The sequence below is a fragment of the Cibotium barometz genome, chromosome 22 (genome assembly GCF_041138505.1).
Source record: "Cibotium barometz isolate CiBa-2024 chromosome 22, ASM4113850v1, whole genome shotgun sequence".
Lineage (NCBI taxonomy): Eukaryota > Viridiplantae > Streptophyta > Polypodiopsida > Cyatheales > Cibotiaceae > Cibotium > Cibotium barometz.
Genome location: NC_141067.1, coordinates 41350642 through 41422730, shown reverse-complemented (window position 1 = coordinate 41422730; position 72089 = coordinate 41350642).

Sequence of the window (72089 nt, the reverse complement as noted above, 5' to 3'; positions counted from 1 at the left end):
GTTTCTGGGAGCATCTGATTGGTCACTTGAAACCTCAGGGAGAGGAGACGCCACCCTTGCAGCCGTTGGAAGCCCTGAATATTGAAAAGGTAGATACCCCACCAAGCAAAGCCCCCATTTATGATTAAGCCATCCCAATGATCCAGGTCAAGCTGGCCGGAGTGGATATAGCAAAAGTTCTATTGGATCACAATTTTTAGGAGTCAATATCCTATCAGATGCAACATGGCGGATGGGAGCCTACGTCATTCGTTTGTCAAAATGGCGAATCAGTAACAGCGATGAGTGCAGCCACTCGGATTGATCCAGGAGCTCACACTAGAGGTATCCAGATACAATTTCCAGATAGCAGTCGTGGTGCTCTGGATGGAAGATATCAAAGACACTTATCCAATGTTGCTCGATAGACCCTAGCTCTGCCAAGCATGGATCAAGCAAAATTGGGATGCGGATATGATTACTATCGACATGGAAAGAAGAAAATAAAGATCTTTGTTGCCAACACACGGAAGCTAGAGAAACCAGCCCGACCACAAATAGTCGAATGAGTCAACATGTTGGAAGGGCTAGACCTCGATGAGGAGGAGGAGTATTTGTAGTAGAATGCTAATTTGATCAGCCTATTTGATGTTGAGGTACTTTGGATAGTGGACATGTAGTATTGACCAAGAAGTCGGCACAAGGATAAGGTTCCCAACAAGGATCAGTCCGCTCCATGGACAGAAGAACATAGTTCAGAGAAAACAGAAGATCTTTATGAGGCTTTGGCTGAGGAAGGCACTACTCCGAGCCTATAGCAACTCATCGCAGCAAAAAAAGCTTTTGACAAAGATCTTAGGCACTCCAGGAGGGTCAAAGAGGATGAATTGATGAAAATGAACCTCAAGACTGATAATGACCCCAAGATGGTTTGGGTCAATGCCAAGCTGGAAACTGAGTTGTGTGAAGAAGTCTGTGTGTTGCACACTTCTTTCAAATATGTCTTTACTTGGAGAGCTACACTGAGATGAAGGGGATTGATCCCAGCTTCTACCAAAACTTGATCAATCTAAAAGAAGATGGCATCCCTATCCGGCAACAAAGATACCGGGTGAACTCAAATTATGCCAAAAGGGTGAAGGAAGAAATAGATAAGCTATTACAAGTTGTGTAAGATTCCTCCCCAGCCTCTCAAGATATCCAACATCTTCCTCTGTAATCAATCCCCTCTTCAGAAATATAAAAGATCTTATTTCTAACTGTTTTAACCTAGAGAGAGAAAATATTCTAGAAAGAGAATATTCAGATTTTGAATATTTTTAGATAGAAAAATATCTCATCTTATTAAAATGAATTCCCTTGAAATAGAAATTCAAAAAGAACTTTCCAATGTGCAATTGGAATTAATTAGAAATGGGTATAAAGGACCTTAGCCTAAGGGTCTAGATTTTTAAAAAATTTTGGATTATGGTCCAATTAAGGTTCCTATGGGCCAATAAGATCAATCCATGTGTGGGGAGAAGATAAATCCAATTTTGTAAAAGAAGATACCCAAAAATGAGTAAATGCTCACATAAGATGAAGAGTTGACTATGTACAAGGATGTAAGGAAGGGGAGTCCCTTCAATGCTCACATAAGATGAAGAGTTGACTATGTACAAGGTTTATTAGTAAGAAACTATGAGTAATATCAAAAATATGAGATATTTTGGGTATAATGATTCCATTTTGACACATATGTAAGGAAGGGGAGGCCCTTCAATGAGGCGCCTACTTCACATGCTTGATTGAGTTTTAAATCTTCAAAAATTGAGATATTTCATCTCTCCTCTCTCCTAATTCAAGTCTAGTTCCAAAAAGTTAGCTTAACTGACCTAAAAATGGTCAAAAATTGACCAAACTGATTTGGAAAATTCTAGAATTAGTTTGTTTGGTTAGGAGCTCAATTTTTTCCTATAACTAGAAGCCTCCCCCTTTGTTGAAAAACAATAGTGTTTTATGCACTGTTACTCTACTCCACCCAAGCCAAGAACTATGAATTTAGTAATAATTCACTAGTTTTTGACATTTTCCTCTTCCAAAGATTGGTTGGCCACTCTTGTTCAAACAAGAGTTGAACCCTCAAACCATCAAGCCAAAGGAAAGCTTTCAAAGTCATTAGTAAGTTGGTGATTCTTCTTTTCACTTACTTTATGGTTTTTATGGCTTTAAATGGTTTTTATGCTTTATGTCTTCTCTAAAAATGTTATACCTCATTACAAAAAGGCAATTCCCTCTCTTTCCTAACAAAACCAACCATTCTCTATTCTAGGTGCATGCTTAATTGATTAATGTCAAGTTTTTATAATGTTTGTTTCAATTAAGTGGAGAAATGTTTACTTTAGGATAATTTCAATACTTTTGGTGCACTTTTAATTAGTTTTAAAGACTTAGAAATTTGAAAAATGGTCAGCCATTCAAAGGAGGTTATGGCAAAATTTTTAGAAATTAGTGAAATAGAATTCATCTTTTATTATTCTAAAAGAGTAATCCTTATGGTTTCTATATTCTAAAGTATCATTTTCATGCATAGGGGTATGCATAAAAGATGATTATTTTATTATAAAAGTGTTACTTTTATCACATTTGAAATTCATGCATAGGGGTATGCATAAAAGATGATTATTTTATTATAAAAGTGTTACTTTTATCATATTTGAAATTCATGCATAGAGGTATGCATAAAGATGATTATTTTATTATAAAAGTGTTACTTTTATCATATTTGAAATTCATGCATAGGGGTATGCATAAAAGATGATTATTTTATTATAAAAGTGTTACTTTTATCATATTTGAAATTCATGCATAGAGGTATGCATAAAGATGATTATTTTATTGTAAAAGTGTTACTTTAATTATATTTAAAATTCATGCATAGGGGTATGCATAAAAGATGATTATTTTATTATAAAAGTGTTACTTTTATCATATTTAAAATTCATGCATAGAGGTATGCATAAAGATGATTATTTTATTGTAAAAGTGTTACTTTTATCATATTTGAAATTCATGCATAGGGGTATGCATAAAAGATTATTATTTTATTATAAAAGTGTTACTTTTATTTTATTTAAAATTCATGCATAGAGGTATGCATAAAGTTGATTATTTTATTGTAAAAGTGTTACTTTTATCATATTTGAAATTCATGCATAGGGGTATGCATAAAAGATGATTATTTTATTATAAAAGTGTTACTTTTATCATATTTGAAATTCATGCATAGGGGTATGCATAAAAGATGATTATTTTATTATAAAAGTGTTACTTTTATCAAAATTGAATTTCATGCATAGAGATATGCATTAAAAAAATTATTTTATTGTAAAAATGTTCTTTAAAAAAATGATTATTTTATTGTAAAGGTGTTACTTTTATCATAATTGAATTTCATGTATAGAGGTATGCATAAAAAAATGATTATTTTATTGTAAAAATGTTCTTTAAAAAATGATTATTTTATTGTAAAAGTGTTACTTTTATCATATTGAATTTCATACATAGAGGTATGCAAAAAAAAAAGATTATTTTATTCTAAATATGTTACTAAAAAAATGATTATTTTATTGTAAAAGTGTTACTTTTATTACATTTGAATTTCATGCATAGAGGTATGCATAAAGATGATTATTTTATTGTAAAAGTGTTACTTTTATCATAATTGAAATTCATGCATAGAGGTTTGCATAAAGATGATTATTTTATTGTAAAAGTGTTGCTTTTATCATATTTGAAATTCATGCATATAGGGGTATGCATAAAAGATAATTATTTTATTATAAAAGTGTTACTTTTATCATATTTGAAATTCATGCATAGGGGTATGCATAAAAGATGATTATTTTATTATAAAAGTGTTACTTTTATCATATTTGAATTTCATGCATAGAGGTATGCATAAAAGATGATTATTTTATTGTAAAAATATTACTTTTATCATATTTGGATTTCATGCATAGAGGTACGCATAAAAGATAGTTTTATATTAAAAGTGTGATTTTCATCCTAAATGGATTTTATGCATATATTAGATGCATAAGAGAAATTCTTTTATTCTAAAAGTGTAATTCCTACTAAATTGAATTTATGCATAGGAAGATGCATAAAAGATTGATTCAAAAGTGTCATTCTCATTTAAAATGAATTTATGCATAGGAAGATGCATAAAAGATTGATTTTTATTTCGAAAGTGTTATTCTCTTTAAAATGAAATTTATGCATAAATAGATGCGTAAAGAAATCTTATATCAAATATAAGAATTCTCTTGTATTCTATAAATAGATATTGAGATGTGATAAGATGTGATAAGATGCATATGGGAAGTGATAGGATGTGATAAGAGGTGTATGAGATGTGATAAGATGCGTATGGGAAGTGATAGGATGTGATAAGAGGTGTATGAGATGTGATAAGATGCGTATGGGAAGTGATAGGATGTGATAAGAGGTGTATGAGATGTGATTAAATGAGATAAGATGCATATGGGAAGTGACAGGATGTGATAAGAGGTGTATGAGATGTGATAGGATGTGATAAGATGTGTATGAGATGTGATAAGATATGATAAGAGGTGTATGAGATGTGATAGGATGTGCTAAGGAGAGTTAGGATGTGATAAGATGTGTACGGGATGAAGTAAAGAGTGTATCTGATGGGATAAGATGTATATGGGTTGTAATAGGGCGAGAATGGATGTGATGTGGATGTATGAATGTAGATATGGATGTGAATGTGAATGTGGATGTGTATGTATGGATGTATAGATGTGGATGTGAATGTAGATACGGATGTGGATGTATGTATGTATGTGGATGTGGATGTATGAATGAGGATGGAAAATGGATGTATGCAGGTAGATGTGGATGTATGGATGTGAATGTGAATGTGGATGTGGATGTGGATGTATGGATGTAGATACGGATGTGGATGTATGTATGTGAATGTGGATGTATGAATGAGGATGTGAAAATGGATGTATGCATGTAGATGTGGATGTATGGATGTAAATGTGGATGTGGATGTGGATGTATGGATGTGGAGATGGATGTGTATGTATGAATGCGGATATGGGATTGGATGTATGATGTGGATGTACGAACATGGATATGTATGTAGAATAATGAATGTGAATGTGTATGTGAAATAATATGTCGTCGATATGAGTAAATGGATGAGAATGAGAGTACATATTGAATGGAATGTGGAATAAATAATGTGGACTGAGGAGGGATAATGTGGAAAGACGAGAGTTTGATATAGAAACTGTATTTTGTGACTGTTTGTAAATGATTGTTTTATGTCAAGAATGCTAAGGAAGCATTTTGACCGTCTTATGGATTAAAGTCATGGAGACCTAACTGATAAAGTTGCAACGGCTGACGGAGAGTCAATGGAGGACGTCTCGCATAGCAAGGTCGACCGAGGTCTTGACCAGCCTTGGTTCGATTTAAATGGTGAGCTTCCGGTACGGTGGATGAGGGACCAAGGAAGCGGCCTATGAGTGAAGCGCTAGGTCACCTGCGAAGGATCCTAGAGGGTGCTGACCATACGGTGCTCGGGCTCTGGGTCGCCGAAGATACCCACACGTGCATCGTGGAAGATATTGGAACAAGGAGTAAGAGTTGTTTACTGAAACCGGGCATGGATCTGGTTGATTGACCTTGCCGGTCCTCAACGGAGGAGTCCATGGCTCTCTTATATGGATCTCTTGATTGATCTTGCTGATCTTCAACAAGGATTCCATCTTGATTTTTATATGTGAGAATATTGTCGGGTATTATGAGCTAGGAACTATTGAAAAGGCCCCTAAGTGAACAGGTGGTGAGCGTTCTGGTTGCCAATGATGCCATAAGTACACCGATGAATGAATGATTAAAAATATGGATTCAACCAGAGATTTTGAGGATAGTGATCAATGAAATAATGGTTTCATTAAAGGATTGTTTAAAGTTAGCTAATGCTGAGAAAAAGGCAATTTCATATTGGGTGCGTAAGTGGTGTGACTAGTTTTAAGTTTGCATGAATTTCCGGCTAGGGGGCCTGGCAACTCTTTTCCCTGGTACTCGGGACAAAACCTAACCAAATTCCAAATTGGATCCCATCACTCAGTGGTTGGGAGGTTGGCTAACCCATGGGACTGGATTGGACTGATGGATCCGTAAAACGAGACTCAATTTCTATTATTACGATAGATAAAGTAAATCTCGGATAGTAATTGTTCTATGGATAGGAATCAACGGCTGTGCCGATGGGGAAAAAAGCATTGATCCCAATGATCCAAGTGCAAGTTTCTTTTTTGATCTGACCGAGTATCTTTATAGGTGCACTCGAATCAGCTTGATCAGTAATAGTCTTGACTACGTTAGAGTAAAGAGTTATCCTGGTGGGATCGCCCGTTCTTTCCGGGTAAAGGGAGTTTTTCCGGGTTCGGTTTTGGAAAAACCGACGGATTAGTCTCTTGTTCGGATATCCATAGGCGAGGTCCCGAGTGTGGGACCCTGTTTCGTACAAGACATGCTACTTTCATTGCTAGCACCTGAATCCGTTGCGTGGTGGGTACAGGGATCTCACAAGTTGGATGCATATATCCGATCGATCAAGCAACATGGTTGTCCCCAATCGTAATAGCACTGCTCAAGAAAAACCAAAAGTTTAGGGTCTGAATAGATTACCGGAAATTGAATGCACCAACCATCTCAGATCCTTTTCCTTTGCCGTTCATAGATTCCATGCTTGATGCTATAGCCGACCATGAGATGTATTCATTCCTAGATGGGTTTGGTGGATGTATTCAAGTGGAAGATCGGGAGAAAATAGCATTCATCACAGAATGGGGAGATTTTGCATCAAATGTCATGACTTTTGGCCTCAAGAATGCTCCCGCTACATTTCAACACATGGTCTAAGAAAATTTTGTTGATTTCGTGACCACCTTTATGAGAGTATTCATTGATGAATTCAGTGTTTTTGGAAAAACATCTCAAAATTTGATGCATCTACAACTATGCTTGGCCAAATGCAGACTCTCCAGATTAAGCAGCCTGAATCCAGCCAAATGTGCCTTCGCTATCCAAAGTGAAATGCCACTACGCCACATCATTTCTAAGGAACGAATAGCAATCCACTCGGCCAAGGTCAAGGTGATCCGGAAGAGCCCCAACTCCAACAAATGAGAAAGAGCTCGAAACCTACCCTTTTATGTCTTTGTGGATGCCTTTGATGTCGCCAATTGGCAGTGCACTAATGCAAGAGGCCGAGAAGAAATGGTTTCGGCCTATATACTATGCGAGTTGAAGGCTCTCTAATGCTAAGCGCAACTACTCAACCACACATAGAGAAGTCCTTTGCATGATCTACTCAGTAACCAAGTTTTGGCACTACCTATTGGGTAATAAATTTACCTTTCATGTGGATCACTTTTCCCTATTGTATTTGGTAGATAAGCAGAGTCTAGCAGGAAAGCTAGCCAGATGGATACTAATAACCCAAGAATTTGAGTTCACAATAGTGCAAACCCCAAGTGCCAATCATTCAAATGTAGATTATTTATCCTCCCGGCTTGGGGAAGCCCCAACCTGAGTAGTAAATGACCTATCCGATGCTAAGCTATTCACAACTGACACAATCATCCCCATCCCCCCAGAAATGCTAACATTTGTTGTCATAGGTTTGATGGAGGATAATCTTTATAGAGATGAGAAGAAGCATATTGCAATCCGCACAGCTGGCACTTCCAAGTCATAGATAGCAGGCCAACTATACAAGAAAGGGATAAACCAAATCCTCTAGAGGTGTATCTCACCACATGAGCAGGACACTTTCCTCAAAGAAGCTCACCAAGGAATCAGTGAAGGGCACTTCGCCGGACAAATCACCGGGAGGAAAATCCTCCAAGAAGGTCTCCAATGACCAACAGTACTTGGTGATGCATACAGATGGGCTAAACAATGTGACATATGACAACGTCTTGGCCAGCCAGATGATGGAGACAGGATGCCACACAACCCAATACTTCCCTTAGAACCATTCCAGAAATAGGGCCTTGACTTTGAAGGTCCATTTAAGCCCCCGGGCCATTTTACCAGTCATAAGTATATCCTAGTAGCAACAAACTACAACACCAAATGGGTAGAACCCTGTGCTCTCCAAGATAACACAACACAATCAATTGCCAAATTCTTGTATGAGATGATAATCACTCATTTAAGATGCCCGATCGAGTTGATCAGTGTGACCAAGGCAAGCACTTTATCAATGATGTCAACAAAGAATTAGTCACCCAACATCTCATCATTCATAAACGCTCCACAATATACTATTCACAAGCCAATGGTCAAGCTGAATCGACCAACAAAATCCTCAAGAAGATTCTCACAAAGTTGTTCAATCAAAATCAGAATGACTGGTAGGAAAAGCTTTATTCAGCTTTATGGGCATTCCGCACAACCTACAAGATTTCGACTAGAATGACACCATTCAAACTAATTTATGGCACTGAGGCAGTCGAACCAATGGAATTCCTAGTGCCAAGTCTCCGCATCACCATTGTAGAAAAGTTAAGACCACAAGAGTCTCTTCAGCAGCATCGCCTGGACGAGCTCCTTGCACTGGACGAAGCTCCCTTCAAGAGTTTCTATGTCACCCCACAGTTGTCTAGAAAAGAAGGAAGAAATGGGTCGACCGCCACTCAAGCTTTTGATATTCAAGGAAGAAGATATGGTCCTCTTATTTTAGTCTCACATGGGTCCACATTTTGGAAAATTGAAGCTCTGAGGGACATGACCGTTCTGAATCATCTAAAAGTTCTATGATAGCACTTTCCTTCTCGGCATGCTCAACGACACAATTCTAGAAGCGAGTCTCTAGCTACCGCATGTGACCCTACCATGCATCGATGCTCTTGAATCCCTTCATTAAGGCAATAGAACCAACAATCCACTACCTGAGCATCCATCACCATCATGACAGCGACCCTCTCCAAACAATCATGAAAGATTTTCCTCAAGTGCTTAGCGACAAGACGCAGTCTCATCAAGAATTTTCAACCGTTGCATGCCAATGCTACATGGTAACTCTTAAACCCCCCAAAAAAAAAATCCAACTAATCTTTGTGTATTTATCTATTTGCATGCAGAACCCCTTCTTGCCCCAAGCCATAACCCTTTGCCTGTAGTGACCTTCAACACTTTCTCTCTCCTTACACATGCTTTTCACATAGCCATGAAGAAAACCATATATCTGACCAAAGACCAACTTCTAACCCTAGAAAATCCAACCCCCATGTCCAAAACTGAAGAACAACCCGTCTATACATCCACAACCCATGACGTACAACACACTCCCAAAACCCAACATCCCCTAGTTCCTTCTTATGTCTCTGTTTACACAAGCTGAAGTTACCATCACCTTGAAAAGGAAGCCACCATCTACGAACGGATGTGTCTAGACATGGAAAGAGTGCCATGCATTAGCCATGAAAACTTGGGCTTAAGATCCAAGAAGATGTAATAGATATATGTCAAAAGATGATAAAAGGTATAACGACATAGACCAAGATCACTTTTACAGTGCCTGACCATTTCTCATGGCTAATAAATATGTCCATGCTCGCAAATCTATGCTCAAGGGACCCATTTAAAGAGTGCCATGAATTAGCCATGAAAACTTGGGCATAAGCTCCAAGAAGATGTTATAGATATACGTCAAAAGATGATAAAAGGTATAATAGCATAGACCAAGATCATTTATATAGTGCCTCACCATTTCTCTCGGCTCATGAATATGTCCATGTGCCTCGGTCCATACCATACATGTGCCTAGGCCCATACCCATACATGTGCATGTGCATATATAATTGTTTCATTTAGTTTTATTATTACTTGTATGCAGATTCATTCTAGGTTATCTCGTGTTTTCTGGAGTGAAGCTCTCTTGACAGTAGTCTTTGTTCAGAATCATCTTCCTACTACTGCTCCTTCTGGTAAGATACCCATCATAGCATGGACAGGTGAAATTCCTTCTGTATCTCATTTTCGAACCTTTGGTGGATGTATTGCTTATATTCATGTTCCTAAAGAAACACGATCAAAGCTTGATGCTCCTGGGCTTAAAGTTATTTTTATTGGGTATTATGACACTTCCAAAGGCTACAAATTCTATGACCCGTCCTCCAAGAAAGTGCTTGTGAATTGTAAGATTCCTCCCCCAACCCCTTTTTGATGTCTAGTATCTTCCCCTGTAATCAACCCTCTTCAAAAATATAAAGACCCTGTTGCTAACTATTTTAGCCTAGAGAGAGAGAAAAATTATTCTAGAGAGAGAATATTTAAATTTTGAATATTTTTGGATAGAAAAATATCTCTTATAATTCAGATGAGTTCCCCTGAAACAGAAATTCAAAAAGAATTTTCCAATGTGCAATTGGAATTAATTGGAAATAGGTATAAAGAACCTTAGTCTAAGGGTCTAGATTTTCAGAAATCTTTAGACTATGGTCCAATTAAGGTTCCTATGGACCAATAGCATCAATCCATGTGTAGGGAGGAGATAAATCCAACTTGTAAAAAGAAAATACCCAAAAATGAGTAAATGCTCACATGAGGTGAAGAGTTGAAAATGTACAAGGTTTATTAGTAAAAAATTATGAGCAATATTAAAAGTATGACATATGTAAGGAAGAGGAGTTCTTTAAAGGAGGTGCATATTTCACATAAGATGAAGAGTTGAAAATGTACAAGGTTTATTAGTAAAAAATTATGAGCAATATTAAAAGTATGACATATGTAAGGAAGAGGAGTTCTTTAAAGGAGGTGCATATTTCACATAAGATGAAGAGTTGAAAATGTACAAGGTTTATTAGTAAAAAATTATGAGCAATATTAAAAGTATGACATATGTAAGGAAGGGGAGTTCTTTAAAGGAGGTGCATATTTCACATAAGATGAAGAGTTGAAAATGTACAAGGTTTATTAGTAAAAAACTATGAGCAATATTAAAAATATGACATATGTAAGGAAGGGGAGTTCTTTAAAGGAGGTGCATATTTTACATGCTTGAATGAGTTTTAAACTCATAAAAATTGAGATATTTCATCTCTCCTCTCTCCTCATTCAAGTCTAGTTCCAAAAAGTTAGCTTAACTGACCTAAAAATGGTCAAATATTGACCAAACTGATTTAGAAAATTCTAGAATCAGTTTGTTTGGTTAGGAGCTCAATTTTTCCTATAAATAGAAGCCTCATCCTTGTTGAAAAATATATAGTGTTTATGCATCGTTACTCTACTCCACCTAAGCCAAGAACTGTGAATTCATTTAATAATTCACTAGTTTTTGGAGCTTCCCTCTTTCTTCAATCCCCATTAGTGGCTCCATCAACATACTTAACCAATTGATTGGTTGGGGGCCTCTACCGTGAACAAAGAATCAAGCAAGTTGTAAGGTAATTAGTGAATATTCATCTTTCTATAATTCCTCAATGTTTCTCTCTTCTCAACCCCTCTCAAGCTTGAGAAGTTTAATTGGTATGGTTTTTTTTAAATGCTATTGAAGTTTGAATAGTAGTGAAGAGTTACATAATTTAATAAATGCTATTGAAGTTAATTTTCATTTATGTTTAAATTCTAATGATTCTTATGTAAATTCTCTCTCTCACTCAAGAAATGGTCATACTCATGACCCATTCTCAATCCAAATCAAGCTTTTCATAAAGCTTTTCCTTAACCCAAGATTAAGCTATGCTTGAGGCCAAATTAATGGCTTTTTCTTATGCTTTTAGTTTATGTATATTGATGATTCAATCCATTATGGATTAAGGATCCAATTAGAGAATCATTTTAATTATTTCCTTAATGATAAGCTTTATCCCTTAGAAAAATTGAGATTTATCAGTCATAGCAGCGGAGCTATGGCAAAATTTTTATAAAAATTATGCATAAAAAATTTTCATTCAAAGCATAAAAAGAGGACTTCCTACCATATTCTAGGAATCATCATCCTAGATTAATTGAAAGAATTTCATTATAATCATGGAGAAATTGAGTTTTAATATTATGCATAAAGGATAAATTTTTATATCAAAAGTGTTATTTTTACCATTTTTATTTTCATGCATAGAAGTATGCATAATGGATAAATTTTTATATCAAAAGTGTTACTTTTATCATTTTTTCTTTCATGCATAGAAGTATGCATAAAGGATAAATTTTTATATCAAAAGTGTTATTTTTACCATTTTTATTTTCATGCATAGAAGTATGCATAATGGATAAATTTTTATATCAAAAGTGTTACTTTTATCATTTTTATTTCATACATAAAAGTATGCATAAAAGAAAATTTTTATATCAAAAGTGTTACTTTTATCATTTTTAATTTTCATGCATAGAAGTATGCATAAAGGAAAATTTTTGTATCAAAAGTGTTACTTTTATCATTTTTAATTTTCATACATAGAAGTATGCATAAAGGAAAAATTTTTATATCAAAAGTGTTACTTTTATCATATTGGATTTCATGCATATAGGTATGCATAAAAGATATTCTTTTTATACTAAAAGTATGATTTTCCTCATAAATGGATTTTATGCTTAACTTAGATGCATAAGAGAAATTCTTTTATTCTAAAAGTATAATTCCCTACCAAATTGAAATCATGCATAAGAAGATGCATAAAAGATTGATTTTAATTTCGAAAGTGTTAGTCTCCCTAAATGGAATTTATGTATAAATAAATGTGTAGAGAAATCTTATATCAAATAAAAGAATTCTTTTTTTTTTTAAAGATATGAAATGTGATAAGATGTGATAAGAGGTGTATGAGATGTGATAAGAATTGATAAGATACGTATGGAAAGTGATAGGATGTGATAAGAGGTGTGATAAGAGGTGATAAGATGCTTATGAAATAAGTTAGGATGTGATAAGATGAATTAAGATGTGTATGGGGGGATGAGGTAAGAAGTGTATGTGACAGGATAAGATGTATATGGGTTGTGATAGGGCGAGAATGGATGTGATGTAAAAGATTAGATGTGAAGGTATATGGGGTTATATAAATGGGAATGTGAAAATGGATGTATGTATGTGGATGTGTGAATATGGAGATGGGAGTGTGGATGTATGAACATGAAAATGGATATATGCATGAAGATGTATATGCATAGATGTAAATGTGGATGTAGATGTGGATGTATAGATGTGAATGGATGTGGATGTATAGATGTGAATGGAAATGTGGATGTGGATGTATGTGAATGTGGATGTAGATGTGGATGTATAGATGTGAATGTGGATGTATGTATGTATGTGGATGTAGATGTGGATGTATAGATGTGAATGGGAATGGGGATGTGGATGTATGTGAATGTGAATGTAGATGTGGATGTATGTGAATGTGAATGTAGATGTGAATGTGGAATGTGGATGTATAGATGTGGATGTATGGGAATGTGGATGTGGATGTATGTGAATGTGAATGTAGATGTGGATGTATAGATGTGAATGTGGAATGTGGATGTGGATGTATGTATGTATGTGGATGTAGATGTGGATGTATGGATGTGTATGTATGAATGTGGATATGGGATGTGGATGTATAAATGAGGATGTGAAAATGGAGGTAAGCATGTAGATGTGGATGCATGTATGTGAATGTGAATGTAGATGTGAATGTGGAATGTGGATGTATAGATGTGGATGTATGGGAATGTGGATGTGGATGTATGTGAATGTGAATGTAGATGTGAATGTGGAATGTGGATGTATAGATGTGGATGTATGGGAATGTGGATGTGGATGTATGTGAATGTGAATGTAGATGTGGATGTATAGATGTGAATGTGGAATGTGGATGTGGATGTATGTATGTATGTGGATGTAGATGTGGATGTATGGATGTGTATGTATGAATGTGGATATGGGATGTGGATGTATAAATGAGGATGTGAAAATGGAGGTAAGCATGTAGATGTGGATGCATGGATGTGAATGTGGATGTGGATGTGGATGTGGATATGGATGTGTATGTATGAATGTGGATATGGGATGTGGATGTATAAATGAGGATGTGAAAATGGAGATAAGCATGTAGATGTGGATGTATGGATGTGAATGTGGATGTGGATGTGGATATGGATGTGAATATATGATATGTGATGTGAAGGAATCTGAAGTGAAGAGATGGAAAAAGAGGTGATTGGATGAGTACACATATACATGGAATGTGGAATAAGTAATGTGGATTAATGAGGGATAATGTGGAAAAATGAGACTTAATATAGAAACTGTATTTGTAAACTGTTTGTAAATGCTGTTTGTAAATGGCTGTTTTATGTCAAGAATGCTGGGGAAGCATTTTGACCGTCTTGTGATTAAGGTCGTGGAGACCTAACTGATAAAGTTGCAACTGCTGACAGAGAGTCAATGGAGGACGTCTCGCGTAGCAAGGTCGACCGCGGTCTTGACCAGCCTCGGTTCGATTAAAATGGTGAGCTTCCGGTACGGTGGATGAGGGACCAAGGAAGCGGCCTATGAGTGAAGCGCTAGGTCACCTGCGAAGGATCCTATAGGGTGCTGACCATACGGTGCTCGGGCTCTGGGTCGCCTAGGATACCCACGCGTGCGTCGAGGAAGATATTGGAACAAGGAGCAAGAGTTGTTTTGTGAAACCGGGCATGGATCTGGTTGACTGACCTTGCTGGTCCTCAACGGATGAGTCCATGGCTCTTTTATATGGATCTGTTGGTTGATCTTGCTGATCTTCAACGAGAGTCCATCTTGATAAGTGATTATATTGCCGAGTATTATGGGCTAGGAACTATGGAAACGGCCTCTGTGTGGACAGGTGGTGAGCGTTCTAGTTGCCAATGATGCCATAGATACTCTGATGAAGGAATGATGGGAAATTTTGAATCAACTGGATAAATTGGGAGATTGTGATCAGTGGTACTATGGTTTCATTAAAGGATTGTTTTAAAGTTAGCTGATGCTAAGAAAAAGGCAATTTTCATATTGGGTGTGTAAGTGGTGTGGCTAGTTTTATGTTTGCATGAAATTCCGGCTAGGGGGCCTTGGAACTCTTTTCCTTGGTACCCGGGACAAAACCTAACCAAATTCCAAATTGGATCCCATCACTACAGTGGTTGGGCGGTTGGCTAACCCATGGGATCGGATGGGGTTAGGCTGGACTGATGGATCCGTAAACCGAGACTCAAATTCTGTTATTACGATAGATGAAGTAAGTCCCGGATAGTAATTGTTCTATGGATAGGAATCAACGGCTGTGCCTCTTGATGGGGAAAAAAGCGTTGATCCCAATGATCCAAGTGCAAGTTTCTTCCTTGATCTGACCGAGTATCTTTATAGGTGCAGTTGGATCAGCGTGATCAGTAATGATCTTGACTACGTTAGAGTAAAAAAATTATCCTGGTGGAATCGCCCGTGCTTTCCGGGTAAGGGAAGTTTTTTCCGGGTTCGGTTTTGGAAAAACCGACGGATTAGTCTCTTGTCCGGATATCCGTGGACGAGGCCCCGAATGTGGGACCCCTGTCCCGTGCGAGAAGTGCTACTTCTGCTGCTAGTACCCGAATCCGTTGCTCGGTGGGAACAGGGGGATCTCACAGTTGGTATCAGAGCGAATTGGTTAATAAAGATCAACTGAGAAGACAAATATGTCAAAAATTTATGTAGAAACACAAAAAGGTTGTAATTGTGTGATATAATTCATACAATTTGATATTCAAACTGAAATTCGTAATTTGGTAATTGGGTCTTCAGATAGAAGTACCGCAATTATATAGAATCCCTGACTTGCTTGAGGCCTAGACATGATGGTATTTACCTTATAATTCCAAGAGCCACGACTACCCGTATATACCGAGAGTATACTGCAGCTCTTTACTGACAATATATACGAGTAAATCTAAGACTTGAAATTATAAGCGTTAATGCTATCCAGATGATGAATTTGAATGTGGTTGATATGATTTTTAATTCTGTTTGAGAATTGATGAATTGAATTGGATTCTGATTGAAAATTCTGATTGAAAAATGATGATTTCTGAAATTAGTTGAAATATAAAAATCTGAACAAAACCATAATGAGGATGAATGGGACGAGTCCCAGTGATGATATTCATAACTGGAATGATGATAATGAATTCAGCAAATCACTATGAGATTAGTTGGTTGTGCTGTCAAATTGTTACTGTTAACACTTGATCAGTAGATCAAGTTAAGGGATGACAAATTGAGAACTTGCTTGACTGAAATTCCCGTGGAGGAATGTTCAGAAGGAAATTTTTCGGTCTAATGGACCATTATCATGTTAAAGATATGAATGATATGATCTGAATATTAATGATGAGTTCTATATAAGGGATATTTATCCCAGTGTTCTGTTGGGTTGACCAGAATATAAGGAACCCCAAAATAAAATTGGATGTTAAGAAAAAGAGTTGTCCTCTACCTTGCGAGATGAGGACATCTCGCACTTTTTAAGTGGGGTAGAATGTAAGATTGCTCCCCAGCCTTCGAGGTATACAGGAGTAAGAATCTCCCTTTCTGATCTTATAATTATTCCCTCTCTAAAATAAAAGAAAGTTCTGTTTAACAAAGGAAGACCCTTTTCCTAGAATACTTCTCAAGAGTCCCACCTATTTTAAGGATTCAGAACAATGAGTTCAGAAGTGAGAATCGATGTTTTGGATATCAAGGTTTTGGTCTTCATTCGAGTACGGCCCAAAAGAAGTTCTTTATCTCTTGGGGAGTATATGAAGTTATCCCCCAGATATTGTGAGCCTTATATCTGAATTCAATGAAAGTAGGTGACTTAGCCTACAAGCTTCTTTTATCTCTTCATCTCAAAATTCTTAATGCCTTCTATAGAAAAATGTGTCAAACCCAAATCATGGAAAGACGGTAAAACTTCAGTGGCAAGTTACCGTTGGCTTCTAAGTTACGCTAGCTCCTTCCTTTATATAAGTCGTAACTTTTACTTGTCGCTCACAGTAATCTTACTTCCATCGATCTCCTTTCTTTCTTAATCTCCTTCATGGCTTGGCAACAAGAACTAGTTTTATCCATAATGATTCCTCACCTTCAAGACGCAAGTGAATCTGTGAAGAAGGATTTTATAGAGCAGTATGAGCGCTCACTTTTCCCTCACTTGGGAACTTCTGTAGCGCAAACCAAATGGCGGACCTATCAAAACATAACTAGGGTAACACCCTGGGGTCAGCAGCACTTTCGTAACAATGTCCGCTTGGCCATGGTTATTGAAGCTTTGGGTTTGGGTCCCCGATACTACTGCGTCATGAGATCAAGGCATCCTGGGTTTTCTGAGCGGGTCTTCTTACTGGCGTGTTTTCTTCCTCATGAGAAGATATGCCTTTATCCCGTTTTTGGCTTGCCTCTCAGAGGTCCTTTTGTTAGCACACCTCATACCACTGAGATAGGCGCAGCAATAACCCACAGAATCATTCCCATAGATGAGTTACCTTATACTTGTGCAGCTTGTGAGGACTGCTTTTGTGACCATATGATGGACGGGCTTATGGAAGTGTAAAGAGTTCCTCTATCTTTACTGTATAAGTTCCGAGAATGAATAAAGTTTAAATCTTGTTCGTATTTTGAATCTTGCTCTCTTTAAGACTTATCTTGGTGGTTAATCTTGATTAAATTTTTTTTCTAAGTCTCATATTCGTGAATCTTGCGAAATTATCACAAGTTTCGAGATGAGGACATCTCGCGTTTTTTAAGTGGGGTAGAATGTAAGATTCCTCCCCCAACCCCTTTTTGATGTCTAGTATCTTCCCCTGTAATCAACCCTCTTCAAAAATATAAAGACCCTGTTGCTAACTATTTTAGCCTAGAGAGAGAGAAAAATTATTCTAGAGAGAGAATATTTAAATTTTGAATATTTTTGGATAGAAAAATATCTCTTATAATTCAGATGAGTTCCCCTGAAACAGAAATTCAAAAAGAATTTTCCAATGTGCAATTGGAATTAATTGGAAATAGGTATAAAGAACCTTAGTCTAAGGGTCTAGATTTTCAGAAATCTTTAGACTATGGTCCAATTAAGGTTCCTATGGACCAATAGCATCAATCCATGTGTAGGGAGGAGATAAATCCAACTTGTAAAAAGAAAATACCCAAAAATGAGTAAATGCTCACATGAGGTGAAGAGTTGAAAATGTACAAGGTTTATTAGTAAAAAATTATGAGCAATATTAAAAGTATGACATATGTAAGGAAGAGGAGTTCTTTAAAGGAGGTGCATATTTCACATAAGATGAAGAGTTGAAAATGTACAAGGTTTATTAGTAAAAAATTATGAGCAATATTAAAAGTATGACATATGTAAGGAAGAGGAGTTCTTTAAAGGAGGTGCATATTTCACATAAGATGAAGAGTTGAAAATGTACAAGGTTTATTAGTAAAAAATTATGAGCAATATTAAAAGTATGACATATGTAAGGAAGGGGAGTTCTTTAAAGGAGGTGCATATTTCACATAAGATGAAGAGTTGAAAATGTACAAGGTTTATTAGTAAAAAACTATGAGCAATATTAAAAATATGACATATGTAAGGAAGGGGAGTTCTTTAAAGGAGGTGCATATTTTACATGCTTGAATGAGTTTTAAACTCATAAAAATTGAGATATTTCATCTCTCCTCTCTCCTCATTCAAGTCTAGTTCCAAAAAGTTAGCTTAACTGACCTAAAAATGGTCAAATATTGACCAAACTGATTTAGAAAATTCTAGAATCAGTTTGTTTGGTTAGGAGCTCAATTTTTCCTATAAATAGAAGCCTCATCCTTGTTGAAAAATATATAGTGTTTATGCATCGTTACTCTACTCCACCTAAGCCAAGAACTGTGAATTCATTTAATAATTCACTAGTTTTTGGAGCTTCCCTCTTTCTTCAATCCCCATTAGTGGCTCCATCAACATACTTAACCAATTGATTGGTTGGGGGCCTCTACCGTGAACAAAGAATCAAGCAAGTTGTAAGGTAATTAGTGAATATTCATCTTTCTATAATTCCTCAATGTTTCTCTCTTCTCAACCCCTCTCAAGCTTGAGAAGTTTAATTGGTATGGTTTTTTTTAAATGCTATTGAAGTTTGAATAGTAGTGAAGAGTTACATAATTTAATAAATGCTATTGAAGTTAATTTTCATTTATGTTTAAATTCTAATGATTCTTATGTAAATTCTCTCTCTCACTCAAGAAATGGTCATACTCATGACCCATTCTCAATCCAAATCAAGCTTTTCATAAAGCTTTTCCTTAACCCAAGATTAAGCTATGCTTGAGGCCAAATTAATGGCTTTTTCTTATGCTTTTAGTTTATGTATATTGATGATTCAATCCATTATGGATTAAGGATCCAATTAGAGAATCATTTTAATTATTTCCTTAATGATAAGCTTTATCCCTTAGAAAAATTGAGATTTATCAGTCATAGCAGCGGAGCTATGGCAAAATTTTTATAAAAATTATGCATAAAAAATTTTCATTCAAAGCATAAAAAGAGGACTTCCTACCATATTCTAGGAATCATCATCCTAGATTAATTGAAAGAATTTCATTATAATCATGGAGAAATTGAGTTTTAATATTATGCATAAAGGATAAATTTTTATATCAAAAGTGTTATTTTTACCATTTTTATTTTCATGCATAGAAGTATGCATAATGGATAAATTTTTATATCAAAAGTGTTACTTTTATCATTTTTTCTTTCATGCATAGAAGTATGCATAAAGGATAAATTTTTATATCAAAAGTGTTATTTTTACCATTTTTATTTTCATGCATAGAAGTATGCATAATGGATAAATTTTTATATCAAAAGTGTTACTTTTATCATTTTTATTTCATACATAAAAGTATGCATAAAAGAAAATTTTTATATCAAAAGTGTTACTTTTATCATTTTTAATTTTCATGCATAGAAGTATGCATAAAGGAAAATTTTTGTATCAAAAGTGTTACTTTTATCATTTTTAATTTTCATACATAGAAGTATGCATAAAGGAAAAATTTTTATATCAAAAGTGTTACTTTTATCATATTGGATTTCATGCATATAGGTATGCATAAAAGATATTCTTTTTATACTAAAAGTATGATTTTCCTCATAAATGGATTTTATGCTTAACTTAGATGCATAAGAGAAATTCTTTTATTCTAAAAGTATAATTCCCTACCAAATTGAAATCATGCATAAGAAGATGCATAAAAGATTGATTTTAATTTCGAAAGTGTTAGTCTCCCTAAATGGAATTTATGTATAAATAAATGTGTAGAGAAATCTTATATCAAATAAAAGAATTCTTTTTTTTTTTAAAGATATGAAATGTGATAAGATGTGATAAGAGGTGTATGAGATGTGATAAGAATTGATAAGATACGTATGGAAAGTGATAGGATGTGATAAGAGGTGTGATAAGAGGTGATAAGATGCTTATGAAATAAGTTAGGATGTGATAAGATGAATTAAGATGTGTATGGGGGGATGAGGTAAGAAGTGTATGTGACAGGATAAGATGTATATGGGTTGTGATAGGGCGAGAATGGATGTGATGTAAAAGATTAGATGTGAAGGTATATGGGGTTATATAAATGGGAATGTGAAAATGGATGTATGTATGTGGATGTGTGAATATGGAGATGGGAGTGTGGATGTATGAACATGAAAATGGATATATGCATGAAGATGTATATGCATAGATGTAAATGTGGATGTAGATGTGGATGTATAGATGTGAATGGATGTGGATGTATAGATGTGAATGGAAATGTGGATGTGGATGTATGTGAATGTGGATGTAGATGTGGATGTATAGATGTGAATGTGGATGTATGTATGTATGTGGATGTAGATGTGGATGTATAGATGTGAATGGGAATGGGGATGTGGATGTATGTGAATGTGAATGTAGATGTGGATGTATGTGAATGTGAATGTAGATGTGAATGTGGAATGTGGATGTATAGATGTGGATGTATGGGAATGTGGATGTGGATGTATGTGAATGTGAATGTAGATGTGGATGTATAGATGTGAATGTGGAATGTGGATGTGGATGTATGTATGTATGTGGATGTAGATGTGGATGTATGGATGTGTATGTATGAATGTGGATATGGGATGTGGATGTATAAATGAGGATGTGAAAATGGAGGTAAGCATGTAGATGTGGATGCATGTATGTGAATGTGAATGTAGATGTGAATGTGGAATGTGGATGTATAGATGTGGATGTATGGGAATGTGGATGTGGATGTATGTGAATGTGAATGTAGATGTGAATGTGGAATGTGGATGTATAGATGTGGATGTATGGGAATGTGGATGTGGATGTATGTGAATGTGAATGTAGATGTGGATGTATAGATGTGAATGTGGAATGTGGATGTGGATGTATGTATGTATGTGGATGTAGATGTGGATGTATGGATGTGTATGTATGAATGTGGATATGGGATGTGGATGTATAAATGAGGATGTGAAAATGGAGGTAAGCATGTAGATGTGGATGCATGGATGTGAATGTGGATGTGGATGTGGATGTGGATATGGATGTGTATGTATGAATGTGGATATGGGATGTGGATGTATAAATGAGGATGTGAAAATGGAGATAAGCATGTAGATGTGGATGTATGGATGTGAATGTGGATGTGGATGTGGATATGGATGTGAATATATGATATGTGATGTGAAGGAATCTGAAGTGAAGAGATGGAAAAAGAGGTGATTGGATGAGTACACATATACATGGAATGTGGAATAAGTAATGTGGATTAATGAGGGATAATGTGGAAAAATGAGACTTAATATAGAAACTATATTTGTAAACTGTTTGTAAATGCTGTTTGTAAATGGCTGTTTTATGTCAAGAATGCTGGGGAAGCATTTTGACCGTCTTGTGATTAAGGTCGTGGAGACCTAACTGATAAAGTTGCAACTGCTGACAGAGAGTCAATGGAGGACGTCTCGCGTAGCAAGGTCGACCGAGGTCTTGACCAGCCTCGGTTCGATTAAAATGGTGAGCTTCCGGTACGGTGGATGAGGGACCAAGGAAGCGGCCTATGAGTGAAGCGCTAGGTCACCTGCGAAGGATCCTATAGGGTGCTGACCATACGGTGCTCGGGCTCTGGGTCGCCTAGGATACCCACGCGTGCGTCGAGGAAGATATTGGAACAAGGAGCAAGAGTTGTTTTGTGAAACCGGGCATGGATCTGGTTGACTGACCTTGCTGGTCCTCAACGGATGAGTCCATGGCTCTTTTATATGGATCTGTTGGTTGATCTTGCTGATCTTCAACGAGAGTCCATCTTGATAAGTGATTATATTGCCGAGTATTATGGGCTAGGAACTATGGAAACGGCCTCTGTGTGGACAGGTGGTGAGCGTTCTAGTTGCCAATGATGCCATAGATACTCTGATGAAGGAATGATGGGAAATTTTGAATCAACTGGATAAATTGGGAGATTGTGATCAGTGGTACTATGGTTTCATTAAAGGATTGTTTTAAAGTTAGCTGATGCTAAGAAAAAGGCAATTTTCATATTGGGTGTGTAAGTGGTGTGGCTAGTTTTATGTTTGCATGAAATTCCGGCTAGGGGGCCTTGGAACTCTTTTCCTTGGTACCCGGGACAAAACCTAACCAAATTCCAAATTGGATCCCATCACTACAGTGGTTGGGCGGTTGGCTAACCCATGGGATCGGATGGGGTTAGGCTGGACTGATGGATCCGTAAACCGAGACTCAAATTCTGTTATTACGATAGATGAAGTAAGTCCCGGATAGTAATTGTTCTATGGATAGGAATCAACGGCTGTGCCTCTTGATGGGGGAAAAAGCGTTGATCCCAATGATCCAAGTGCAAGTTTCTTCCTTGATCTGACCGAGTATCTTTATAGGTGCAGTTGGATCAGCGTGATCAGTAATGATCTTGACTACGTTAGAGTAAAAAAATTATCCTGGTGGAATCGCCCGTGCTTTCCGGGTAAGGGAAGTTTTTTCCGGGTTCGGTTTTGGAAAAACCGACGGATTAGTCTCTTGTCCGGATATCCGTGGACGAGGCCCCGAATGTGGGACCCCTGTCCCGTGCGAGAAGTGCTACTTCTGCTGCTAGTACCCGAATCCGTTGCTCGGTGGGAACAGGGGGATCTCACATGAATCGTGATGCTATTTTCAATGAACAGCTTATGGGCGGTACATGGTCCATGGATGATTCTGATGATACTAAATCTTTGCTTCAAGCTTTTCCATTCTTGTGTGATGATGAATCTTCTTCTATAGAGCAACTTTCCTCTTCACAACCATCTAAAGAGCAACTTTCCTCTTCACAACCATTGATTCCGAATGCTGTCATTGATGATGTTGACATTTTAATTGATCTGCCTATTGATTTTGAGCATGGTTCTTGTCATGTTTATGATGAAGATTTTGAGGCTAATGTTTTCTCTACTTCTGAAGATCCAGCCACGTACAGTGATTCTATATGTTCTCCACAAAAGGATCAATGGCAAGAGGCTATGGAAGCAGAGTACGATTCTCTTATCTCTAAAGGTACATGGATACTCACTGAGCTGCCTCCTGGCCGTCGTACTGCCATTAAGTGTGAGTGGGTATATACGATAAAATTTAAAGCAGATGGATCCTTCAAGGCACGTTTAGTTGCCAAAGGTTATTCTCAAGTTGCTGGCGTTGATTATCATGAAACCTTTTCACCAGTTGTTCGCATTACTAGTATTCGGGTTTTATTGGCATTTGCTGTTCAATTTGACTTAGAAATTCATCAGGTGGACGTGCGCACAGCTTTCTTGAATGGAGATTTGAATGAAGAAATTTACATGGAACAGCCAGAAGGATTTGTTATTGCAGGTAAGGAAGATCTTGTTGCTCGTCTTCATAGGGCTTTATATGGTCTTAAACAAGCTTCACGAGCCTGGTACATCAAGTTTGATCTTTTTCTTACCTCCCATGGCTTTCTCTCTTGCTCTTCTGATCCCAACTTATTTACCAAACACCAAAATGGTAGTTTTGTAATCCTTGCCCTTTATGCGGATGATACAATCCTTGTTTCCAATGATTTGGGATTTCTACACCAAAGTAAGCAGTTGTTATCTTCGGCATTTGATATGGTGGATCTTGGAGAGCTTCACTCATGTCTTGGCATTCAGATTCAAAGGGATCGCAGCAAAGGTATTTTATTACTTCGACAGTCAAAGTTTATTGAAGATACTATTAAGAAGTTTGGTTTGGAATCTGCACATTCAGCAACAACTACTCCTTGTCTTGCGAGTTCCATGAAAAACACTTCTGATGGTGGTGGCCAGCTTGTTACAAATCAACCATATGCTAATTTGGTTGGATGTCTTCAAGTTGTTTGTTTGAACACTCGTCTCCTCACATTTTGTTTATTGCTAACTATCTTGGGCAACACCTTGCATGTTCTTCTCTTAAGCATTGGTCTTCAGCAAAGCGCGTGTTGAAATACTTGAAAGGCACTGTAGATTATGGTTTGGTTTATCAACGACAATTCACATCCGCGACTCCATTCCATCTCTTTCTCTTTTGGGTTACACAGATGCAGATTGGGCCAGCTCACATTTATCTATGCGATCTACTAGTGGCAATTGTTTCTTCATTAATGGTTGTCTTATTTCTTGGACCAGCAAGAAACAACGTTGTGTTGCAGTTTCTACAACCGAATCTGAATATGTTGCGGCATCACTTGCAGCTCGTGAACTCATTTGGCTTCGACAAGTGTTCACTGTTGACAGATATTGGCCATTCTCCTCTTTCTAGTACACCCTTGCGGTGTGATAATCAGAGTGCTATTAGTCTTGCAAAAGACTATGTCCAACATAACAAGTCAAAACATATTGCTGTGCATTACCATTATGTTCGATACGAAGTACGCAAAGGCACTATCATGATTGAACATTGTCCAAGTGACCAGATGATTGCAGATATTCTTACCAAAGGTCTCAATGAGTCACGCTTCATTCTCTTGTGCTCAGAGCTTGGAGTTGCCTCGGGCTCACTCTTTCTAGATTAGGCTCTTTACTCTTATGGTAGCTTTGTACATATATCATTGTAATCTTCTAGACACCATGCACTTTGCACATTTCACAATTGCACACTATGACCTCTTGGTCCTTTTGTATATTTGTACATAGATGCACAATGCACTTTCACATCATTACTTCTGGTTCATATTTTCACATTTGTATAGGAGCTTGGGTTTTTCCCTTGTACTCCCCAAGGGTTTTTTCATCCATAGCTAGACCCTTGTTTGAGTGGGGGTGTTGGAGCTCTATATATGGCTCACTCTACCTAACTTGGTCTCACCTATATATAGGTATCTTGTCCTCAATATGAATCAGTCTTTGGGAGCGTACATGATGTGTCTCTTGTCTCGTCTCTTTCTCTCTACATTTCAACACTCTTTTCTATTGGCAGTGTGACTACATTGGTCTTATATAGCTCCTCTAGCTGCTCCGCCACTTTGTAGTTCTACTGGAGCTCCTCCCATGGCAACTCTGTGAACTCTTTTAGGCCCATCCTAACCAGCCATTGTGCGTGCTCGTCCACCTCCTTGTATACCATGGATGATAGGGGCTCAAATTCTAGTACCATATCTCCTTCTTTGGGAATATTTTGATGGCTTGAGAAGGTAAGGAAATGAGCAAGGTTTAGTAGGAAGAGAGTTGAGAACACGAAGAGAGTCGAGAACGGTGAGTAGCTTTTTGAAATTGGAAACTAGGCGTTCGACGGACAGGCATTCAGACGTTACCGTGAGGTGCACTCTTCCTAAAGGCCACCATAATTGTGTCATCTTCCCTTGATCTCCCAAGATCTCCCTCATTTTTCGACCATAGATCCCTTCTGCGCTCTTCTCGAGGTCATTAATGGCTTTTACACACCCACGCTCCCCTTTTTGTGGTAGCAACCTCGACTTTCTCGTTTGTGCCATGCTGCTGCCACTTGGCTCCTCGGTATCTATACACACGATTATCACATTTACACATGGTGAATATAATTTTAAATTATTCACATTTTTAAAACCTCTGAAATCTTGTCCTTCTTCATGATCTTGTTCAAACACGGTTCTGGTTCCTCAATCACTTGAGGATTAGGATTTTGATCCTCCTCTAGACACTTCCTTTTTTTAGCATCTTTCCATAGTAGGGCTTTAGCCTATATCCATTTACCAACTTCTTGAGTTTTGCACTATCCAGACTTGCCAGGTCGAATATTCTTGTCCCCAGCTTTCTGACTATTTTGTATGTGCCCGTCCATCTCATTTTAAATTTTCCTAGGTGGGGTCCCATTTTTTATGTGAACAACAGTACTACATCTCCTTCATCAAAGATCTTGAACCTTGTGTTCCTATCCACCTGCAGCTTTCTTCTCTTTTGTACAATGTCTGCTGTGTCCAGGCATTGTGAAGTCTTCTTTCATCAAGTTTTAGGAGCTATTCAATCCTATGCATCTCAAATTCTTCCGGATAAATCCTCTCAGCCACCACTGCTATCCTGAGACTTTGCATTAGGAACTCCATGGGCACTACGACTTCTAGTCCATACACCATACTGAATGGTGTAAGTCCTGTTGCATTCTTATAGGCTTTCCGAAATGCCCATAGTGCTGAGTGTAGTTTTGTATCTTAGTCCTTCATGTTCTTGTTTACTGTCTTGATCACGATTCCGTTGAGGATCTTGTTGGTGGACTCTGCTTGCCCACTGGCATGTGGGTAGTAGACTATTGACTTCTTATGTATTATCATGTGTTTCTCTGTAAATTTCCTCATCACTTCATTGATGAAGTGAGTCCCTTGATCACTGACTATCTCTATGGGGCATCTGAATCTTGTCATTATGATTTCATACATAAACTTTGCTACAGATGGTGCCTTGCAGTCTCTAAGGGCCTTGTCCTCTACCCATTTTGTGAAATAATCAATGGCCACCATGTTATATTTGTTTGTTGTCCTTTGGGAAGCCGGAATGAATGGGTTGATGAAGTCTAGACCCCACTTTTGAAATGGATCGTGGCAGGACTGGATTATGGGGCATTATGTCTCCATCATTTGGTTTCCCCATCCTCTAGCACATGTCACACTCCTTTGAGAGCTTATGCACATCTTTCAACATAGTTGGCCACCACCATAGACATGTGTGGAATATTTTATATCCTATGACTTCTCCAAAAAAATTGCTATTGCTTACACCTAAATGTGCTTCTGCTAACATGGCTTGCTGCTCAAGCTCGGGGACACATCTCTGAAGAATCTAGTCAATGCCCATTTTGTATAGCTCCCCAACCACTACCATAAATGACTTGCTCCAGAGAGACAATTTTCTCCTCTGATCTCTGGTCATGTACTCTGAAAAAGGACAAGTTATACAGGAATTTTAGCATTTCATCATACCAGCTGGGTCTTTCTCCTTCTATGCATTTGGGAAATCAACTTCCACCCCTTCTGGCTCCTCTCTTGTTTCTAGTTGTGATAGGAAGTTTGCCACTACATGCTTGTTTCCTGAGGGGTGTGCCTTATGTTAAATTCAAACTCTTGCAGCAAAAGCATCCATCTAGCCAGCTTTCCTACCAGGTTTGGTTTGTTTATTAAGTATAAGAGAACTTTATGATCTACACGAAACTCAAACATCTTACCTAGCAGGTACTGTCTGAATTTCTTGATGGAGTAGATCATTCCCAGTGACGCCTTCTTTTTGGTGGAATAGTTCTTTTTCAATCTAGATAGTCTCCTGCTTGCATAGTACACTCGTCTATACCACCCTTCCTGTGCTTCCTGCATCACAGCACTACCAATGGCCACATCCGAGGCATCGGCAAACACATGGAAAACTAGGTCATAGTTGGGCTACTATAGGATGGGCACGACTGATGGTATCCTTTTTAGATTCTGGAATGCCTCTTGATAGGATCTAGACCAGACATATTCTGCATCCTTCATCTCTCACGAACCTGCTATGCCACTTAATCAGCCCCAAAAATCTTGCAAGCTCCTTAGCATTCTTGGGAGGTTGCAGCTTTATAATAACTGCAACCTTGGCTGGATGTCAGTCCTTCTGTAGACACTATTTGGCCCAAGAGAGATCCATTGGTTAGTACAAAACGAATGCACAGTTGGCTGGATTTAGGCTCAGTCTGGCCCTCTTGCACTTTTCTAGACACATAGTGAGGTGTGTAATGTGTTATTTCTTCTATCTAAACACACTGAAATCATCTACAAACACCCTCATGAAAGTGGTCAGGTATTCATAGAATATTTCCTGAAACATTCTCTGGAATGTAGTAGGAGCATTTTTCAGCCCAAATGTCATTACATTGGAAGAAAATGCTCCCCATTCAGTTACAAAGGATGTCTTTTCCTTGTCATCTTGAGGCATTTGTAACTGATTGTACCCACTAAATCCATCCAGAAAATAATATGTTTCATGTCCTGATACAGCATCCGACAAGGACTCAATGAATGGCCAATGGCGGATGTAGTGGAAGTATTTAGCTTGCGATAGTCAATTTGCACACCCTAAGCTTCCCATTATTTTTTGGAACAATGACTATTGGTGACAGCCATTCCTCCCAATCCGCCAGATAGATGTACCCTACTTTCAATATCTTATATCAATTTCTTCTTTTACTTGTTTTGCATAGCTTGGGTTCATCCTATATCTACTTTGCCTAATTGGGGTTGCATCCTCTTTCAGATTAATTGTGTGGTGATAGAAGCCATGGGATCAATCCCTTTCATGTCAGAAAAGTTCCAAGAAAAGATATCCTTATAGGAATTCAACAATTCTAGAAGTCTCCCTCTGAATTCCTAATCCAGTTTAGCACTCATTGTGACTGTCTTGGATTCCTCATGATCCCCTAGGTTCACCTCCTCAAGCTCATCTTCTTGTACCCTGGTATTTTGTTTCCTAAGCTCATCTTCTTTCTGCCTTCTTTATCTCTTCAAATGTCTAGAAGTGCTCTAGACTATACTGAGTGTACCAGCTTATGGCCTGGCTTCCCAATGTTGTAGCAAAATACTCAGTCTTTTACCCCAATGGAGCTCTATTTGCTTGGAACATGGTTTCAAAGGCAAAAGTATGGGCTTCTAGGTCCTCCTCACTCTTGCCTTTAAATTTTGGGTATTTGAGAGACATCCTACCCCCAACTGCGAGTTCTTCCCCTTCTTGAGCTTCGAGTCTTCTGTTTGGACAATCTTCTTCTTGATTCCTTGCTGGTTTTGGAATCAGCCTTTACACTAATGGGGATTCATGTCCGGTTCTAGGTGATCTTCTTCATGATTTCTTTGTTGTTATAGAATCAACCTTTCCAGATGCTGTGGAATTATGTTTGCCAATCTCCTTGGTCAGTGCAGAGGACAATGTGATGGTTTTCCTTGTTCTACTGCTTCATCTTGTGTACGGCGGTACCGCATTTCTTGGTTTGTGCTTCCTTTGTTCTCCATTCCTGTTCCATTTCTCTTATGCCTCTCTCTAGCATTCCCAACCCTATGTAGTCTATGCTTTCTTTCCAGTCCTATTAATTGTGCAGGACTTAACCTATACTAGCCAATATCTTCTACTCTCTACCGGCATGCCATTTCCCTAGCAGGATTGCCAAAAGTGTCAGTGTCCGGTCAAGACCTGGTAGTTACTTGGTTCGAGACCACCTAGTCGGCTCCAGAGGAGACACAATTAATGACACTGTGCCCAATACAATAAGCCAATGCTAGAGCGTTGTGCCACCAATCTACCTAGGTCAAGGGAGTCAGTTGCGCTAAAGCAACAGTTAGCTCTTGAAACCTCTAAGATGCTTGTCATGGTTCCTAGTCCTATCTCCGAATGGGAATCTCTTCCGGATGATAGGACTGACTAAAGACTTGAGCTGAAAGACAAATTCAAAATAGATAGGTCACAACTTGAGAATAAGACAGCATAGTACTAGGTGAAGATGACACCAACAAATTGCTATATTACTGAATAAGGCATAGCCCTATATATCCTCACCCTCGCTCTCTCTATCCTTTCTTTTACATTCACCGGGTATTACCCATTTTGGCAAGAATCATTTACAAGGTTGTTACAAGAAAATATCCTGAGTTGTTGCCCAATGGACATTCTTGGTGTGGCAGTCCACGGTTGGGTGGCCGCCGCCAACACTTAAATAACATCCAAATGTGAATGGTATCCAACTCCCTAGGTATCTTCTCATTGAGTACACATAACTCATTAATGAATTGAGAAAAATAGTGATAAAGACTTAATTTAAAAAAACTATTTTATTATTATTTCTGAAATGATTAAGACTCTAATAAACCATTAGTTATTATTAATTTAAAGCATGCCTAAGGAACAAATTACACTAATGACAACTCTAAATAATTCACTTGAACCAAAATTTGAGGGTTGTATTTCATCCCTACTTGAAGAAAAGAAGCAGCTAAAGAATAGTACACAAAGAACCACAAGGGAATAACCATTCTACATCAACAATGGCACAAAATAATGCTACCACTGTGGAAAAAAAGGACACTTCATAAGCGAGTGCAAACTCAAACATAAGTCAAAATGTGGACACTATATACCCAGGCACAAAGAAGAGGAATACAGACTAAAGAACCAAGAAGCCAACTACATGAACTCTTCATCATCAAAAAAAGAGAACAACCTCGACAAACATATCCTTCTAAAACCAAAGTTATATTGACAAGCCTCACCACGTTAGCCTATGGTTGCAAAAGGACACCAAATGAGTAGACCTACTCTTTTGCTTTCATCACACCTAAGAGTAATAACTTATGCACCGAGGAGGGTGATAACATATTTTATTATGACAGTTGACCACCTTAAGTAGCATGTTACACTAAGGAGGGGTGATGGATATTTTGTAACTCACATCCAACCACCTTGTAGTAGCCTAAACATAAAGGCACCAAGGGGGGGTGTTGCGGATTTGTGGTGCCTTGAGCATAAGATAGAGGCAAGGCATGAGTATGTTGAGATATCGAGCTCAACTAGTGCTACGGCAGACATTGATGACCCAACTTGGCGATAGTTTCCGCACTTATGTCACTGGCATGGTTGGTGAGATTATGGTTTACACTACAAGAGCTTGAGGGCATACCGACGCTAAAATACCGACGCAAATGTCGAACATCGGTATGCCCGTCGTAATGTAGGAGGAGACAAGGTGGGCGGGGTATTTTCAAATTTTCGCTAATCGACGCGTATACCGACGCTTATACCGACGCACATTCCGTAGTATATACCGACGTATATTCCGACGTATATTCCGTAGTATATACCGACGCTCGTAAGTTTTTTACAGCCGAGAGCCTATTTTCTGGTTTTTTCGCAGAGTACAACGCGTTACAGAGAAGGTCTCTTTCTCTCCCTCTCCTCTTTTTTCCTCTCTCCTCTTTTCTCCTTCTTTCTTCTTTTCTCCTCTTCTCCTTCTCCTAATATATTCTTGCTTTTACTTTTTAATTTAAGAATTAGGACGTTTAGGGTTTTGTGTTTTTTTGGCTCTCTATGCATGTTGAGAGCTCTCTATGTATGCATAGATCTCCTAATGCATGCATAGAGATTTTAGGGTTTTGTATTAGTTCTTATTCTTGTGTTTAATTTACTAATTATTTTGTTTAATATTTTGTTTTGCAGCTCTTTCACCTCACCAATCTTTCACCAATCCTCTCCTTCAGCTTCGCAAAAAAGAGGTAGATCCTCTTTCGATTTTTCTTGTTTATGCTATTTTCTATGAATTATTGCATTCCTGTTTTATGGTTTAGGGTTAGTTTTGGGTTCTTGTAAACTTATACATAGGATTAATTTAATATCTATGCATAAAACCTATCATAAGCTTGCAATCTCTATGCATAGCCTTCTTGCAAGCTTTATGCATAAGCTCTATTCATAGAGCTTGCGAGCTTGTGAAATCTCTATGCATAAGCTCTATGCATAGGCTTTATGCATAGAGTTTGCAAGCTTATAAAATCTCTATGCATAGGTTTCTTGCAAGCTTATAAAATCTCTATGCATAGGTTTCTTGAAAGCTTGCATGGACATTGTACATAGAGCTTGCGTAGCCTTCTTGTTGAAAGCTCTATGCATAGCCTTCTTGTAAAAGCTCAATGCATATGCTCTATGTATAGGCTTTATACATAGAGGTTGTAAGATTATGAAAGCTCTATACATAGGGCTTGTAAGCTTATGCAAGCTCTATACATAGAGTTTATGCATAGAGCTATATGAATCTAGCTGAATGCATGAATTAAGATCTATGCATAAAGCTTAATACATAATGTTTTATGTATAAATCTTATGGATGAGCTTTATGCATAAGGCTTCACATGCGTTATGTTTTTTTGCATAAACCTTTTTTTGATGTAGAGTGCCTTGCATGGATGGAAAGCATAAGCTTTTTGAATGTTTATACTCTCTTATACATATAACATATAAGTGTTATGCTTTGTTTTTCTATGCATAAGGTATTCTCTTTATTCATAGAGTTTATATATGTTATCAAGGTAAGATCTCTTATCCATGTAAAACAAGATCATGTTTATTACACCATTGGGTGATGGAATTAAGGGTTAGCATAGTGCATAAGGCTTATAGCATAGAGCTTATGCATAGAGCTTATGCATAAGACTTATGCATAGAGTGTATGCATAAGACTTATGCATATGGCTTATGCATAGAGTGTATGCATAAGACTTATGCATAGAGCTTATGCATAAGACTTATGCATATGGTTTATGCAAAGAGCGTATGCATAAGACTTATGCATAGAGCTTATGCATATGGCTTATGCATAAGACTTATGCATAGAGCTTATGCATATGGCTTATGCATAGAGCTTATGCATAAGTCTTGCATAAGTCTTGCATACGCTCTATGCAAGCTTTTTGAATGTTTATACTCTCTTATACATATAACATATAAGTGTTATGCTTTGTTTTTCTATGCATAAGGTATTCTCTTTATTCATAGAGTTTATATATGTTATCAAGGTAAGATCTCTTACAGAATCTATGCATTTAGATTTTTGCATAAGGCCTTTATAAATAGCTATTTATGAATAGAGATAGCTTCTCTCTCCATCCTTGTTCAAATTCGAGTTAATTTTGTATGGAGAGGAGATAAGCTAATGTATGAGATATTTTTAAAATCTCCCTCAACGGCTGGGGAAAAGAAGCCCGTTTGACGCTTTTTTAAATATTTTTAAAGTCTCCCTCAACGGCTGGGGAAAAGAAGCCCGTTTGATGCTTTAAATGTTATTTTTTAAAATCTCCCTCACGGCTAGGGAAAAGAAGCCCTGTTTTATGGTTTACATAGTGCTTTGTGTAATGCATAATGATTTGTGTTTAATGAGCTGCATATACATGTTATCCTGCTAGATGGAGCCTCTTAATCTTGAAGAGAGAATAGCGTGTCCATGCATGCGATGTAAGTACCAAATCTTTCGAAAACGAAGGATTTGCAACCAGCATGTTCATGATGCTGGCATATTTCCAATGGAGCGCTTGCAAAATTTACGGTTTCAATCGTACAACCAAGCAAGTGTGCAGCCGCATCTTGATAACATTGCGCCTGTGAATTCTCGTCCCCAACAAAGGATGAGGATATCGCAGGAGGGAGTGACAGATGGAGCTCAATTAACAGCACCCGAGGGAATGGAAGAAGGTCAGGAAATGGAAGAAGGTCCAATGGAAGAAATGTTGGATGCCTTCATCGAGCAACAAGAAGCTCTCTTCGAGGAGCATGAACATGAAGATCATCAACCACGACATTCTCAACGGTCAAATTATGAACCAGAGGAAGAGGCCATGCGTAAACTTGCACGCCTTCCATTATACAATGGTGCCAACATATCTGTATTGCGTGCATCTCTTACGATGCTAAATTTGCAGTCAATTTTTGGATGGTCTAATACAAGTGTCACTGAACTATTCAAGTAAGGACTTTGTTTGGAGATTACACTTACTGTTGAAATGATAAATTATCAACTTGTATTTGAGAAAATCTTAATAGTAACGATCAGATATTGCCATACTTGCAGGCTTTTGAAAGACCAGATATTGCCCCCTGGCAACGAGATGCCTCCATCTCGTGCAGATGCGAAGAAGTTATTGAAATCCATAGGCATGGATTACAATAATATTCATGCTTGTCGCAATGATTGTTGCCTCTTCCGCCATGAATATGAGCATTTGCAAGAATGTCCCCATTGTGGCTCTAACAGATATAGAGAAGATGTTCAGGGGGAAGCTGTCCCGGTAAAGGTTCTCAGGCACTTTCCAATCATCCCAAGAATAAAAAGCATGTTCAGGTGCAAATCTATAGCAAGCTTGATGACATGGCATGCCACAACTCGATCCACAGATGAAGTGATGCGTGTGCCTGCTGACTCACCCGCATGGAGACACATTGAAGAGAAATGGCCAGCTTTTAAGGAAGAACCTCGAAACCTCCGTCTTGGCCTAGCAATGGATGGTGTAAACCCTTTTGGTAATTTAAGGAGCTCTTCATGGAGCACATGGCCTGTTTGCCTTGTGAATTATACTCTTCCGCCATGGTTAGCAATAAAGAAAGGTCATTTGTTGCTCTCATTAATAGTTCCAGGAAAGTACAAGGTGAAGAACATGGATGTATATTTGGCACCACTTATTGATGAGTTACGCACCTTGTGGAATGGAATTGAAGTGAAGGACATGTCAAAGAAGCAGAGTGGCCAAAGGGTTACAACTGTGCAAGGTATTCTCATGTGGACAATGCATGATTGGCCTGGCTATGGAGAATGCTCAGGTTTGTCTATATCGGGTTACAATGCATGTCCTGTATGTGGTCCTCGACTTGATTCAAGATACTCAAAAGCATTACGAAAGAATGTCTACCAAGGACATGTTAGGTATCTTCCAGAAAATCATGAATTGCGGGATGGTAATCTAGGAAGACCTCCTCCAAGTGCATTGAAGGCAAGCGATTGGAAGATCAAATGGGAGGAATGTGGCAACTTGGCATGTCCTGGGATGAAGAGGCTCTCTATCTTTCACCAACTCCCCTTGGGGTGATCTCCTTATAAACCATTTGCTTGACCCGATGCATATTTTCAAGAATGTAGCTGACATTCTGTGGAAGACCATGGATGACTTGGAAGAGATTGGTTGCATGCAAGAGTTGTGGGCTCGCACTAGACCCAATGGAAAGGTGCTACTTCCAAGAGCCCCATGGGTTTTTAGCAAGATGGAGGAACAACAAGTCAAGAGGACAATTTCAGAGTTTCGGACTCCTACAGGTTGTATGCATTGCTTGAAAAGTGCATTTACAAAGGATGATGATCTTAGTGGCCTCAAGAGTCATGATTGGCACAAGTTTCTACAATTTGTGCTACCCATAGCAATAAAAGATTGCCTCACTGAAGACATTAGAGCTACTATCTATAAGATTGGCACATTGGTGCACTGGATTTCTTCAAAAGAGATAAAGAGAGACACTTTGGAGACAGCGCGTTTAAACTCCATAGAGGCAGTCTGCATGGCAGAGAAGTTTTTCCCTACAAGTTTATTAACAATCCAGATGCATCTGCTAGTTCATGTTGTAGATGAGGTTGCAGTTGCTGGAACAGTCCATTCAAGATGGATGTTCTTTTTGGAGAGGTTTATGAAGACATTAAAGCCCTGGATTTGTTCGCCAAATGGCTCGCCCAAAGGGTAGTATGTCAGAAGGGTGGCTCATTCAAGAGTCCCTTGTTTACATCACTGAATATTTAAGTTCCTCAGATCCAGAGATACCTTGACTATGGTCTCAAGAGTCTAACAGGCGAGTCATTGGTGAGGAACCTCAAGGCCAAGGCATTAAGAGAAAGATGGATAACAATTTGAGAGAAAAAATCAACAAATTTTGCATCTTGAACTCTCATGTAATGGAGAAGTGGATTGAGGCATATGAAGCTCTCAAGCGACAGCAAGTACAAGATCGTTTAAGTTTCAGAAGGAATCGCACTACAAGAAATCTCCCATATCCAGAAGGTATGCAAGCTCTTCCGGACTTTCCCACAGGTAGATGGCTAGAAGCTACAATTTTAGAAGCCAAACGTGCTGGTTTAACTATAACAGAGGAGGAGGAGGAGCTTACAAAAGGATGCGATTGGCATGTAAGTGTTTAAGTTCTACATGTCTCTCTTTTTTTTCTCTACATGTCTCAGTGTTTGATTCTCCATCAACAATCTTTTTGTGCTATTTGTAGTATCACAAATATGGGGCGTTTTGGTCACATGGACGTCATTTTGGAGTAGAACGAATAGACCAAAGAAGAGCAACCTTTGATTGTGGTGTCACAGCACAGTTTGTTCAAGAAAGTCGTGCAAGTGCAAGTGATGATAACACAATTACTCGAATCCTTGATTACTTTGGAACCATTCAAGATATATTAAAGGTTGGCTTCAGAAGTTTTGAGTTGTTTATCTTTGATGTGAAGTGGTTCAAGGTAATCATGAATGGGCCACATGCAACTGTACGTAGAGACAAGAGTGGCCTCATCCAAGTGGACTCCAAGGAAGCTGAAAAACATGTTGAGGAAGAAGACATAGATGATGAAGACATCCTTCATCAAGGGACTTTTAATGATGAGGATGCTGAAATGTACATAGACATAGATCTCTTTGGGGCTACTGATCTTAATGAGGATGATAGAATAGATAATGATTTTTAAAATGATGTATCTTAATGATTATGCAAATAGTTATGACATATTTGTAATGGTTTTATGACATTGAAGGTCCTTTCATTGTTTACCATTGTTAATGTTTACCATCATAATCACTACTGTAGAAGCAAGTTGATATAGTTTTACCAATGTTGTTTATCATTGTTAATGTTTGTCATATGGTTCTTTCATTGTTTACCATGTAATTTTCATTTCGTACAAGTTTGTCATATGGTTTTTTGTCCAACAGGCCATGGGTGACTCACCGCCCTACGACTACAGTCCAGATTTCTCATTTAATCCTACACCGCAGGGCATGAGTCCCCAGCAGTTATATGGTTTTCTTTCGTCCATGACTCTAGAGCAGAGAGCCATGGCTCAGAGTTATTGGGGTTCTGGAGCAGGGACATCTGCCTCACCATCTGGCTTCCCGACGCCAGTTCCCACACCCGTGGGTACGACAGCAGCTCCCACACCTCATACCACACAGCCTTCCACTCCTCTTACAGCTCGATCTACCACCTCTTCACATAGACGGCGCTCACGTAGTAGGTCTTCAGGGGGAGGTTGTTGTGGTGGTAGTGCCACAGATGCTGTGACACCACCACCACATGAGCGTCATCCTTCGCTCTCATCTGTTTGATAGCACACCCATAGGGTCACCTTCCACTCCCTGGGGTGCACATGACCATGACAACAGCAAGATTTACACAATTAGGGATGGGGCACCAATAATGGATAGTGCAGGGAAGGCAATGAACACACGCATTCGACAATTGTGCACTATACAGTTTCACGACTTTGTCATGACTAAATGGGATCAGCAAGATAAGGGGAAGAAAAATTATATAAATACAAAGATAAAGCAAGAGTTTCAGCCATCTGACCCTATGAATGTCGTCTCTAATGAGTGGATACAGTATACATCTCGCATTTTGATGGGGCATCGTAGGTCAGAGGCGAGGGACGCATTTAGAGAGGGAAAAGAGAAACCTGTTTGGCTAGATGATAGGGAGTGGGCAGGCATTGCTCAAGAGCTCACCGAGACACCAGAGAGGTTTCAACAACAAAGAGAGGCGGCAAGGGCAAGACTCCAAACAGTAGGGGCTTCTCATCTTGGGAGTGGTGGTTACGAAACCATGCGCCATGAATTCGTAAGTATTTGTAGCAATTTTATTTATGTAAATGTATGTATATGGGCTAAATGTTGATTTCTAAAAGTTATAATTGTTAATCGTTTGTGCAAGAGTTGGCCATGAATCGCCCACCAAGTAGGCAAGAGGAGAAGTACGCTCACAAACATGGCCTTGTGGCCTTGTTTGAGATGCTTGAAGAAGAAGGAGAGACCGTCAATTGGGAGTCATTACCATGATGTAAGATGAGCTTCAAACTAATGAAATATGATCAAAACATTCTTGAGTATTAATGTTTAATTTAATTTCTTGTTTGTCGATCAGGAAAATAAAAAAACGAGCACGGTTGTTTTTGTGCTCACTTTTAGACAGAATGGTGCTGTCTGTTTGCTGCTGTTGATCCTGTTCATTGCAGGCAGTTAGGCAACAGCCAGGCAGCACTATTCTGTCCAAAAAAAAATTTCTGTTACAGCGTCGGTATATTCCCCGGTACTGGCGTTGGTATAGTCTTTGGTATTTCTCTCGGTATTTACGTCGGTATAAAAACCCGGTATACACCCCGGTATACACCTTGGTATATGCACCGGTATAGAGGCCGGTTTAACCGTCGGTATTACCCCCGGTGAGCGTCGGTATAGACAACGGTATATGCGCCGGTATTGTTACCCGACGCTTATACCGATGCTATGGTTCCGACACTTATACTGGCGTTTATACCGATGACGGGGCTTTTTTAGACCCCGTTAAATGACGTCGGTATAAGCGCCGGTATTAGGCTAACATGTAGTAGTGTTATATGCCACCAGTGGGTGGATGATAGGCTATGTCACTGCCACTTTGGAGTACTAGAGTTATGGCATAGTTATAGCGCCAGCTCACATAGTCGGGTTCACACTATAGACTGACCACTTTGTATGTTGTAGGAGAGTACTTTCCCTTTATGTATGTACTCTTATCTTTTAGTTATGTTGTTATAGAGAAGAGAAGAAGATAGAAGAAAATTCAGGCATCCATATCTCTTGTGTCTTGGACTCTTTTGTGTATGCGTGTGTGTGTGTGTGTGTTTGCTTGCAACAAGGAACACAAGCTCTCTCTCTCCCCCCCCACATTGTCTTTATGGTATTAGAGCTTCAATTTGTGTGAGAGATAAGGAGGAAAGAAAGAATCAAGGACAATCTAGCAAGGAAGTGGTACATGGGTAAGAGCATTACCATCTCTTTCCCTTCTTGGTTTAGGTACAACACCCCTCGGTAGCTCCGGTAGCTACGCATCTCCGATTGAGGAGATGTCTTTGCATGCTTGGAGGTGCATGTGTGGTACTGCGTAGGACTTTATATTGGTATTTTATACTTAATTTTTTTGGCGAGAATCGCATTTTGGGCACTTCTCGGTCTTCGTTATGTCACTACAAGGTAGTTTTAGCAGTTTCACAGAAAGTTCTAGTTGAGAATTGTCTCTAATCGAAATTTGGTTATTGTAGCATAGCAGTGCATTTTGGGAGTGCCGATAATACTTGTATATGTATTGTGGATATTGGGTATATGTACATGTACTTTGGTCAAATCTGTTGACGTACAGGTTGTGCTGAAGTACCACTGTAGTAGTCATAGAAGATACTACTATGTTACAGGTTGCATACGTAAATTATCTATTACAGTTTTTTTATTATTGTAGGAAAACATGTGTCATGATGGAATCAATCAGATTGTCAATGAGAAGCTAGATAAGAACAACTTCTATGCCTCAAAGTTTAGAATGACCAATTTCCTTATGGTGGGTAAAGGATTTTGGGACTGCCAAAGGAGATAATGAGGAACCTCCTGATTTGTCTGAAGAGAATGCCACTCCAATAGACATAAAGGCATTCAAGGATTAGAACTAGGGTTCAAGGAAATTCATGTATTGGCTTTCCATTAGTGTCACAGACACGATGATAGGACACATACATGATGGGCAACACTCTACTAGGTGTGTGGTAGAATTTGGTGTAAATATTCTAGACCCCAACACAAAGGCAAGGAAATTGTAGCTAAAGGAAGAGATACATACTGTGGAAAAGAAAAGCATGTCAATCAATGAGTATGCTTTAAAGATCAAGGGAATTGTTGAATCTCTTCGGTCTATCAATGTATCGGTGGAAGATGATGACTTGGTAAGTGTCTATTTGAATGGGCTTAGCAAAGAGTACAAGCCACTCAAGACTTCCATATTCCCAACTTTCAGGACTTGGTTTCTATGTAAATTATAGAAGAAAAGTCTTTAGGTGAGGACTTTTCTTCACAAAGCAAGAACACATTTGAACATGTCTTTTACTCCAATTTAAGTAGAGGTCGTGGTCGGGGCCAAGGTGGTGGACGAAAAGGAAATTATAATTCTAGACAATAGTCTAATGATTCACAATAGCAATCATACACAAATGAAAGAGGCCAGTCTAGAGGCAAGAGGAGCTAAAGAGGCCAGAGAAATCACAATGCAAATAGCATAGAGTGCTATTATTGTGGCAAACCAGGGCACATGGCAAAGGACTACTATAAAAAGAAGAATTACATTAAAAGTGGAAAGTTGCAATAAGGCAACTATGTATCATCTAGTACACAGGGAGGTGATGATAGAAGTGAGCAATGTTTTGTAATGCAGCACATGCTCAGTTCCATAACAGGAGATGTGTCAAGATCTCAAGATACATGGTATGTGGATTCTAGTACCTCTAACGACATGACCAGTTATGATGAGTGGTTTAGAGACATGTAGAAAATGGAAAAACCAAGTTATGTAAAAACAGGTGATGATATTGTGCATCCTATTGTGCATGTTGGTAAAGTTCCATTGTCTATGCAGGATGCAGGATGAAAAAATGAATTACTTGGTAGATGTACTTCATGTTCTAAATATTACAAAGATCTTGGTTTATGTTACAAAGATTGTTAAGCAAGGTCTGCAAGTCAGGTTTAATCCTCAAGGATGTTTTGTGGAAGACTTTAAAAATTAGTGTCGTTTGGTTGCAAAGGGTAACAAAAATGGCAGGATGTTTACTTTGGATGTGAACATGCTTGAAGTAAAGGAAGCCATGTTTGCACATGGAACATGTGTCATTATTTAGAGATATTGACATATAGCACAAGCGCATTGGTCATGTGAATGTACAACGAAGTCTATGCAGGCCGAAAATATTATTGTAAGTTTGCCAAAGTTTAAGGTTGATGGTATACACAAAATATGTGAAGCATGCCAGCTTGGTAAGCAGGTCAAACATGCTTTCCCACATGAAAAGCATGTGATTTTGCCAATGAGTGATTAATCAGTACTAATCATTATATTTTGGTGCAATTGAGGGTTCAAATTTGCCATTGGGTATCTGATATAGATCCCTATAACTTCCGATTACAATTCAGAGATGGTTTGATACTCCAACCATTCAGTACATATTTGTTACCCTTGGCTTTTTGTAAATTTTGGTGAATTTATGCTGATAAATCTATTGTAATCATTACCTAAACACCAGATTGAGTTGTAAAAGGGTAGACACTACCCTTGAATCTTGAAATTGGATCAAGAGGTAAGACCCCATTCACATCATCATGAGCACGGTACAAGAGATAGCCAAATTTAACGGGGAGTAGTTTTATACATGGGGAGCAGTTTTATACATGGCACAAGAGATAGCCAAATTTAATGGGGAGCAGTTTTATACATGGCAAACAAAAACCATGTATTTGCTCATGAGGAAAAATCTATGGGAGCTAGTTGAGGGAAGAGATGAATGTCCAAAGGTGAGTGGGAAAAATGAGTGGAAGAGCAAGAATGAGAAAGCATTAGGACTCATCGCACTCAGTTTAAATGATGAAATCATTCATCACATCACAGTGATACAATGGGCAAAAGATGCATGGGATGAACTCAATAAATTATTTGGCACTCAAGCAAAAAATTCAAAGATAAATATGTTAATGCAATTCTATAAACTTGATATGAAGGAAAGTGAACCTTTAATCACACACTTGAACAAATACAAAAGCATTAAGCAACAACTGGCAACCATTGGTAAGAAGGTAGAGGATGATGAGGCACTAACAGTGCTTTTGAAGAGTGTGGACAAAGGTGAATATGAAAACATTATAGCAACCTTAAATAATGTACCTAAATTGAAGTTGCATGAGATAGAAGGAGCTCTAATAGAGTAAGAGACCAACGTCAAAGAGAAGAAATGGCTGGACTCAACAACTAGAGAGGAAAAAGCATTCTTCACCCGAGGAGGATTCTCACGAGGATGAGGACGAGGACAAGGAAGAGGCAGAGTAGGTGAGAAGATTTAGGATGTGTGGAGATATTCTGGGAAAAGTGAAGAGGTGGAGAGACTCAAGAAAAAGAGGTGGAGTGAATCAAGGAGAGATTAGTGGTATTAGATGCTTGGATGTAAACTCTATAAATTGAGGCATTGGCCTAATGAGAATTTGCTAGTTTTTGATTATCCATGCCTACATCAAGCTATTAGTTGATTGCTCACTAATCTCATCTTAATCATTGTCTAATATCTTTGTTAATGATGTTGATTCTTGCATTTGATGCACCATAGCTCATCACATTGCTGAAAATTTAACAAGCTTGGCATTCCATCTGTGGTTACTCCTAGTGTAAGGAGAATGAGGACTATTTTGAGGACATCTGGTAGTGATCTAGATGTACGCAGCTCTACAAGGGTTAGGTACCCTATTGATAGATTGAGATATGATGGATTTATAGCTTATCATTATGCTTGCATGCTTAAAGCAAAATAGGAATTGGAGCCAACTTGTTTTGAGAAGGCACTTGGAAATAAGAAATGGGAAGATGCCATGAATGAGGAGATGGCAGTATTAGATACAAATGCAACATGGAAGTTAGTGCATTTGTAAGGAAGAGAAGGCATTTGGATGTACATGGGTGTATAAAGTCAAGCATTTGGATGTACATGGTTGTATAAAGTCAAGCATAATGTTGATGGTTCAGTGAGAAGGTATAAGGCAAGATTGGTGGCCAAGGGCTATGCACAGACTTACGGCATTGACTATGAAGAGACATTCAACCCGGTTACAAGAATGGCAACCGTGAGATCTGTCATTACTATGGCTGTAGCAAAGGTTTGGTCTTGACATTAGCTGTATGTAAAGAATGCCTTCTTGCATGGTGATTTACAAGAAGAAGTTTACATGATGCAGCCACCGGGTTATGAGAGTTATGCACACATAGATTTTGTGTGCAGGTTACACAAATCCTTGTATAGCTTAAAGGAGGCACCCAGAGCATGGTCAAACAAGATCGGAGAGTATCTTGTTACCATTGGATTTTGGATATCCCCAATGTAAATTTTTTATTTTATGTGAAAAAAACAGATAGAGGGATCATGCTATTAGTCATCTATGCGGATGACCTGATTATCACTAGTGATGGTGATGCTGACATACATGATGTTAGGAGCATTTTGAAGCAAAAGTTTGAGATCAAGGATTCGGGTGAGCTGCAGTATTACTTGGACATAGAGGTGGTGAGATCTCCTCATGGCATTTTGTTATTGTAGAGACAATATGGCTTGGACATGTCCAAGTATGGTATGATAGGTTGTAAGCCTATTTCAATGCCATTGGAGTAGAACACAAAATTTTCCATAGATACAGGTGAGATTTTGGAGGACCCCATTACATACAGACGCATAGTGGGGGTAGCTATTACTACATGACCATTACTAGGCTAGACGAGAGTTATGCTGTTGGACTTGTGAGTCAGTTTATGCAGGTCCCTAGGAATCCACACTTGGATGCGGCTAGACGAATTCTCAGGTATATAAATTCCATAGTTGATTATGGACTTTTCTATGAGGCTGGTATAGAGATATAGCTACATGGGTACACAAATGCTGAGTGGGCTGGTATTGTTACTGATAGGAGATCTACCAGTGGTTTTATGTTCACATTTGGGAGTGTTGTTGTGAGTTGGAGCCTAAGAAGTAGCCAACAATTTTCTTGTTAAGTACAAAGGCAGAGTATGGGGGTGCTGCTATGGCATCTTGTGAGGTAGCTTGGTTTCAGAAGCTACTTAGTGATATGGGTGAGCCCGTGGATAGGGAAGTTGTCATTTATTGTGACAACATGAGTAACCCAGTATACCATGCTAGAATGAAGTACATTGAGGTGGTGTATGTCAACATAGAGGATCAGGCGGTTGACATCTTCACGAAGGCATTGGGCACAAAGAAGCTCCATAAGTTTAGGAGTTTACTTGGAGTGCAGTTTGTGGAGTTGAGCTTGAGGGGGAGTGTTGAGATATCGAGCTCAACTAGTGCTACGACAGACATTGATGACCCGCCCGAGTGATAGCTTCGACACTTATGTCACTAGCATGGTTGGTGAGATTATGGTCGATATGCCGCCAATGGATGACAGGCTATGTGCTAGCCACTTTGGAGTACTAGAGTTATGGCATAGTTATAGCGCTAGCCCATATAGTCGGGTTCACACTATAGACCGACCACTTTGTATGTTGTAGGAGAGTTATGGCATAGTTATAGTGCCAGCTTATATAGTCGAGTTCACACTATAGACCAACCACTTTGTATGTCATAGGAAAGTACTTTCCATTTATGTATATACTCTTATCTTTTAGTTATGTTGTTGTAGAGAAGAGAAGAAGATAGAAGAAAATTCAGCCATCCATCTCTCTTGTGTCTTGCACTCTTTTGTGTGTGTGTGTGTGTGTGTGTGTGTGTGTGGTTGCTTGTTGCAAGGAACTAAAGCTCTCTCTCTCCCCCACATTCTCTTTAGCATAGAGGACCAAGATTAGGAGCATTTAACCACATCACACTTGGAAATTATCCCACATGACCCCATATGCAAAAGGGGTGCCTCCCTCATATAAAAGGGCTCATTTTCAAGAAATGCAAATAAGCTACTCTCAAGTCTTTCTATGAGGACAAGTTGCTGTCTTGTAACCTAACTGAACTTCATTCAAGATTAATTAGTTTAATTAGTTCATCATTGTGTTTGTAATTAGGCTTCATTCTTCATAAGATTAAATTAAATTAATCATGAATTAATCAATGTGATTAGGGTACAATGAATTTAATCAATATCAACATCATCATTATAATGGAAGGCATTGTGATGACCGGTCGATGGCCATCAGACAATAGATCATCATTGTCATCATCATCATAAGCATCATGGAGGGCATTGTTGACCTCTTCACAGTAGTATTCATTAGCCACAACAGGAGACCTAGTGCCACAACAGGAGACCTAGTGCCACATTGTAGACCAACACAATGGCAAGCATTGAAGTTAGCACATCATTTAATATACAACATTATATAAATATTATTCATTCAAGAACTGTCTGACAGGAGGTAGAGCACATCAACTAGATCCTCTAGCATATATATATATATATAAGCATGAAGTCATAAATCATTCATTCATATCATTATTTCATAGAAGCTAGAAATCTAGAAGTCAGTAGAAAGCATGTAGAAGACCATATCTTCTCTATCTTAATCATGTTTATTTAACATATCATTTTTTACCAAGATTAGGGTTTTGGATGAGTATGACAAGGCGTCCATGCATACAACACTTAGTTGTGTTAAGCTGGCTTATATCAGCTCTTTTTATCCAAAGCACTATAAGTTTTCAATGAGATATTGTGTGAATACTTTTTTAATAGTTGTCAAAGAAGATTTATTTACAAAAGTGACATATCTTTATGTATACACTATATATGTACACTCGAGCATTGACAATATGGGTGAGATTTCATATTTGTTTTTGTTTATATTAGGTGTAATTAAGTTGATATTGTAAAGTTTTGTGAGTAGATTTACATGGAATCAAGATCAACCTTTTTTTTGTGAAGTTTGAAAAACAACATGGACTTTCCATTGATGTAAATTTTTAATCTTGAATCATAGGTGTTTATGCATGCTTTTATCCCTACATAGTGAGAATATTAAGGTTACAAATTTTTACATTATTCATATACTTGAACACTTTTTTTATAAAAATATAATACAAGTGGTAACACTCAAAATAAAGTGTCACTAGAAAAGATTTCATGCTCTTTGCAAAAATATTAAATATTAAGATTAGGATTTTTTTGTTTTAAGAAATTTAAAATTGTTAGATTAGTGATTTTATTATTATTTTAATCTTGACTAGATCATAAAATAACATGTCTTATTTATTTATAATGTCTCTAGCATGCCTAATGGTGTGCATAGATATCAATAGTATGTAGACAAAAAAGACTCCAAACAATGTCTTCTTCACGATGTTGCTCAGTAGGTAAACCTAAGGCAATAACACTTATATTTGATTCAATAAAAATACATAGTATATTAATTTATTACATTTTTTTATTTTTCTTCCATATCTCTAAATTTGTACTCATCCACTAGAAATAAACTATGTAGTAGTTTTAAAAAAAATTAGTTTATCTTTATATTTATATAAAATTCAATCTCATTGATGCTTAAATTTATTTATGTAAGTAAATGTGTTCTCATTTGGATATTTAAGGCTTATATTTTTAAGGAGATTTTTTTGTGAATATCATATTTGAAATGATTCTAAAATTTTGACCAATTTAAAGATCATGTTGCTATATGGATTTTCGTTATCACATTATGTAATATTTTCACGTCTAAATACTATAAACATCTTACATGAATGACATTAGCTCATTTCTTTGAACTCAATAATTATAAGTTTAAATTTTAAGTATGTTATTATGCCTTATGGTTTGGTGAAAATGGCCATCTATATTTCACAAAATTTCACCAACTTTAAAATGGAACGTAAACCTTAGCTTATGCTTAATTAATATTCTCTAGTGAAAGTGATTAGAAAAGTACTAGCTACTCTACAATGAGTTTAATATTATGTATTAAATGCTATATAACATTTTTTACCAATTATTTTAAAGAAGTTCTTGAGTTCTGTGTGTAGATAAAACCCCTAGAGCGAGAAGTCATCACACACATGTTTTTGTTTTCTTTAAGATTACTAGAGAGAACATATGACTATTTAGAAAGTAATTGATCAAGTGTAATTATAAATGAGGGGGTGTATGCACCTTAGAGGTAGGGGTGTTGCTAAGGTTATGAGAAAACGCACTGGTAAATTGTAAACCTAAAAAGTTTTTCCCACCAACAGGCATCTACTTCAAGTGGGCATGTGTTGTGCACAAAAGCCTTTGATCAACATTAAGTGAGCCTAAAATTTAAGCAAGGTGAACTTAAAATAAAAGGAGATGATTAATATGTGTAGGTGAGGATCAAGTTAATCCGTGATCAATCTATTCAAATCTCATCATCTAATAGAATTTGTGCATGTTGGATCAACTCTGTAGCATTATCATTATCTTGTCATCATTAGTGTTTATTATGTTTCTTATACTTAGATTATGCAAAAATTTAATATATACTCTACTACTATCCATATATAATCACTCCTAACTTGCTAATTTCAAGTTGGTATCATAGCCTAACACCATCCCTTAACCATGTATGCATTCTAAGATGCGTAACTAGAAAATGCCATCAAGCATTAATTAATTTGCTAATCTATTTGTTTTCTCTTCCACCCATTCACTCAAATCATTTCAAATGAATTGATTGGAGGGTTCTTACTGAAAATTTGGGCAACCCTTTATAATCCCCCACAAGATCAAGGATATCATGTACATCACCTCACATCAAGTACCTGAAAGCGGTTCACATATAAATAGGGAGGCATTTCCAGATTGTTAAACTCACGAAGTAGTATAAATCATGCTAATTGAAGCTATAGGAGTCTTTAACTACATAGCCCTAAAATCATTCAAGTGTGCTAAGGGTAGATATTAGCCTTAAAATCATTCAAGTGTGCTAAGGGTAGATATTGATTTTATAAGGGTAGATATTAGCCTTGAAATCATTCAAATGTGCTAAGACCCTCTTGATTTTCATAAGTATGGCCACATAATTATTACTAAAGAAGTTCATGTGATTAAGGGCTTCGACACATGGCATCCACACATGGCAAGTACAAATAAAGGATCTAGTCACGAGAGAGAGTTTGTGGGGAATTGTAAATGAGATAGAGGAGTATTTTTTGGAGTCCATAGTTGAGATGAAAAGATATAAGAGTAGAGATAAAAATCTCTATTCACCACTGCAATGGGATTATGTGATACATTCATACACGACATTATAGTAGAAGAAAACTCCAACGAGGCATAAGATGAATTGGAAACTTTATTTGGGGAGGAAAAGGGAAATAACTCTAAAATCAACCTTAAAATATAATGTTTTGGTTTGGAAATAAAAGTAAATGATTCTTTTCTTACACATGCTAATAAAATGAAGAGTAACATGCAACATTTAGCTAGTATTAGCTCCCTCGTGGAAGAAGAAGATTACATCACCATCCTATTGAAGAGCACATATTGAAGATCATGCCAGGTTAAGAGTTTGGGCCATTGGTGGGCCAGCTTGAAAAAAAATTTTGAACCAAATTTTAACGGCATAGAAGCTACACTCATGGGGTGAAGGAAGAGAACGTGTTAAAGAGTATGCCAAGTGAAGAGTTTGGGCCATTTGTGGCCTTATCAATCCAAAGTTTAAAGGCATAGAAGCTACAATCATGGTGAAGGAAGAATAAAGGATCAAATCTAGAGTTTCACCTACAATAGAAGAACAAGAATTCTTCTTAAAAGGATGATCAAGACTAGGAGAGTAAGAAGAAAGACCAAGATGAAGTGTCATTGTTGTTTGTAAGATGATAGACACATTAGAACATTTTGGAGATCATTTGTAAAGCCTTCTAAGAAATTCACGAATTCCTATTTTCTCTCTCTAGATAACATGTACAAATATAAAACAACTGAATTTTAAGATGTGATTATTCTACTCTTGCATTTATGAATAGCTGCAAGCTTTTCATAAATTCGAATCCTAATATAACCTTATTCTAATATAATTCGTGTCAGCTTGTCATAAAGTAGTTATTTTCGTATCTTATACACCAAGATAGGGCTCTTTAATGAAGCATTTCGCGCTTAGAATTGAAATTCTAATAAACCCCTTGATAGTATAAGCAAGATATTATCACCCTATCTTCACCCTTACACGTAGTCCATGGAGAGCAACAGTGTAAGCAACCATTCTACTAACGTGCTTAATGAAGTAGATAATAACAGAAAATATCATCTCCACATTGATCTTGATAGTGAGTATGAGCCCATTCAAAAGCGCAGAAAACAATCTGCAACACTCTCATCAAATGATAAGGCAAACATGAGAGGGTCTGGTTTGCAGCACATAGATCTTTGGTGTGATGGATCAATCTATCCTATCAACCCTACAACCGCTTCTCATCCTCCATTCTCTAATCCCACAACTCTATTACGTTTTACAGGAGATAAAGTCAATGGATTGCTAGGATATTGTCAATTCATTACTGCCTATGCAAATAGTGAAAGGCAATACTCTCAATACCAAGCAGCTCAACTTCTTCGTTCAACCGAAGAATGCAAGGCACTAAAATTGAGAATGGAGAAAAATGATATTGAACTTGCAAGACTACGAAAACAGTTGAGGCAAAAGGAAACAAGCGTTGGACTACGACAAAGGAAGAGAAAGCTCAAGAACTTTGAGAACCTGAAGCCTTGATCGGGTGGGCTAAAGAAAAGAATCTAAGCAATAAGGTAAGAGATGTATTTAAAGCTCTGTTTAATTTGTGTTCTTGATGTTAGAACTTATCATTAGGTGGCTTAAAGAAAAGAATCCAAGCAATAAGGTATGACTGTGTTAGAAATTATCATTGACTATGTTCTTAATGTCAGATATTATCATTGTTGTAAACTACAAGGTTGTACTGCATCCTAACAAGGAAAATATTAATCCAAATATGCATCCTAACAAGGAAAATATTAATCCGAATATGCATCCAGCAAAGCAATTTAAACCTCTGCTTACATCAAGAATGTCAAAGGAAATTTTGCAGGAAAAGAAGTTTAAGGTAATTACAAGAGATATAGTAGAACAATTTATCAGTAGTAATGCAATCTCCACAACAGAAATACAGGATGCTATGGACAGTAATGGAGTCAGTCAAAGAGGTTACAATGCTATTCAAAAGTCACTATCTTCATTTCTTGATGCCAAGGGAATCAAAGGGAAACTACTTCCAACTCCTATAGATGTCTGAAGATTTCGGGACAAGCTGAATGTAGAGGTATTGCAACACATCGGTAAACCCTACCACCGGAGTTCAATGGAGAAAGTAGCAGCATTCAATACAATCAATTCAACAATATATTCCTAGATATGGAGCTTTTACAAAAGAGAATGGTAGAGTTCTATGACATCACTTACATGCAAAATCTTGTAGAGGCGTATCTATGCATATATACAAATTTACAATTACATAGATATACTAATATACAGACACACAAATAGAAAAATATATCTACACATATAAAAACATATAGACATGCGCACACACACACACACACACACATATATATTTGCAGTATATACTTAAGGATATCTATATATGTATGTGTGTGTGTGTGTGTTTGTGTATGTATCCATTTGACGGCGATAACAAAAAAGTAAGGGATTTCAAAACTGAATATCGCGTCTTTTGGCCTATCAAAACTGAATTTGTTTTGGGAAGCAAAATGACGAGGTATTTCGTCTTGAAATATCGAGGATTGACCTATTCGCGTCATATGGCTACTGCATGCAGGGATTCCTTGAGATCTAAAAGCATCTAAAGATTTTAAAATAATTTCTCTCAAGAAGGTACATGAAAAAGCGTAATACAGCTACTTGCTCTGGAATATATATTTTGATTGATGTTTGTTTCCATTTTGTCGTGCTTTTCCTCCATTCTAACAGCTGAAATAATTGTACTCAAAGCGCAGTTTAAGTCGTTGTTTCTCTCGAAAGCAAGTGACAACTAGATTCTCACAACTGGGGTGTAGAAACTCTAACTGTGTCAAAATCTGGACTTTTTGAGAAACCTTAGAGAAATTTGGGGCAAAAAACTCTCTAGTTCCGTGAGTTTGTGTGAGAATAGTTTATTCGGCCATGCTATTTAAGTCAGAATGTGATATTTAAACGTGTCTGTATGACATTCGATCGCAGCATGACACGTGGAGTGCTTCGATATTTGTGTCAAACGGTCAATCTGCATGCAACGAATAAAACAATGACACGTGGCAAAAAGTGCTCTCTACATGTGTCGCATTGAAAGTGCACTTTCCCATTATTTAATGTCATTTATTTCTTTCAATCCGTGAATGAGTGTCTGGTTTTTTGTCTCAAAAGCCGACTTAAGCAGACGACCAACGCTTCAGCTCAGCCTCCAACGCTCTAGCTCACGAACCCCACTCTAGTTGCCTCACGACAATACTCCATCTGCCTTATGACCAACGCTTCAGCTCAACGAAATCTCTTACCAGGTACCTATTCCAGATCATATTACCATCACAAAAACAGCATTAAATATATCTTTTAAAAACCAGAATGCATCGGAAGTGCATTTGTTTCCTTATTTCTTAAGGGTAACACCTGTCGAGTGAAGAAGTCATTTTTTATGCTTGTTTCTTTAAAATTTTGACAATACAATCATCCCTATACATAAAAATATATGTATGTTTACTATATACATATATGTACAACTAAAGCTTTTTCAGGGTTCTCATGAATGTAGCGTGTGATATCCAAAACCTAGTGTCGACCATGTCCTTGAATGTGACATGCATATATGCTGGTAGACACCTTAGGCGATGATAATATAACATCATGCCTCTATCATCGGTCCTTGATTCATGTCGAACTCCAGCTGATCAGCACCATATCCATCATATCTTTCTTTGGTTTGATCTCTCAAGACCACGAGCAGTTTTAGGAATCGAACACTAGCCATAATTATCGGGTCCGGGATATGGCGCCATGCCTATATCCAATTCAGTATCTACTTTCTTTTCTCTCCTATATCTGTAAATGTTGCTGGCATGAAGATGGGGAGGTTATAGCAGACATGTGAGTCCCTTTGCTTTGCCTCTTGAAACTCCAATGGTGTCCACCTTCTTCTTTAGCTCAAATCTGGTCTGGTGATCGTCATGTAGATCAAACTTCCTACTATGCTCCTGTACATAGTAGGATCCTCCAAGATCTCTCCCGAATCTGCACTCAACTTGCCATTCTGATCCAATGGCACAGAAATAGGCTTACAACCTGTCATACCATACTTGGACAACATGTCCAAGCCATACTGTCTCTGCAGTAATCCAATACCATGTGGTGACCTAATCACCTCAATGCCCAAGAAATATCTGAGCTCCCCCAGATCCTTCATCTCGAACTTCTGTCTAAGCAAGATCTTTACATCAAAGATCTCTGCATCATGGTCCCCCGTAATGATCAAGTCATCTACATAGATGACAACAAGCACAACCCCTCTATCACCATGTCTCACGTACAATGAGAAATCTGCATTGGCTACATGAAAGCCAATAGTGACAAGATATTCAGAAATCTTGTCAGACCATGCTCTTGGTGCTTGCTTTAAGCCATACAAGGCTTTCTTCAACCTGCAAACATGCTCGGGGTGACCCACATCCTCATAACCAGGTGGCTGCAACATATACACCTCTTCTTGCAAATCCCCATGCAAGAATGCATTCTTTACATCCATCTGATGTAAAGACCATTGCTTTGACGCAGCCACTGCTATCACAACTCTCACCGTTGCCATCTTGGCAACTGGGCTGAAAGTTTCCTCATAATCAATCCCATATGTCTGCGCATATCCTTTGGCTACCAATCTAGCCTTGTACCTGTTTATGCTTCCATCACTGTTATGTTTAACTTTGTACACCCACTTGCATCCAATGGCTTTCTTGCCTTCAGGCAATTGCACTAAATCCCAAGTTTCATTTCCATATAGTGCATCCATCTCCTCATCCATAGCTTTCTCCCAACACACATTTCCAACAGCCTCATCAATGCATGTGGGCTCTACAACCTGCACAACTTTTGCCATATATGCATAATGATGTGCCACATAACCATCATATGTAAATCTCTGCACAGGGTTCTTCACTCTCCCTGATCTTCGCAGCTTCTCATTCATGGCTTCCATAGCCTTCTTTACACCAGGTGTTCTCATAGCTGGGATCCCAAGCTCCTCATCAAGACTCATATCTGAGCCACTAGACTCTCCATCAACATGAGAATGCCCTGCAGAAATGTCAGGCATACCAAGGGGCTCAACCACTTTCTCTTTCCCTTTACGTGATGTACTAATCACATTTGCAGGGCTGGTATTATGACGCAGCCTGCCACTCCATGGTCTATCAATAGACCCACTAGATGAGGACTCTCCTGGTCCACTCAAAGACTGTGATTGCTGACCTGCATTCTGTGCAACCACACTTCCACTCACATCAGCCCCAATAGCTTCTTTTTCAGCAGCATACCAACTGCTCATCTCATCAAAGACAACATCCCTGCTTACCCTCAACTCACGTGTAGCAGGGTTATAACACCTGTATCCCTTTTGCTCAAGGGAATATCCAATAAACACACATTTTTCAGCTTTCGGATCCAGCTTAGTTCTCAGCTCATCTGGCACATGCACATATGCAATGCATCCAAAAACTTTCAGATGAGACAAATCTGGTTTTCTGCCAGTAAACTTCTCCTCTGGAGTTACATCATGTATGGCTGCAGTTGGAGTCCTGTTCATGATGTATACTGCTGTAGAAACAGCCTCAGCCCAATAGCAATGCGGCATATTCTTCTCTTCCATCAATGCTCGCGCAATCTCAGCAATGTGCCTGTTTTTTCGCTCAGCAACTCCATTTTGCTGCGGAGTATATCTGCATGTGAACTGTCTCCGAATACCATTCTTCTTCAAAAATTCAGAGAACTCATTGGAGAAGTATTCTCCCCCTCCATCTGACCTTAGGCACTTGACATATTTTCCTGTTTGCTTTTCAACCAAAACTCTGAAATTCTGAAAGTGAGTGAAAACCTCACTCTTCTCCTTCATGAAATATACCCACACTTTCCTTATGTGGTCATCAATGAAAGTGACATAGTACCTGCAGCCTCCCATAGACACGGTCTTCGTAGGACCCCATACATCTGAATGCACAACATCTAGTGCATTTCTGCTCACATATCTGTTACGTGGAAACACATGCTTTGTTTGCTTCCCAAATTGGCATGCTTCACATATTTTCTGCATACCTTCCACTTTAAATTTTGGCAGCCCTGTCACAATTCCTTTTGTCTGCATAGACTTCAATCTCTGCACATTTACATGTCCAATTCTTTTATGCCATATGTCTGTGTCTGCAACAACTCCTGAACCATTTGCAAACATCGCAGCACTCATTTCAGGCATGTCTACATCCAACGTAAACATTCTGCCCACTCTGTTGCCTTTTGCAACCAACCTGCACTTGTCTTTGAAATCTTCAACATAACACCCATCAGGGTTAAACCGAACCTGCAAACCCTGCTCAATCATCTGGCCAACTGAGACCAGATTCTTTGTTATGTTCGGTACATGAAGTACATCTGCAAGGTACTTCACTTTGCCATCCTGCATAGATAATGGCACATCTCCAACGTGGGCAATTGGATGAGCAGTGTCATCCCCTGTTTCCACAAAACCTGGTCTTTCCGGGTTCTTCATCTCCTTGAACCACTCCCCATGACTCGTCATGTGGTTCGAAGCGCCTGAGTCCACATACCATACATTATCTTTTTGTGCTGCATCAACATTTTCAGACATGGCATTTACAACATGCTGCATAACAAACAACCTTTCATTGTCCTCATTATTTCTGCTTGAGGATGCATAGTTGTTTTGCTGCACTTTCCCATTTTGCATGTCAGCCTGCTTCTTATAACATTCTGACTGCACATGTCCTGGCTTACCACAATAGTAGCATTCACGTGCATCATTATATTGCCTTTGCCAATTTCCACGGCCTCTTTGACTCCCCCTGCCTCTGAATCTGCCTCTTCCACCTGCGTGTTGTTGTTGTTGTTGATTCTGGGACTGTTGTTGTTGTTTCTGCTGCTGTTGGCCATAATTCTGATTACCTGTTCGGCCACCTCCTTGACCGCGTCCACGGCCTCCTCTACCTCGTCCTCTTCCTGAACTCGTGTAGAAGGCCTGTTGCTCTGAACTGTTTTTGCTTTGTGAAGACTGTTGGTCTTCACCCAAGTTCTTCTCTTCGATAATCAGCATAGACACCAAATCTGTAAAGTTGGGAATGTTTTCCCGAGTCTGGATAGACGTCTTAAATGCCTTGTATTGTGGCCCGAGACCACGTAGACAGACTTCCACCTTGTCATCATCATCTACTGATACACCAATAGATGCAAGGGATTCCACAATGCCCTTTATCTTCAACGCATAGTCATTCACAGACATGCTCTTTTTCTCGACAGTATGAAGTTCATTCTTCAACTGTATCTTACGTGCCTTGGTATTTGTTTCATAAAGCTTTACCAAGGTGTCCCACGCCTCCTTGGGGGACTTGGCATCCTGAATGTGCCCAATCATGGTGTCCTGTATACTAATGGAAAGCCAATACATTACTTTCCTGGCTCCTTGGTTCCAGTCTTTAAACTCTTTCACATCTGCAGCAGTCGGATTTATATCCGGTATCTCCAGTGCCTCTTCATGCTCACCTTCAATGTAGTCCCAATAGCCTTTTCCCATCAGGAAATTAGTCAGCCTGAACCTCCAAGCATGGAAGTTATTCTTGTCCAGCTTCTCAGCCACAATCTGTGTTATGCCATCATTAGACATCTTGCCAAACACACAATTTTACCAGAAACTGCACTCTGGTTTTTCTGCACAAATGCTGTATTTTCTGCACAGCGGTACTGTAGTACTCTCAAATGTCACAACCAGTGACTTCAATGCACATACATACACCCAATGGCAACTGTAGACCTCTTTGCAGCACCCACAGTGTCTGCACAGTCAATCTGTCTTCCTGCAGTTCTTAAAACAGAGTTCTGCAGAGAATCGGTGACTTACCCGCAGTGCTCGAAATCGCCTGCTTTCTGAAAAACGGAGGTCCAGACGCGCCCGAAACGCGTTTTCGGCCCGAAAATTTTAGTCCAAAGGACTGTATAGTTGCCCTGTAGCTTCACTCCCGCGAAGAAAGCTCCTCAATCGGAGATCGTTTGCCGGTGCCTCCCGTAGAGCTCCCGACAAGGGTGTAGTCACCAACACAATAGGGAAGAGTAGTTGTAGCTCTTACCCTCGTACCGCTTCTTGTGGTTCTCTTGCTTGCAGCTCAGCCCTTAGCACGAACCAGGCTCTGATACCATGAAAAGATGCAGGGGGGAAGAGAGCTTGAGCTCTTGCAAGCACACACACACACTCACAAAACCCTAATAGAGAACACACAAGGTGAGAGGCTGAAAATCTTCTTCTTCTCTACTCAACACTCAACACACCATATACAAGAATAAGAGTACACACAATATGAAAGGTACTCAACCAAATACATACACGGGTTCTCTATAGTGTGAACCCGACTAAATGAGCTGGCGCTATAACTATGCCAGTCTCTAGAGTGGCTGTCACACAGCCTGTCATCCCACTGGCCGCATATCACCCAAGATCTCACCAACCATGCCAGTGGTGTAAGTGCGGGGCCTATCCCCCAGGCGGGTCATCAGTGTCCACCGCCTCACTAGAGCTCGATATCTCAACATTCCTCATCCTTGTAGTTTGAAATTCTTGACATATGATCGTCGGCCAACACATGTTGTGTCCCATTTCTCACCGTAACTGTGAAGTCAAATTCCAATAGTAATAGCAACCAGTGTGTGATTCTTCATGGTGCAAGGCTTGTTCAGCAAATATAATAAGGCCTGATGGTCTAGGAAGAACACGAATTGTTGGCCAATAGGTAATGTCGATACTTCTTGACTGCATAAACCATGGCCAACCCTTGTCGCTCTGTGGTGGTATAATTCGCCTCTGCATCATTCAATTAGCGACTAGCAAAGTAGACTGGGTAGTCTGATTTGAACTCACCACGGTGTGGCAATACGCATCCAATAGTAAAGTTTGATGCATCGATATGCACATGAAATATAAGGTCCCAATTAGGTGGTCTTAGAATTAGCGTGCTAGCCAGTGCTTGCTTCAATCTATCATATGCTTCCTGGCATTCCTTAGTCCATTCAAAGAGAATGAGTAGCTTATATAATGGTCTGGTGATTTTAGGATAGAAGATTATGAAGCGGCAGTCATACCCAACATGTTGATTTCATCTCTTTGTAGTTCCAAGCAAAACAATCCTTAAACTCTTTAAGGAGAGTAACAAGCTTATTTTCTTCAAATGGAGTCAAGTCCTTAGTGATATAAATAGGTTTGGTTTTCTCCCTTAGTTCCACAATATCAACTTCCTTGACTTTATCTGGGCGATCGTATGATGTGGACAACCCATCTTCCTTAACTCTTTTTGCCATCAATCGGACCACCTTTCGTTCGTCTCAATTGTGTAGGTTTTGAAATGTTCTGGTACTCAAAGCAGGCCTGGTTTATCCTCATTCTCACTTTTTGTTTTAGCCATAACTTTCCTGGCCTCTCGCTCAGCTTCTGCCAAAGCTCTGCCACCAAAGCTTTGTTTATTTTTCGGTGCCCAGTTTTATAAGCTTAGGCATTTTCGATTCTTGAAGGATGAATTCCTCCTATGTTTCCCTTCAAGTGATATCTTACTCAGTTCCTAACCCCAATTCTTAGAAAACTCATCGTGTACCTTAGTGGCTTCGAGGTATCTTAACCACTTGACATCCGTGGGTTTTCTTCGTAGTAGGGCATTTCATCGAGTGATATATCATTCTTGCTTTCACCATCTTCTAAGGTGTTGGGCACTAGTACGGCCCTGTGATCTAGTCCCTTCTATGCTAGAGGCCTCCTCTTCTGATTCCTCATCAATGGTTTGCCAATTGACCATATTGACAGAGGTAGTGGAAATAGTTCCAGATTCCACATATTGGGTTCCTCAGAGGGTTGCATCACATCTATGGTAGCTAGCACATGCATCGAGTTTTCACTAAAATCCAGAGGAGGAAGTGATGCATACATTTCCATTTCCTCTTCCTCTTTGTAATTTTCCACCATGAGCTGGCATATTTATACGGATGTGGTTCGTTCGGTTGTTGTGACCGAATCATTACCGAACAATTGCCCTTCCATGGGGTGTGCTTTCCATGTTCTTAGATTTATCTTTAGAATTTGTGAATCCCTACGAACATACACATGGTCTAATGCCCAATCGTGCACCAATTTGGATTCCCTCATGGTCTCCCCAATATTATGCCACATGAGTCTGGTTGGCATAGAAAGTCCATTACTACAAATGTATTATGGTAGAAAAACATAAAGAGTTTGAGTCTCACATTCTCTAAAACCCAATGGGCCTTGAAGATGTTCTGTCTGCCATTTTAATGGTAAGATATACTCTTTTTTGGATCGGTTTTTTTCCAGTTTTCCAACATCATTTTGTGATGATGCTAACCCCCACCCCATCATCCAAGATAGCGAATGCGTGGTATCCATTATGATGATTGGGATCATAGAATTAGTGTTGTCACTTTTGTAATAACGCCCCAACTGATTAACTAGTATCTGGACGACTCTTGTTGTTCTTTCCCTTGTGTGTTTTAAGGTTCTTTCTTCCAAAGGTAAGAGAACATCCTCTGTAGTGTTGGCTGGCCTTAGTCCGCTTTCTATCCATTCCTTTATGTCTTCCCATAATGTTGGTGAACTACATAGTAGCAGTTGTCCCAATGGCAGTTACATGGAAGTAAACAATATGGCCGCGAGGCTGCCTACATCTCTGGGTTCTTTCTTCCAAAGGTAAGAGAACATCCTCTATAGTGTCGGCTGGCCTTAGTTCGCTTTCTATCCATTCCTTTATGTCTTCCCATAATGTTTGTGAACTACGTAGCAGTTGTCCCAATGGCATTTACATGGAAGTAAACAATATGGCCGCGAGGCTACCTACGTCTCTAGGTTCTCCAGCAATTGAGGGTTCCTTCCATGTGTGCGTCTCGTATCCATCCCTACGGAATGAATGGATGGACTCATCCTATGCGTCTTCCTCAACATTCTTGACATGGTGTTTCCTTGAGATCCCTCTTCCGTCTCTTCTGGAATTGGAGTAGGTAGGTCCAATTCCCTTTTCCTTGTTGGTTTGTTTCTTGGATACATTGTATCCCTGACCCGATTAGCCCTTAACTTGACTTTGTGAAATCGTTGACACTCTTCCACTAGGGCCCTCGCTTCTTCTAGCTTCCTTATCTCCTCTCTTCAGCATTTGGGTATTCATCGAATCCCTTAGGGGTTGATGGTCTTTTCCCTTGCGTCTCTTAGTTAGGTTCTTTTGGTTTGATCGCTTGATCCCTCTCTTCTCTTCTTCTCTTCATTGAGTGGATTTGGTGTTGATCGTATCTTCCTCAGATCCATCTTAGATTGTGACCGTGGTGTCACCCTTACCCACTTTTTTCACCCTCCTTCTCCTGCCATCTTTGGAAGTGGTTGCATTTGTTGCGTTCTTCCCTTTGTCCCCCAATTGGGCCTAGGCGCGCATGTCGGGGCATTGAGTGGCGTGATGTTTCCAGGCTCCAAATTAATGGTTCGGACGGTGGCGTGATTAGAAGTGGAAGTCAAACCACTTTCTCGGTATGGAAAATCTTTGATCAATTCCACATTTAGTACAAGTAAGTGTTGGCATGTCATTGGGTGGTGCAGTCAATTGTTAAGGTTGGTGTGTATGAATCACATTCTTGTTTGGACATTCAGCGATTCAATTCAGTCCACTGCAACCAAAACATTGTAGTGGTCCTCTCCTCATGTGTCGTTCTACTTCAATCCTCTTCAGATCTAATTCTACTTCCTTTGAGGTTGGGAAGAATACTTGACCAGTCCTAGCTGTGCTTTCGATGTCTCTTGTCATTCGGGGGGTGCCAGTGTGTTTGACAGCCTCAAATTTGAAGGTTGGATAGGTACTTCTTACCTTGGACCAAGTCTCGTGTTGGTTGACAAACCCATGCCTGTAGATTGCATCTCTTCATCATTTGGTAGTTTGGAGACCAAAAAATCCCAGGGCTATATCAATGATACCGCTGGATCTAGTGGTTTCTCCTCTTCTTGAAACCTAGAGTATTAGAGCCCTTCTTTTATGGATTCTTTAGTATTAGTTTCTATGGTGGCTAGATTTCTTACAACACTCAATACTGAGTGGCATGAACCCACACTCTTTTGATAGGAAGATCCTAGGTGATTTGATGCACTATCGTCAGGAGTGAGGTTGTCTCCCTGATGAGCTTTCCAGACCTCAAGTGCATGTGACTATGATTTGATAAGCTATTTTGCTGCCCTAATTAAATTTTGATTAGATACTATTGACTTGTTTTTTGAGGCCATGATTGTAGAGAATAGTTCACGGCCTGAAATTTCAAAAAACTGTTCACGTCATGAACGATGTTCAGCACTTTCACGTGTTTAAAGTTTTTTCTTAGGACTCACAAATCCACGTTTCCTTGTTATGATTTTTATTGGTCTCAAGAAATTCCTTTACCTTAATCCGACAATACCATGTTCGTGAGTTAGATTTAATTAAGGCGTGAAATTGCATAAATAGTTTACATCGTGAAGGAAAAATGTTTCACTTCGTGAAATGCAAATGGTTCACGTCATGAAATGAAAATGGTTCACGCCATGAAATGCTCTGAAAAAGTTCACGTCGTGAAATGAAAATGTTTCACGCCGTGAAATGCAATTGATTCATGTCGTGAAACGATCTGAAATAGTTCAGGTCATGAACGTTTTCTGCTAATTCACAATTCTTAATTTTGTTTGACCCATGGTGTCAGAGGTGTCAAGATAAGGCTACTTATTTTAGGCAAGGTAATCCCGTGAATTACGACACTGATTGCGACGATCATGCCAGGAGGGTTTCACGCTGTGAATTTGTAGAAAATGTTTCATGTCATGAGATGGTCTCCTGCAGATTCACGTGGGAAATTCTTGTGTTGACTAAGATGAATTTGGGTGCAAAATCCTTATCCAAATGCTTCCAAAATGATTGTGCCACGTATAAGGAATGTAATATGATTTTAAGACACAATCAATGGCTCCTTATTTTTTAAAAGTAAAGAAAAACAAAACATCACCCTACTCGTTCATGTTAATGATTCTAGTGATACAAACATCAAAATTGACTAGAAAAAATAGTGGAGCCTTCTTTCAAGGCCACTCCACCACACAAATACACAACAAAAACAACCAATTTCTCATAATTTTTCACTTCCACTCAAATCTTATCCATTTATTCCATACACAATACACTACCAAAATGCAAAGGTAATGATGAACATTATGTAATGGGAGCTCAAACTCAAAGAGGACAGAAGAAACAAAGGTGTTTCCCCTGCAATGGCGCCAAAAAATTATGGGCTACCATACCTCCAAGAGGGAGCTCAATACATTCACCTTAGGGAGCAGAGAAATAGAACACAACTATCATAGAGCACTTACCAATGCTTCGAACTTGTGTCCCTTGAGGTCTCCAAGCTCACTTGAGAAGCTCCAATCCTCCAAGCTCCACCTCCATGCTGTCACCGCGTAGAGTCGCTCACACCAGCACACAAGGCAATCACTCTCTCTCACTCCTCAATACAAGCATCCAACATACAATTATAGAGAAGGCACAAGTGCTAGAATGCTTTCTCTCAATCTCTTTCTTAAGACAAAAGTAAGGTCTCTCAATAGCACAAAGGGGGATTGTGTCCATTCATTATGAGAAATTACCGTATATACAATTGGTGCTTATTCACATTTTGGGTGCCCAAAACTTACTTAACTGAGGCCTTGGGTGGCCAATATCTCATAATGTACAACTTTTATAGTGCCCAGCATGACACTTATTAATGTTCTCAAATCTCCAAAATGGGACTAACAGTCTAGAATAGTTATGAATTGATTTTGTAGCCTCTGACTACACTTAGAAAACTCGCAACTTACTCAGATGGGTGAATATTCATTATTTATATAACCATGAAAATCTTTGGTTCTTCACAAAAGGAAAACAAAGAGCTCAATTATCAGTAAACATATTATGTAAAGTCGTGTGTGAAGATTAAGAATGTATCCAATATCTTGCTCTCTATCATAGCAACTAACCAGACAAAACCTCACCATACTATATATATATAAGGATAGAAATAAGGCCTTTCTCTTACCATTTTGATCTTATTGTGTCAATGCACTTTTTTATGTGTAAAAAAATGGGATCCAAAAGGAAAAAATAAATTTTGAGTATTAGTCTTCATTCCAAAGGAAGAGGTTACTATTTGTAACATGTAAAAGCTTAATAAATAGAATCAATACTTTAATGGATAGAATTCAAGAATCTTTTGTGACAAAGATAACACATAACATAGAGAGATATGTGTAAAACTAGAGAGAGAGGGAGTCTGACACAGTATTAGGTCTCGAAAACCCTCTCTCGGCACCCACAATAAATGGTGTATTTGCTTTATTAGAATTATGTAAATCTATAAAATCTTCTAGTTCTTGATCTTTAACCTTCACCTTGGTTCAAGAGTTTTCCTTGGCTATCATGGCCCTTGCAACCCTTTCTGAATTTGTAAGATGAGAAATGAGATCCTTGCTTATGCTATTTATAGCCATTTGTATGCTGGTCGATTTTCTCTTATAGGTGTGGGCATGTTGAAAAGTCTTCCACCACAACCAAAAATCATGCATTTTCAAGATGCGCTTCACACACCTAGACCTAGCCGCCTCTTGCATTATTGTCCAGGCTACTGCCTACTAGGACTGTGCAATCTTAGCTTACCTTGATGTCTAGCCTACCTAGATGGGGCTAGCCAAGACCTTATGGGCTAGCCAACTTGGCCCCCCTATCCCTTCTAAGCCTGGCCGTCTTGCTTCCTAGGCCTTCGAGGCTTGTCCACCACCGACAACATGTCCTAGCCAATGGTGGCTATTGGTTTTGGCCCTGGGATTCTTGCCCCCTTAGGATGGTATAAGGCCTACTCAGACTCTTAGTTCAAGGATAACAATCCCTTTTTGGGGTAGCCCCTACCCCATATTGTAATGCTCCTTGACCCCCTATCCCTTCTAAGCCTGGCCGTCTTGCTTCCTAGGCCCTCGAGGCTTGTCCACTGATAACATGTCCTAGCCAATGGTGTCTATTGGCTTTGGCCCTAGGCTTCTTGGCCCCTTACGGTGGCCTAAGGCCTACTCAGTCTCTTAGTTCAGGGATAATAATCCCTTTTTGGGGAAGCCCAAAGGGCTACTGTAATGCTCCTTGAATCATAGCTTGAGGACTTGTACTAGTTTAAGCTCTATGCATTAAGCTTAGTGCATGCATTAAGCTCTAATATGCATTAAGCTTAATGCATAGGTTAAGCTCTATGCATGTATTAAGCTCTATGCATAGCGCTTAATGCATAGATTAACCCTATGCATAGAGCTTAATGTATGCATTAAGCTAAATGCATAGGTTAAGCTCTATGCATGTATTAAGCTCTATGCATAGCGCTTAATGCATAGATTAAGCTCTATGCATAGAGCTTAATGTATGCATTAATGCATAGAGTAGGCTCTATGCATGCAGTAAGCTCTATGCATAGAGATTAATCTATGCATTAAGCTTAAGCTATTTGCATGCATGGTTAAGCCTAAGCTAACCCTAAACCTCGGCACCGACCAAGGGAAGTAATTAGTAATACAAAGCCCTAAAAGATTAATGCATATATTCAAAACCCTAAAGAATAAAAACAAAAGAGACCTTACCTCTATATTGTCAAGCTAAAAGAGATAATTAGTGCAAGACCTACACAACATAAAAAGGTAAAAGATTGATTAGTAACACATTTAATGAACTCTACCTACCAAACATAAGAGACATACAAAAGAGAGCTTACCTCTATATTATCAAGCTAAAAGAAATTATTAGTGCAAGATCTACATAACATAAAAAGGTAAAAGAGTGATTAGTAATACATTTTTTGAACTCTACCTACCAAACACAAGAGACATACAAAATACCAATACACATTAAGCATAGACACAAAAAGGAGAAGGAGAAGAAGAAAAAGAATGTTAGTATTCTATGCATTAATCCTAATCACATTATGTTTCTTATTATTTCTCATTAGGTTAAGCATAATAGAATCAAACCCTAACCATTAGGTCATACCATAACTTGTAGAGTGATAGATAGGAAAAGAAAGAGATATAAGAAGGGGAAGGTGAAGAAGAAGAAGAACCCTAAACAAATACATTAGAATAAAACATAATAGAAAAATACCTTCAATAGCTTACACCATAGACATATAGTGATAAAGAGAAAGAGTCTCATGAAGAGAAAGAGAAAGGGGAATATAAAGAATACAGGTGCATGAGAGGAGAGATAGATTGATGAAGCGGAGGAGGTGGTGCATAAACTTAAGGAAAGGGTTGGAGAGAATTTTTTAGGGGAGAGAAAGATAGGCATCGACGGTGCCATAGGTTTGAAAAGTTAATTTTCTCTACGTTTCTATAAGCGTCGTTAAAAATGATTCCTAAAAATACATTAACAATGCTTTAATGATACTTATGACATTGCCTATAGCAACAATGGAAAATTTCTAGAGAGAAAACTTATACATATATCATTGACACTGCTAGTTTTAGTACATGTATTCATATTTAGTTTTTTAATTGCATACTTTTTGCCCAATATAGATGTCTTCTACTAGTTCAAGTAGTGATGGGTCACCACCATTTATTGGAGGTCTAGAGTGGTTGCAAAGAAGAATCCCTTGATCATATGCAAGATGCAAGAATGTTTGTGTACGTGAACATCGAGTGACATTCGAGCATATCAGAAAATGGGGATGGTTTGTACCAATACTAGCCAGCTTGATGATGCAAGGCAATTCCTCAGTTAGTATATAAACTTATGAGATGAAATGTAAACTCATGATTTGCCATATATAATGTTGAGTATCATTTTTAAATATGGTTCATTAGGATGAGGAGGACATGGACATTCATGTACAAGTATTACACAATATGCCTTATTATTTTGTCATTGGGAGAAACTTGAGGAAGGAGTACAAGCGTCATAAGGAGCACTTTGAAAGTTGAGCATGTTTAGTACATTTCGAAGACCTAGGATCTCCTTCACATGAGATAGAGGAACAAGATGTTATGGAGGAGATGATTGCTCACTTTTCTCAAAGTGAGGGTGAGGAAAAGACACCTAACTTTGAAACACATGAAAGAGAGGATGTGTTACACAAGGAGGCTAACCATCACTGTATGAGGGTGCAAAGTACTCAACTTAATGGGCATGCTTGAAATTCTTGAACTTACAAACAATATATGGATGGAGAAAAAATAGTGTGAATAGCCTATTTCGATTATTAAAGAAGATGATCCCAACAAACAATTTTATGCCCGAAAGAAAAAGTGATGCTCAAAAAATACTTTCCAAGATTGGTATGGATTACACTCAAATTCATGCATGTTGTAATGATTGTGTACTATTTAGGGGTGCCTTTGCCAATGTCATGCAATGTCCAATTTGTGGAGAGGATCGTTACAGGATGGATTTATAGGGTGCAAAAAATTTACAAAAGGTATTGAGGCACTTTCCTATTTACCTCATATTCAACATATGTTTTGGTGTCAATCCATTGCTGGGTTAATGACATGGCATGTGAACCATCATTCAACCGATGGAATGATGATGACTCCGGTTGACTCACTGGCTTAGGCTCACATGAGGATGGATGGCCAGAGTTCAAAGATGAGTCCCGTAATTTACGGCTTGGATTGGGTGAACCCATTTAGATTTAGGTCTACATCATGGTTCACATGGCCCATTTGTTGAAATATGCAAGTGAATGGTGTGTGCGGGAACAAGCCCTTAGCTAGAGATTGTAAAAGGGAGTCAATAATTTAGTGGGTAGTAGTGAAAAGGTGAGAAGAATCTACTGGATGAGAGAATCAAGGGTAGCATTAGTGAATATAGGAGTGTGACAAGATTCTAGGAAAAGGTGCCCCTAGATGTAGGGGAGGTGGCACAAATAAAGGAGAAATCAGTGGTGGGGAGTGGGTGTCCCTAGATGTAGGGGAGGTGGCACAAATAAAGGAGAAATCAGTGGTGGGGAGTGGGTGCTTGGCACCTTGTGGATGTAAAAGCTATAAATTGAGACATTGGCCTAATGAGAATTTGCTACTTTTTGAGTATCTATGCCTACATTATGCTATTAGATTAATTGTGCACTAATCTTGCTTTAATCACTTTCTAATTGCTTACTAATCATGTTGATTCTTGCATTTGATCCACCATAGCCTATCACATTGCTTAAAATTCAACACTTGGTATCAGAGCCTAGCTTAGCATTGAGCTATTGTTTTAAGCCTAACCACCTTCTTCATTACTAATTAGGTGCTAATAGCCTTATAAGCCATTTTTCACTTTCTGAAGTACCCACACTCAGTGGAGCTTAGATCTCTCCCTCCACACAGCTTCATTGCCTACAAAATTCACACACCCTCTTTCCAACATCTTGGCACCTAGGCGTGGTACCTCAAAAGCTCAAACCGCCGACGAATGCAGCCAGGAAACATTTGTTGGTGTCATGCTTTTGAGAAAATTTACGAAATCGCCATCATGACCTTGAATTGGAACCATTGGAGCTGGCCCAAGGGGCTTTTGGGTGTGCTGAACATGCTGGTGTCCTTAGAATTTTGAAATTCGTTAAGGAGAAGCTATATCAAGCTCTAGATCAAATTTGCAAGTGACTTTCGTAAAACAGAGATTAAGCATTCATTATTTGGTCAAATCTTATGTTTTTGGGCTTGATCCACTACTACTAGAATAAGTGATATTGATTCCCTTAAAAGGATTTGAGCTCATATGAACTCCAAGGCATCAAGTCTAGCCTCCCCATACACTTTATTTTTTGCACACAAAACAGGAGATTAATCTCACTAATTAGTGAGTGATTAATTAACATTAATCACTCAAATTTGATGCAATTGATGGTTCCAAGTTACCATTGGGTATCTGATATAGATCTCTATCACTTTAGATTGCAATTTGAAGTTGGTTTGATGTCCCAACCATCCAGTACAAAACCAACTATCCTTGGCTTTATGAAATTTTTGGTATATCCATGCTTGTAAACTTGTTGTAATCATCATTAAACACCAAATTGGAGTTGTAAAAGGGTAGACGCTACCCTTAAATCTTGAATTGGATCAAGAGGTAAGGAATCCTTCACATTATCATGAGCATTGCACAAGTAGCTAAATTCAACGGGGAACAATTCCATACATGGCAAGCAAAAACCATGTATTTGCTCATGAGGAAGAATCTATAGGGGGTAGTTGAGATTGTAAGCTACAAAGCTTAAGTAGATGAAAATGTGATGAGCTATTTCTCATGATGTCATGCAGTCATTTAAACTTTGTTCTTGCAACACTAACTATAAGAAAAACACTTGTATAAGAATATATAGCATATCATCATTTCTTTGGTCTTGGAGCACTAACCTTGACGAAAACACGTCACTGCAAATATGTAATACATTGGAAAAAGGAACATGAGCTATAAGAACTAGGGTACAAAATGATGTGATGTGCATGTAAAAATTGTATCTCTTCAATAGAATGGTAATATTATAAGTTGTGATTTTAAACTCATAAAATTAAGTTAATCAAAATGTAATGTGTAATACTCATGATGTCATGCATTCATTAAGAATCATAATCTTGGACATAGAATTAAGGGGCTACTGAAAATCATGATATTATTGACGTAAGTCTAAAAAGAAGGATGCATTATCATTATCATAGGAAATATTTTGTCCATAGTTAATTTGACCTTGAAACATTAACAATAAGTAAACACTTCTATAATAATATGTAGGACATTAGACAAAAGTGTGTGAGCTATAGAAATCAACATGGAAAATCTTATCTTATCTTGCAAGAAAATGTTCTTGAGACCATTATTGCATGGTCAAAATAATATTTACATTTTCTTTACACTATCAAGATTATTATCCTATTTTTACTTATTTTCCTTGCATGTTTTAGATGAAATTTGAAATTGAAGTCATCTCAATGAGAATTCTTACCTAATGTAGTTTCTATATTTGACCAAAATACTATGTGACATAGTTTTGTAATTCATTGTAAAGATCAATAATCATATTTGTAGATATAAAAAAAGATTAATAACCATGAAGATCAAAACCTCATTATTGAGCATTGAAAAGTACGTATGGATGTTTATTGAGGTGAGCCTAAGTGAATAAATCAGAAATATAATGTCATTATCTTTGCATTTACTCACAAAAATGGAAGTAGGGAAATTTCATTGCACACAAAAAGAAATTCAATAGTTATGAATTGAATTTGTAGCCTTTGTCTACACTTAGAAAACTCACAGCATTCTCCGATGGGTGAATATTCATTATTTATATTACCATAAACTACATCTTACAAGGCAAGGAAAAGAAAGTAGAAAAAGACTACCTACATGTCCCAAAGATGACACACTTGAGTGTTTACATGGAGCAAGTGTGGTAGACTACAGCGTGCAAACTTCAAAGGGATGTGGACATCCTTGAGGGAAAATTGCATTTTTATTATCATTACAATAATTCATGTTGTTCTCATTACTCTAATATTATCCCCTATCCTTAGCCCCTCCTTAAATTCTTTATCTATATTTGTAGAAATATAGCACACATAAGAGTCCTAAAATAATACTCTATATAATGCAAACAAAAGAAGTAGTACAAACTAAACTCAAGTACAAGATGTAATCTGAGCTTTACGACCTATTATACACTCATCATCTACATATAAATGCTATGTGAAGTCCAACATTGAGAGAAAAGAAGATGAATATGATGGTTTAGCTATGGGTCCATGTATTTATATGCACCAATGCTCCTAGTTAGCCAAAAGTAGTTCTCTTGGCCACATGTACCTGATTTCCACTTCCCCACTACCACAAGGTAGTGCCACATGTTATGTGGAGTGTCAGTCTTTGCATGTGAGTTGCTATCCGATGTATGAGTGTGTCATGCATAGGTGTCACATTCTCTCGTACATGCATTATAGATGTCCTCAGCTCCTTGGCCTTTTGATAAGCTCTCAACAATGGGAAAGATCTTGTGAACTCTTCCTCATAAAACCTAAGTGACTATTAGATTAGGTAGCCCTTTAAAACTTGAGGAGATGCTAGAGCTATGTTTGACTAGAACCCCACTTGTACTAGTGTAAAACAACATTCTTCGGTAGTATGACCTCATGTAAGCCTTTGTCATCCACCAACTCAAGTTTATCCTCATTCAATAGAGTGCTACGTGATACTCTACAAAGTTTCTTGAATGAAAGACTAGATGCATCCTCCAATGGCTTGGTAGTTCTAGCTTAAAAACTACATCACTGAGCTTCTTAATAAAATCGTAGTCAATGGGTCGTTCCTCTTTGGAGCTAGTTTGGAAGCAACTTTCCTACGATGTCTAAGCCTTTGATTCATGGTCTTCAAAAAAATACAATCTCTTTTTTGAAAGTGCTATCCTGATGATGTTTGTCACCATCTTCAATTTTCTTTGTCTGTGCCTTCCATATTTCTTCTTGAACTTGTCACAATAGCTAGTCCAAACCTTGAACAACCTGGTCTACACCATAATTCCTTGTGGGAGTTTTCAGAGCTCGGGTCATCAAGTTAATAATTAGACAACCATATGCAACCTCAAAGGGAGACTTCTTTGTCTATGCATGCACTTAATCAAATGTCTTTTAAAGTATTTGTCTAAGTTGTGTTAAATTGGCTTATATCAACTCACAACCTCAAAGGGAGACTTCTTTGTCTATGTATGCACTTAATGGAATGTCTTTTAAAGTATTTGTCTAAGTTGTGTTAAATTGGCTTATATCAACTCTTTTTATCCAAAGAAATATAATTTTTCATTGAGGTACCATGTAAATGCTTTTTGATGGTTATCAAATAAGATTTGTTTACAAAAGTGCCATATCTTTTAAGATTTGTTTACAAAAGTGCCATATCTTTTTGTATACACTATACATACACTTGCGCATTGATGACATGGGTGAAATTTCATACTTGTTTTTGTTTGTATTATGTGATGATTAGGTTGATATTATGAAGCTTTGTCAGTAGATTCACATGGAATCTAGATCAACCTTGGTTTTTTGTGAAGTTTAGAAAACAACATGGACTTTCCATTTATGTAAAATTTTCTATCTTGAATCATAGGTCTTTATGCATGCTTTTACTCCTACATAGTAAGAATATTAAGGTTGCAAATTTCTACATTATTCATATACTTGAACACTTTTTTTAAAAAATATAGTACAAGTCTTAGCACTCAAAATGAAGTACCATTAGAAAAGATTTCATGCTCTTTTCAAAACTATTAAATATTTAAATTAGGATTTTCCTTTGTTTTAAGAAATCTAAAGTTGTTAGATTAGTTAAATTATTCTTTTTAAATCACGACTAGATCATAACATAATGATTTATTTCTTTATAATATCTCTAGCGTGCCGAATGGTGTGGAGAGATATCGAGAGCATGCAGACAAAAAACACTCCAAAGAGTGTCTTCTTCAGGATGTCGAGGTAGGTAAAACTAAGATGATAACACTTATATTTCCAATAAAAATACATAATAATTTGTCTCATCTATTTTTTAATTTTTCCTCTATATATTTAAATTTTTATTCATCCATTAGAAATAAAATGTGTATTAGTTTTGTAAATTTTTTAGTTTTTTTTCTATCTTTGTATTTATATAAATTTTAATCATTGATGCTTAAATTTATTTATATGAGTGCATGTGTTCTCATTTGGATATTGAAGGCTTATAATTTTTAAGAAATATTTAACTGTGTATTCTATCTAAAATGATTCTAAAATTGTGAACAATTTAAAACTCATCTTGCTATATGGATTTTAGTTATCATATTACGTAATATTTCCATGTCTCAATACTATAAACATCTTATATGAATAACATTAATATTTCCATGTCAGAATATGTAAGATTCCTCTCCCAACCCCTTTTTGATGTCTAGTATCTTCCCCTGTAATCAACCCCTCTTCAGAAATATAAAGACCTTGTTTCTAACTATTTTAGCCTAGAGAGAGAAAATATTCTAGAGAGAGAATATTCAGATTTTGAATATTTTTGGATAGAAAAATATCTCTTATAATTCAGATGAGTTCCCCTGAAACAGAAATTCAAAAAGAATTTTCCAATGTGCAATTGGAATTAAATTGGAAATAGGTATAAAGAACCTTAGTCTAAGGGTCTAGATTTTCAGAAATCTTTAGACTATGGTCCAATTAAGGTTCCTATGGGCCAATAGCATCAATCCATGTGTAGGGAGTAGATAAATCCAATTTGTAAAAAAGAAGATACCCAAAAATGAGTAAATGCTCACATAAGGTGAAGAGTTGAAAATGTACAAGGTTTATTAGTAAAAAACTATGAGCAATATTAAAAATATGAGATATTTTGGGAATAATGATTTTATTATGACACATATGTAAGGAAGGGGAGTCCCTTAAATGCTCACATAAGATGAAGAGTTGAAAATGTACAAGGTTTATTAGTAAAAAACTATGAGCAATATTAAAATGATTCCATTATGACACATATGTAAGGAAGGGGAGTTCTTTAAAGGATGTGCATATTTCACATAAGATGAAGAGTTGAAAATGTACAAGGTTTATTAGTAAAAAACTATGAGCAATATTAAAATGATTCCATTATGACACATATGTAAGGAAAGAGAGTTCTTTAAAGGAGGTGCATATTTCACATGCTTGAATGAGTTTTAAACTCATAAAAATTGAGATATTTCATCTCTCCTCTCTCCTCATTTAAGTATAGTTCCAAAAAGTTAGCTTAACTGACCTAAAAATGGTCAAATATTGACCAAACTGATTTAGAAAATTCTAGAATCAGTTTGTTTGGTTAGGAGCTCAAATTTTCCTATAAATAGAAGCCTCCCCCTTGTTGAAAAAAATATAGTGTTTATGCATCGT